The sequence below is a fragment of the Colobus angolensis genome, unplaced genomic scaffold (assembly GCF_000951035.1).
Source record: "Colobus angolensis palliatus isolate OR3802 unplaced genomic scaffold, Cang.pa_1.0 Scaffold310, whole genome shotgun sequence".
Lineage (NCBI taxonomy): Eukaryota > Metazoa > Chordata > Mammalia > Primates > Cercopithecidae > Colobus > Colobus angolensis.
In genome coordinates, this window is record NW_012116378.1 from 4,008,284 (window position 1) to 4,080,372 (window position 72,089).

Here is a 72,089-nt window from a genome sequence, read left to right on the forward strand (position 1 = left end):
CATTAACCATCCCCATCTCCTCTACCCTTCCCAGCCTCCCAGACTCTGGTACCTATCCTTCTACTCGTTATCTTCAGGAGTTCCATTGCTTTGATTTTTAGCTCTCACAAATAAGTGAGAATATGTGATGTTTGTCTCTCTGTGTCTGGCTTATTTCATTTAACATAATGACCTCCAGTTCCATCCATGTTGGTGCAAATGACAGGATCTCATTCTTTTTTATGGCTGAATAGTACTCCATTGTGTATATGTACCACATTTTCTTTATCCATCTATTGATGGACACTTAGGTTGCTTCCAAATCCTAGCTATTGTGAACAGAGCTGCAGTTAACATGGGAGTGCAGATATCTCTTCGATATACTACTGATTTCTTTTTTTTTGGTACATACCCAGCAGTGGGATTGCTGGATCATAGGGTAGCTCTATTTTTATTTTTTATTTTGGAACCTCCAAACTGTTCTTTATAGTGGTTGTACTAATTTACATTCCCACCAACAGTGTCTGAGGGTTCCCTTTTCTCCACATCCTCACCAGCATTTGTTATTGCCTGTCTTTTAGATATAAACCATTTTAACCAGGGTGAGATGGTATCTCATTATAGTTTTCCTTTGCATTTCTCTGGTGATCAGTGATGTTGAGCATCCTTTCATATGCCTGTTTGCCATTAACATGTCTTCTTTTGAGAAATGTCTATTCAGATCTTTTGCCCACTTTTTGATCTATATTTTTTCCTATAGGATTGTTTGAGCTCCTTATATATTCTGGTTGATCCGTTGTCAGATGGGTAGTTTGCAAATATTTTCTTCCATTCTGTGAGTTGTCTCTTTGCTTTGCTGATTGTTTCCTTTGCAGAAACTTTTTAACTTGATGTAATCCCATTTGTCCATCTTTGCTTTAGTTGCCTGTGCTTGTGGGGTATTGCTCAAGAAATCTTTTCCTACTCCAATATCAAGAGTTTCCCCAATATTTTCTTGTAGTAGTTTCATAATTTGAGGTCTTAGATTTAAGTCTTTAATCCATTTTTATTTGATTTTTGTATATGGTGAGAGTCAGGTAATGTGATCCCTCCAGTTTTGTTCTTTTTGCTCAGGGTAGTTTTGGTTATTCTGGATATTTTTGCAATGTCTTTAAATGACACCACTTGCCTTTAAAGTTGAGTCAAAGAGTAGAACAAGTAACAGTGGCTGAGAAGGACTACTTATGAAAGTAGGAGGAAGTCCAGGAAGTGTGGCATCATAGCATTGAGTAAAAGAGAGCTATACAGTGGGAGTATCAAAAGCTATGATAAAGAAGTGATATTATTAGAATAGGGGTCTACAGATACTTTTAGCCAGCCGTCATAGAGCCCTTTCTATGTCTCAGACACTATTGTAAGTGGTTTACATGTTTTAACTCTATAAATCCCATGAGATAAGTAATATCACTATGTTCATATTGCACACAGGAAACTGAAGGGCTTATGTAGCTTACCCAAGGTCACACAACTACTAAGTGGTGCAGCAGGAAGTTTAATCTGCTCTTATTAATGCTGCACCATTATTCAATTTAAGTAACATTAAACTTCCCGGAAGAAAATAGCTAATATTCATTGCTTGTAGCTTTTCATTTTAACAGAAGAAACTAGAACAGGGGAGGGCAGGATGGAAGTTTAAAGGTAAAAACAGAAAAGGAGGGATTTGTATAAAAAATGAGTTCATCATCTCTGTTTAGTTCGTGAGTCTATGTTATGGAGCTTTTTTCTTTTCTTTTTGTGAATGGAACAGAAACTTAAACTCGTAAAAATAAAAGCTCGTAGAGTTTAATGAGGGCAAAGGTTTTTTATTGACCTACTGGGACATTGCTCGGGAGGAATGGCCACACACCTTCTACTCTCCTTCACTGAATCTGGGTCCTATGGAGACCTGGTTTCCTTGAGTACCACTTTACCAGAAGTGAGTAGGTGAAGTCTCCTTACTGGAGCCTAAGCACATAGATCAGTAGAACTAGAGATTTCACCAATTCTGCGTTCCCTTTTTATTCCTCTTGGAGATGTTCTTGGGGAACACTTGCAGCAGCCGTGCATGGCATATGAGATTTGCAGGGGCTGAGGGTAGGATGAATGCAGGGGGAGGGGAGGGTGGGGAGGCTGGAGAGGCGACACAGCTGGCTGCGTGATTTCAGTAGGGGCTCTGAGGGGTTCCTAGATGCCCACATTACTAATGACAAAGTCGGCTTCTTTACCTTTGCCAGGACAGCTGGAATATATGGAGAATCTTAAATTCTTTTTTCCTTTTTAAAAATATTTTAATAGACAAATAACAATTGTACATATTCATGGGGTGCATAGTGATGTTTCAACACCTATAATGTATAGTAATCAGATCAGGGTAATCAGCATTTCCATCATCTCAAACATGGTATCATTTCTTTGTGTTGGGAACATTCAATATCCTCCTTCTAGCTACTTGAAACTATGTATTATATTAATGACTAGAACTTATTCCTCCTATCTGGCTGTAATTTTGTAGCCTTTAACAAATCTCTCCCTATCCCTTCCTTTGCCCTTGCATTCCCAGCCTCCAGTATCCTCTGTTTTCTTTACTTTCTCAGTGTGAAATGACATGCATTAAAAAGGCAACAGGGAAAAGAACATAGCATAAAGTTGCACAGCGAATAGTAGGTACGGAACAGTCTTTCTGAGCCCAGAAGAAATTTTGCTTTATCTTTGCTGAATAATTCTTCCCTACCACTTATGACACCCTTGCTTAGGATGGCTGAGAAGATAGCCTTGAGTTGATGGGTCAGGAGATGTGGTCTCAACCCTGCAGCGATTTTTTGAGAGAAGAGCCAGTATGTGTGTGTGTGTGTGTTTGTGTGTGTGTGTGTGTGTGTGTATGTGTCTGTGTGTTTGCATTACTTAAATTACTTATTTAAGTAATCTGAATGCAAACTGGATTTAAATGGATGGCACTGTAGACAAGGGTAGATTTTATAAACCAAAGAGCCCTTGAAATAAACAGCTATTAAAAAATATATTAATATAATCATCTTTCACATATGCTTTCTTAAGTTTGATTAACTGCTTTCTAAAAGTGTATTCGATATTAGAGCCACATCAAACAAGCTGTGCTGAAATGTATCTGAGCTTATAAAGCACAAATCAGATTGTAGATCACTTGAGAATTGGGTATATGGGAGAAGAATGTAAACTATTTCCTTTAAACAGAGGATGGAGAAGTAAGTCCACAATTAGTTAATGATGACCTTGGCCGACCTTCAATTATGTTAGCCTAGGAAGGATTTCTTGAATGTATTTACTTTGTTATTAACTTCTTAGTGAATTCTGTCACAATTCATTTTTCTATTATGTCAGCTTTTATTTACCTATAAGAACACTTTCACATAAATTTCATCTCATCCAAGGATGATAAAGAAGAACCTTGAATGAAATGAAGTTCATCTTGAGTTAGAGCCTCCCAAAACTTGAACCAATTTTTCTTTGCTACCAAATGTCTGGTAATAAGTTTGGGGCTTTAAAAACTGTAATAACTTTCTCAGCCCAAGAAAGGTAGTAAATCTAGTGCAAATCCATTTAAAGGTTCTGGGCAAGGCACGCTTAAGAATCCAAAAATGGATGATGAAGTAGCTATAGTGGCTGAACTTAGATGGTATTTCGGGTACTAAAAATACACACATAGATGTGGAATAATTAAACATAAGTACAATATTACAATGTAGCAGACAACTGGAAATCTAAATATCAATTAGATAAGAATAAGTTTAAATATGTGAAAAAATACAATGCCATATAATATAACTCTGAAAAGGACAAAAATGGGAATTCCTTAGTTATATAAAATGGGATACTGAAGAAGAACAAGCAAAAATGGAACCAGAGCAATGGATAAAAGAAATGCAAATCTCTAAAAATTTATACAGAAATATAAATATTGAGAGAAAATAAACTTCTTTTTCCTGAAAAGCGATTTAAAAGAAATTTTCCTGATTGGTGACCTACATATTAAAAATGCCATAAGATATTGTTGCTCAATGTGTCAACTTGTGCCCTGGAAATTCCCAGACAGGAAAAGTCACTCTGGGAAAGAGAGTGTATGGCTGGAAGGTGGGTTTGCACTTCATAAAAGACACAAAGGCCTGACGGAAGTCTCAACATCATATGCATGTTAAGGAGAGAGAAGGGGACATTCCAGGAGAGGAAAGTGGTGAGAGTCAAGGAGTGGGGGCGGGGATGGTCTGCATAATCCTGCATGAGGCATTGCACCAGGAAGTGTTTTCAAGGCTCCTTTCTGGAAGCTAAAAAGAGGTCTGGCAAAGAATAAAAAATTGAGGAGAGGACCGAGGAACTCTTTTGAATTATATGAGCTATCTGTTGCTGTGTGACAAATGGCCCCCACTTTAGAGGCTTTATCTCAAGTTTCTCTATGTCAGGAATCTGGGGGTCGTTTCACTGGGTCCTCAGCATCTGAAGATGTTGGCCAGGACTATGGTCATCTTTAGGCTTGACTGTGGAAGGATCTACTTCCAAGCTCACGCACGTGTTATTGGCAGGATTTCTTTGCTTGCAGGCTTATTGGCTCGAGGGCCTCAGTTCCTTGTTGGTTGTTGTCCCAAGACTGCCTTCGGTTCCTTGCCATATGGGCTTCTCTACAGGGCAGCTCACAACCAAAGGCCTAGGATAGAAATAAACGAAACTACCATGTGAAAAGAAACAGCAAGGAAACTTGCATGTCTCAATCATAGCACTAGGTAGAGCGAGGGGAAAAAGATTTTGAACAGCAAGCAGATTTATATTCTGAGTTGACACCACCCATGTGGTCTAAAATCTCATGAAGAAATTTGAATTTAAAATGTTCTCGGTCTGTCCCGACAGTGATCAAAGGACATTATTGATTGTAAAATGCAAACTGATTTAAGAGACGTTAAAATGCTTTTTAAAGATACTTATATTTAATAAAATGTTATCAAAGTTTTGCTACAAAAAAGAGATATAATTTACATACCATACTATTCACCCATTTAATTTGTAAAATTCAATGGTTATTAGTGTATTTGCAGATTTATGCAACCATCACTACAATACATTTTAAAACATTTTTGTCACCTTCAAAAGAAATTTCTTATCCTTTCATTTTTATATTTATTTATTTTTAAAATTTTATTTTATCTTAAAAAGCTTACAGCACCCAGCATTCCCAGGCGGTCTCCCATCCAAGTTCTAACTAGGCCCAACCCTGCTTAGTTTCCAAGATCAACTGGGATCAGGCATGTTCAGGGTGGTCTAGCTGTAGATAGATACTTCATATATTTTCAGTTATTACCCCTCAACCCGTAGGCCTTGGACCCCCATCCCAACCCTCAGCAGCAATGAATCTGCTTTATGTATTTATAGATTGGTCACAGACATTTACGACTGATGTTAGAAGTCACATTGCTTTTGCCATATTCCATTGCTTAAAAGTGAGTCATTAGGTCCAGCCCACAGATAGGCAGAGAGGCTTCTACAGGGAGGTGGGATTCTTAGAAGCCGCTTTAGAAGCAGCCTACCATAGGAGGGAACCAGGAATGTGTCAGGAATCTTGAGTAGATTTAATGTCCTTGCTTTTAAATTGATAGCCCATGAATACTTGGAAGGAAAAGCTTCCCAAATGGTCAGGCCTCCTACTGAGAACTTGTTAAGAAGCTGAGACCATCTTATCTCTTGATAGTTATGCATATATGAGGGCAGAGAGACCATAAGGGATGAAAGGATGCCATGGCTTCATCTTCTGCAGCTCATAAGGCTGTCTTGTGAACAAGGCAACTAAAAATGAGATACGGCAAGACACAGGAAGGGGGATGATATGGTTTGGATGTGTGTCCCCTCCAAGTCTTATGTGAAATGTGATCCCCAATGCTAAAGGTGGTGGAGCCTGGTTAGAGGTGGTCATGGGAGCACAGCCCTCATGAATGAGTTGGTGCCCTCTTCATAGTAATGTGTGAGTTCTTGCTCTGAGTTCGTGTGAGATCTGATTGTTTAAAAGTGTGTGGCACCTTCTCCCCTACCTTGTTCCCACTTTCACCATGTGACACGTCTGCTTCCGCCATGCCTTCCGCCATGATTGGAAGCTTCTTGAGGCCCTCACCAGAAACAGGTGCCAGCACCACACTTCCTGTACAGCCTGCAGAACTGTGAGCCAAAATAAACCTCTTTTCCTTATGAATTCCCCAGTCTCAGGTGTTTCTTTATAGCAGTGCACATGGACAGACAGAGGGAGATCCTCTTGAGTGTATCCTGTGCTGCATCTGCCTTCCCCCTCTGGGTGTGCTCTGGTTAGCCAGAATAACTCGGAATTTTCCAGGCCCTCAGAACTGACCTCTACAAGCCAGAAGTCTTGTGTCCAGGGCAGATGACCTTTGACTTTTAGCTTTTTAAATATAGACATTGCATACTAATGGGGACAGCCTGGTGTTGTGATAATTTAGTTTTTCCCTGAGTGCTTCCAGAATCTAGTTCCATGAAATTCTCAGTGAAATCACTGTCTACCCTTAGATATTCAAAATACACGCTGACATCTGGAAGGAGTACAGTAATGAAACTTGCTTAACTTCATTTGACTGGACATTTTCCACACATATCTGATGATGAGACATACCGCCTCCCCTACACACACCCATTTATCCATCTGTTCGCATTGTGAGGCACAGGCAATATACACTGCTGTAACTCTTCTTTAGACTGTGGGTTCTCCCTGTTGGCTCTTGTTAATACTATGCCTCAAGGCCACTAGAACTATTGAAGTTTGTCACATGAAAGCTGTTAAGCCAGGGATTCCTCATAGTGTATTTCCTTGGTGGAGTTCTTTTTTTTTTTTTTTGAGATGGAGTCTCACTCTGTTGCCCAGGCTGGAGTGCAGTGGCCGGATCTCAGCTCACTGCAAGCTCCACCTCCCGGGTTTACGCCATTCTCCTGCCTCAGCCTCCCGAGTAGCTGGGACTACAGGCGCCCACCACCTTGCCCGGCTATCCTTGGTGGAGTTCTGAGCCTATATAGAGTAGTTTACTTAAATCTCTGTTAAATAGTATTGAGTTAAAGGTCAACTGTATGCGAGGCAGCATATGATATGAAAGCCCAATTGATTTTTCTGCTGCCAACTGGCTAAGCTTATAGGGATGATATTGAATGTCCAGGTCGTGATTTATTTTATGGACCATTGTTCCCAAAATAGGCAATCCACAAGCATTCCAAAACATCCGTTTTAGTATTGAGTGAGCCAGTGCTGAGTGCACAGTCCTTCCTCTCACTGCAAAATGCCGTTCTTCAGATTAATGTCCATCCCACCTTATAGCTGACCCACTTCTAGGTAAAGCAGTTAAAAAAACAGCGGGCACTTTACTTCAGATAATACTTCTTCACTTTCCCCACAAAGAGCGTCTCTGTGAGTTATCTTACAGTCAATGGGGATGATGTTCTCAGTATTTTCTCAGCTATCTACTGAAGGCTGCATCAAGAAAGAACTGGGTTAGACTGAAGGGAACTGATTTAGTGAATCAGCACTAGCTCCTGGTAATCAATATAACATTCTCTAGGAGCTTGAGAAAAATTTGTCTAATGTATTTCACAATTCATCACTAAACCGTGAGTCTTTGGTTTGGAGTCTACTTCTTTGCCTTATTTTCAAGTTGGTGGCAACTCCAGACTTGAGGGGACGTGCCTATATTTCAGGATGACTAGGAGTGGTTCCCTGCAGTTTTTGGGGACAGCCTTTCAGTAAACTTGAATGGACCTAGAATTCTTACCTGCATCTAGAATGCTGAACTAAGTTTAAACTAATTGTAGATTACATCTTGTGATTGTTCTTGGTTTTGGCCCTCTTAACCGTGTTGTATCTTCCTGTCTAGCTATGAGAGGCTGAACCCTAAGCTCCTCCGGTGCTTGGTATATGCGTCATGCATGCCCTGTCTAATCATCTCCCATTGAGTGTGGGTGAGACCTGTGAATATGATGAATGTCATTCTCTTGATTACGTTACCTTAGATGGCAAAGATGAGTTGTCACCCACTCGTGGTTACATTATGTCATATAAGACTCCATGGTAGCAGGCTGGAGAGAGAGAGACACTTTCCTGGAACAACTGAAAGGCACTGCAGAAACAAACTATCATTTTGTGAGAGGTTCACAGGCTAGGGCCTGAGGGTAGCTTCTGGAGCTGGCAGTGACCCCTGCCTGACAGCCAGTGAGAGCACAAAGGCCTCGGTGCTACAACTGCAAGGACTGACTTAATTCCTGCCCAAAACCATATGATCTTGGACGAGGACCCCAGCTCCAGACACCACAGCCTGACATCTTGATTATAGCCTTGCAAAGCCCTGAGGGCTGGACCCGGTTAAGCTGTATCTGAACTGATCCAAGGCAACTGTGAGCTAACGAGTGTGTGTTGTTTCAAGGTCCTAAGTTTGTTATTTGTTGCACAGCAAAAAATAACTCACACACCAGCTTAAAACACTCTCCTTAGTAGCAAACATTTCTTGCTCTGATGGGATAGTATTGTGCTACCTGTGCCACCCACGGTATCTGTTCCGACTGCTTCCACTTCATCTCTTGCCTATCCTTGACAAAGTCTCTATAGATGCTGAAGATGAACTTGGCACACTTCACAAGTCCCAGCTCACTGTGGCCCTGCTCATCTCCATTTGCAGACTCCTCCTTCTTCATGTTCCTTTAAAACTGGAGCTCATTAGGGAGATCTCTGCAACCAGGGGTGGCACCCTTTCTTTTTATTAAGAGCATTTGTGATAATGTTATCAATGAAAAGGCCTTTTTTAAAGGCAATCATGCCCCTCTTACCTTGCTGTATTAGCATTTGTGATGTTGCCCGAGACTTTTTCAACTTGCTGCAATTAATTTTTTAGTGGCCTCCCACGCTTACCAAAGAAACAGAGGCTTGTTCTGAAGGGAAGTGGTGTCATCCCCTGCCACACCCACACAGTGTATTAGAATCCAGGAGTGTTGAAGAGGCAGTTTATTCAGGTGAATTAAAAAAGGGCGTTTTTCATGGAGAATCACAAGTAGGTAGAGGAGGCATCGGCATTGAGAGAAGTGGTACTGAGACCTGGCACAGACACAGCCACCTTCTACCCTGCGAACGTCAGCAGTCTGTTCTTGGAAAATCAAAGATCTGCAGGAAAATGCCAACAAGGAGCCTAAAATACATCACAAATGTTGCATTGGATAAATGTGAACATTCTCTGAAGTTTGGGTACTCAAGGTTAACAGGCCTTCTACTGGGAAAATGTTAACCAGGAAGACATCTGCTGCACATGCCTCCAGTATGCTGAGCTTGTCTTGGAGATGGATGGAAAATATGTGAGCTATAGATGCAACTAGTCCCCTGGCTAGAAGAGAAGGGAAATTCGGGTTCTTGCTTTTAAGTAAGAATGCAGTTTCCGTACCCAGAAAGGAATACACGATTTAACAGGGAAAAACAAAACAAAAAGACCTGGAGTCAACGAGTCGTCGAAACTTGTGTGGAGATGATGATGAGCAGAAGCCAATTGTGCAGAAGCAAATCTCAGAGAGAAGAAATTCCCTGTTAGGGGGAGCATAAAAATCCAAGTAAGCGGCCGGGCGCGGTGGCTCAAGCCTGTAATCCCAGCACTTTGGGAGGCCGAGACGGGCGGATCACGAGGTCAGGAGATCGAGACCATCCTGGCTAACACAGTGAAACCCCGTCTCTACTAAAAAATACAAAAAAACTAGCCGGGCGAGGTGGCGGGTGCCTGTAGTCCCAGCTACTCGGGAGGCTGAGGCAGGAGAATGGCGGAAACCCGGGAGGCGGAGCTTGCAGTGAGCTGAGATCCGGCCACTGCGCTCCAGCCTGGGCGACAGAGCGAGACTCCGTCTCAAACAAACAAACAAACAAACAAAAAAATCCAAGTAAGCCCTCCCCACGGGGATGCATCTACTGAATAGCCACAGATGTCTGGCAGGGAGGATACCCGGACCCTTGCAGATTGAGGAGACATGTCAGCTGCAGATGTCCTGCTTTGAGATCTTTACTGAGAGTCTGGAGCTGCACACATTGAGCTAGGAGTTTGTAATCTTAATCCAGGACTGAGAGAAAATACAGCAGTTTCCAAAGGTGTGGTCTGCACAACACAGATGACACCCCAGAAAGCCAAAATGACACTGGCAAATGCGGCCACGTGACCAATGTACCATTAGTGTGTTAAATAAAAGAATTAACATATTTTCTTCTATAGCACACAGTTTCTGAACAGAATTTCTTTAATGGTGCAAATTACAATTTGTGACTGTTTTGTGTATTGGCTTACTTTTATCGCAGTGGGCTGTTTTTCTCAATATAATGTTATCGCCATTAGGGCAGGTTGCATGTGTCATTTGTCCAACACTGCATCCTTAGATCCTAAGCCAGTTCAGCCAGTTCGAGGCTCAATAGGCCTTCCTTAAACATGTACTTAGTAAATGCATAGAGGAAATTTTTTTGAATATTTATTTATCATTATTTTTTCAACTTTTATCTTAGATCCAGTGGGTAGACATGCAGGTCTGTTACCTGGGTATTTTGCATGGTACTGAGATTTGCCATCTGTATATGCATGAGCATCCAACGTTTAGCTCCCACTTATAAGAGAGCATATGCGTTATTTGGTTTTCTGTTCCTATGTTAATTCACTTAGAGTAATGGCCTCCAGCTGCATCCATGTTGCTGCAAAGGACATAATTTTGTTCTTTTTATGGGTTTGTAGTATTCCATGATGCATATGCACCACATTTTCTTTATCTAATCCACCACTGATGGGCACTGGGGAAGATTCCTTTTCTTTGCTGTAGTGAATAGTGCTGCCATGAACATGTAAATACATGTGTCTTTTTGGTAGAACGATTAGTTTTCTTTTGGATATATACCCAGTAATTGGATTGCTGGATCAAATGGTAATTTGGTTTTAAGTTATTTGAGAAATCTCCAAACTGCTTTCCCCAGTGGCTGAACTAATTTACATTCCCACCAACAGTGTATAAGCATTCCCTTTTCTCTGTAGCCTCGCCAACATCTGTTGTCTTTTGACTTTTTAATAGTAGCCATTCTGGCTGCTGTGAGTTAGTATCTCATTGTGGTAAAAATGGTTATTTAAAAAATTTGTTAGTCCTTCTTCCCTCCATCCTTCCCTCCTTCCCTTTCTCTCCTTCCTTTCTTCCTTGTCTCTATATCAGCAAAACAACTGACAATCCCCTGTAGCATTCAGCATTTCATGGAATGCCAAGAGTCTACCAAAGCCTCTACAGCCCTAACAACTTCCCCTTTCTGCTGATTCAGATGCACCCAGATGGCACTGCCAAAAGTGATCTGCAATGCATCGCTTGTGACTGAGTTTCTGCCAAGAAAACTAAAGGGCTTGAAGCCAGACTTCTCTGTTTTCCACTTGGATATTGTGGTTGTAGAAGAAAATGGAAATTAGTTGGGCGGAATCCTGAGGTGGTCCCAGAGATTCCCATTCCCTGGTATATATGCCCTATATAATCTCCAACCCTTGAGCATGGGCAGAGCCTTTGGGTATGATGCGATATCACTCCTGTGATTTGGTCACTTGTCAATCGACTTTGATTTAATCAAAAGAGAGTGTCTTGGTCTTTTTTTCTGTTGCTTATAGCAGAATACATGAAACTGGGTAATTCACAAATAAAGGGAATTTGTTTTTTACAGTTATAGAGGCTGAGAAGCTCAAGCTGAAGGGTCACAACTGGTGCGGGCCTTCTTGCTGGTGAGGACTCTGCAGAGACCTGAATTGGCACAGGGCATCACATGGTGAGGGGGCTGAATGTGCTAGATCAGGTGTCTTTTTCTCTTCTTATACAGCTACCGGTCTCACTCCCATGATAACTCATTAATCCATTAACCCATTGATAAATAAATGGATTAATCTATTCAGGAGGGCAGAACCTTCATGACCCAATCACCTCTTAAGGCCTCTTCCTCTCAGAATGGCCTCATTGCGGGTTAAATTCCAACGTGAGTTTTGAAGGGGAGAAATACTCAAACCACAGCAGGGAGACTATCTGGTAGGGTCTGATGCAATCAGGTGAGCTGTTAAGAGGAACTCAACCTTTCCGAAGTCAAAAAGATTGCAAGTGTGAGGAGGGCTATAAAGTGGGCCAAGCACCAAGGAATGGAGAACAACCCCTGGTCAACAACTAGCAAAACAATGGGAGCCTACAGCTACAAGGAAATGAAATGAGCCTGGAGGAGAATCCCAAGCTTCAGAAAGAAACACAGCCCAGTTAATACCTGGATTGCAACTTTGTGAAACATTGAGCTAAAACTGCAGCTAAAACAGAGCTAGACTTTTGACCTACGTAAACTGTGAGATAATAAATGTGGCTTTTTTAGCCATGATATTTGAGGTAATTTGTTATGCTGGGATAGGAAACCAATATAGAGATGTTGACATTTGGTTCTACTGATGGTGTCAAGGAGTAGAAACTGATTTTCAGGATGATGATTTACTCTCTTTCTGGTAAGGGAGAGCCTGAAGAACAAGGTCATGGTTGGCAAGGAAATTATTCACAAACCTGGTCCAGTAAGACATTTTCTCTTGGGACTTAATGACAGTACTAATGCTTTTTCCATGATCCATTTTTTTTTTTCTTCGCTGGGTTTATGTTTGCTTTTCAAAGTAAGGCAATGGTTCACTGAAGAAGATAAACCACCACCACCACAACCACCAAGTACAACAGCATAAATCAAACCAGCAAATGTTCCTAGGTTTTAGTAGGGAAGTTTTGATCCTCGGGTAGAAAGATAGAACTATGCTATCTACTTTCCCCTTGAGATTTGTTTTTCAGTGGGTGCATTTCACTTTGACTTTCACAGTCATAAATTTGCCCTGAACCAAGGAGCACAAACTTGAACAAAGGAGCACAAACTTGGACAAAACCCCTCTCCCGAACAGTCTGGGATTGAAAAAAATAATGGTACTGAGTATCATGGGTGAACCAAAATGAAGTAATTATTTAAAGCAATATCATAAAATAATTTTTTAGATTACATTTTTTCATATTTAGATTACCTTTTTGGTCCTCTGAAAAGTGAGCTTTAGCCACATAGACGGAACAGCTTTCTTTTACATACAATCCTTCATCCTTGTCTTTAGTTAGGCATCTGCTGAGCATAAGCCAGAATTCTTGCCCCCAAATGAGCACAAAAGGCCCCCTTTTGAGAAGTATGTATTCCCTTCCTTCCCTTCCTTCCTTCCTTCCTTCCTTCCTTCCTTCCTTCCTTCCTTCCTTCCTTCTTTCTTTCTTTCTTTCTTTCTTTCTTTCTTTCTTTCTGTCTCTCTTTCTTTCCCTTCCTTCCTTCCTTTCTTCCTCCCTCCCTTCCTTCCTTCCTTCCTTCCTTCCTTCCTTTCTTTTTCAGGGTCTCACTCTGTCACCCAGGCTGGAGTGAAATGGTGCAATTACAGCTCACTACAGCCTCAACCTCCTGGGCTCAAGTGTTCCTCCCACTTCAATCTTCTGAGCAGCTGGGACTACAGGCATGTGCCACCACACTTGGCTAATTTTTGTATGTTTTTGTAGAAATGGGGTCTCACTGTGTTGCCCAGGCTGGTCTCAAACTCCTGGGCTCAAGTGATCTGCCCACCTTGGCCTCACAAAGTGCTGGAATTATAGCCATGAGCCACCGTGCCTGGCTGCATTTTCTACTTTAAATAGATAATACTCTCATGTATTTCAAAATAAAAATAACACAAAATACATATAGTGAAAAGTATGGATTCCACACACTCCCTGGCATATCCCCAATCTCTGGTAATCGCTTTTCTCTTCATCTTATATATACTTACTGAATTTCTCTATGCAAATAGTATATATGGATATGAATCTTGTCTCCTCTCTTTCATTCATTAAAAGTAATTTCGAGGCTGGGCGCAGTGGCTCATGCTTGTAATCCCAGTATTTTGGGAGGTTGAGGCAAGTGGATCACCTGAGTTCAGGAGTTCCAGACCAGCCTGGCCAACATGGTGAAACCCCATCTCTACTAAAAATATACACACAAAAAAATTAGCCAGGAGTGGTGGTTGGACCCTGTAATCCCAGCTACATGGGAGGCTGAGGCAGGAGAATTGCCTGAACCCAGGAGGCAAAGGTGGCAGTGAGCCAAGATTGTGCCATTGCACTCCAGCCTGGGCAACAAGAGTGAACCTTTGTTCCCCCCGCAAAAAAATGTAATTTTGAGAGAAATAGAAATGAAATTAGCTTTCACAGGAACTGTGCAAATTTGTGCTCCCTGTATCAATGTGCAAGAATCTAGAAGACCCCTCTAACTGAAAACTCATTTATATTAGTCTTTTGGTAGGTTGGCCACTCCCACACAGATCTTACTTCTGATCTGATACAAAGGAGAAAGCAAAAGGGAGAAAACTTGAAGCTACAACAGGCCAGGCCATTCCTGGGTGATTATGTATACATACCATCTCTTAAGTCTTCCAAACAGTGGTATAAAATGGGCCTGGCTAATCTCATCGTACAGTTGAGCATACTAGGCTCAGAGAGGGTCAGTAATTTGCCCGAGGTCCTGCAGTTAGGATATAAGTGCGTTTGCCTTCCAATCTGCAGACTCCCCACATGGCCCTGAAGGAAATGCCCAGTTCATAGGAATTAGTCCCTGTTGGACTCAAAAAAACAATTTAATTTCTGAGGGTCCTGGGTTCTACTCCAGCTGCTTTTGGAATCTTTGTAGTTGCAAACTTTGTGTAAGACTACAGCACATGTTGGAAAATGGTCTTATCCAGTGTGGACCCATCTGTGACAACACCATGATCAGCAATGGCTCCAATGCATGGATGATAAGTCTTTGCAAGTGCCTAAGGTGGTTCTTTCTTGTAGGTTCTTGAAAGATATAGTAAGCTATAGGTGGGAAGGGGTTAGGAGATATGACCTATATTCTTTTCTCTCTCTCAATGTCTAGAATGACACATTCTTCTAAAGTTTAGAAGGAAAAAAGAAAGCAAATTTATTCTTTTTACATTGACAGTTTTGATAATTAGACATTCACATTGTGGAAGAAACATTTAATTTGTGGACCCCACCTCTATCCACTGCTTGCATCCCTTTGGTCTCCTCCAACTAGGGCCATGATATGATGGTCCTGCCCAGGTCACGTGAGTGAGAGTCTGCCAGGAGGGATCCTGGAAACCTTTTTCTCTCTTGATAAAGAGAAACTCCACAGATGCTCTTTCATGTTTTGCCCATCCTTCTTTATGCGTGGAAGCCTGGACACAAATCAGCCTTCAAGACCCTAAGGTCACAGCTGTGGTGGACATGGAACAAGGTGCTATGGGTTGAGGGACAGATGCAGAGAGAGCACAGGACCCCAGAAGCATCATTTTCACCAGCTCTTGGCTACCTGCCTCCTGACTTCTTGGTATGTGAGAAAAACAACCTCTCACTGTTCACACTATTACTTTCTCCTTGCTGTGTTTTTCTCATCCAAATACAAAACCACCTGAGGCTATTATAGACTTGTAATTTCTCCTACCCATGGAAAAATGTGATGATTGTTAAATCTTTAGAAATAATGAGTAATGGTAAAAAGAAGTTATCCAAGTTTTAGCATTTATTATGACAAAAAAAAATCAGAATATGTGTTGCTGTTCTAAGAAATTTAGTATTAAGACAGCCATATGTTTATGCCTATGTTTAAAAACATGGGGATTGAAATTAGTCTTACTTTCATAAGGCAGTCATTGGCATCTGATTTCTGATGAAACCACTGGCTATTTGTTGTGCCGGGTTAAAACAAATTGCTTTTATTTGTATATTAGATATATATGTATAACATTAGGACTGCTTGTGAATGTGCTATCTGTAATGAAATTTTGTTCTATGTAAATGATATCTAATTATTAAGAAAAATTGTTGTCAAGATAAATGAGTAAATAAAGCTGTCCATAATCTTAAATTTTGAGAAATATGCTTAATCTCAGTTTCTATTACTTTCAATTATGTCAGTGAAAAATAGCTCTGAAATGTTATATTCTGGTATGATTTCATGATGGGCTTCAAGGCTACCATTTCTTGTGGAAAGAAATCAGTGAGATTAAAAGGAGCACAGAAATATCATGATAAATATTTTAGACCTTTTTAGTAGCTGAAAGACACCATTTGAAGAGAGTTCAACAGAAAGAGAAAGAAATGATGAAATAAATTCAAGGGCTGACATATGATGGAAGATCAAAAAGATGCAGTCCATGTGTTTTAGTGGGGCCATAACTCAGAATGATATATCAATCTATAATTATATGAAAGGCAACACCTGGGAGAGAAAGAAATAGAAAATAACACTTTTACTAGGTTTTGATGTGTCTGGGCACAACTCTCATTCACTTCTTAAATAATATTTACTGAGTGCCTGCTGTGGGAAAGCACTGCCTTAACCATTGAGCATACAAAGAATAAAGACCCAATCCTGGCCCCAAGGTTTCCACAGTCTGGTGAATGAGTCAGAGAATGAACAGGTAATAAAAACAGATGGAGGAGGAATGTGCAAAGTGCTGAAAGATGCAGAGGCAGCGGAAGGCTAATCCAGCCTGGGAGTGTCAGAGAAGACCATGGGGGAGGTGAGGCTACGTGGGGTCCTGATGAACTGTGAGGGACTAGCTAGGTGGGAGAAGGAAAACACAGGTTGTCAAGGCACAGGAGGTAACTCACATAAATGTACCAAGAGCATGGTGCCTTAGACAAATAAGGCACTATTGCAAGTAGCTTCAAAAGGCTAGAACAGGGTGCCTGTGGGTAGGTAGTAAGAGGATGTGCTGGGAAAAGCGAAAGGAAAGTTGCTAAGGGAACCTGCACATGATGGTAGGTCCTGAAATATTTTGAGCTGGGGAATTGCACAATCAGATTGATGTTTTGGATAGACCACACAATCATATTAATGTTTTGGATAGTGTAGGTTCTAGATACTCAAGAATCCATGTGTAGAGACACTAGGTGGAAGCCCAGTCCTGTATTCCAAACAAGTTGGTACCAGGAACGGTGTGGCTAGAGATGAATAGATGGATTAGAGAGATTACTAGGTACTCTGATGAGGGCTGAGAGAGGAGCAGGAACAGCACAAGATCCAGTGTAGATGGTGATGTCTTTTAACACCCACCTGTCTTTTGATCGCATTTTTGGATATATTGAGTTTGACGTGAGCATGCCCCCTTGGTGCAGTTGTGTTTATAGGCCCTGTAGCACCATTGAGAGATCTGGGATGGGATATATGTATATGTGTGTGTGTGTGTGTGTGTGTGTGTGTATATTTGAGAGCTATCAGCATATACAATGGATGGGATCCCCTATGGAAAGTACCCAGAGTGAGGAGAAAAACAGGCTAAAGATGGGACGCTCAAAATCACCAGGAGAGCATGTAAGGAGACTGTGTGGCAGAGGAAGTAAGAAAACTATGAAATAGTGATTTCATGACATGAATGGACAGTGGAATTTTTAAGAGGAAAAGATCCACAGGATCTAAAGTGACCTTGCTGGCAACACTTGTACTGGAATATGAGGGGTGGAAGTTGGTGTGAAGATTGTACATCCAAGGTAAAGTAAGTGTCTTAGTCCATTCAGGCAAAGTGCCACCCAGCCTGTGTTTATATCTTTTAACAACTTTTTTGCAGGTATAATTTGCATATCATAACATGTACCCATTTTAAGTGTACAATTCAATGACTTTTAGTAAATGCACTCCGTTGTAAAGCCATCACTCTAACTCCATTTAAAACATTCCCATCACCTCATTGGGATCCCTCTCACCAGTTTACAGTTACTCCCCATTTCCGTTGCTCCAGCCCCTGACAACCACAAATCTACTTCCTGTCTCAATGGGCTTGCCTCTTCCGGACACTTCATGTAGGTAGAATCATACAATATGTGGACTTTTGTGGCTGGCTTTGTTCACTGAGCCTAATATTTTCAAGCTTCACCCATGTAGCATGTGTCAGTACCTGGTTCCTTTTTACCACTTGTTCACCAAGTATTGACTGCTTTGTTTTGTTTCTTGGAATCCAGAACTGGATAGAGGTGGATTCACCACTCTCTGGTTACACAGCTCAAATGTCTACTCCGACTCCATGTTGAACTACTTACTGCCTCTGGTCTCTGGGGACCTCAACTATTCTCTTCCCATCGGTGAATCACTGTGCTTTTCTCTGGCCTTGCAATCATGTAGGTATGTTCCTCTTGCTGGGCTGGGGAGTGAAAGTGATACTGAAGCTCATGCCCATCTATGTATTTATTATTGTTACATGGTTTACGGAGTACAAGGTGTGTGCATATTGGGGAGGGGAGCACTGTCTTAAATGCTTTCCATTCATTTGCTTTCCATTCATTTGCTGAACAGACTCTCATGACAGTACAGATGAAGGAACTGAAGCTCAGAAAAATTAAGTACATAGCCCAAGATCTCAGAGCTAAGTGTGGGGAGTCAAAATTTGAACCCAGATTTACCTGTTCCCAAAGCCTTTGCTTTTCCTGCATCACTGTGCCATTCTGCTTAAACTTGTTTACAGGAGATTGCATTTTAGAAGGGGAGGTGGCATCCATACAAATATTTACAACACAGGGTATCATGTAATAAGTTTTCACAGCACTATGGAATTCCAGAGGATGGAGAGTTCCCTCCTAGTTGGGGAATAAGGGAAGGATTAATGAAATGGATGTTATTTCAACTAGATGTTGAAGGATGGATTGAAATTTTCACTGTCAGAGAGAGAACAAATTGGAGTTTAGTAAGATACCCAACTGTGTAGATGCTGGCGCCATATACTAAAAAAGGCTCCATGCAGAAGAAAATACAGCAATTTGGGGTTATACTGTGGACATATGGAGTTCAAGAAGAGCATTTCAGCAGAAGATAGACATAAAAGCAGGAGACGCCAAACCCTGCTGTATATTCCAGTATTTTAAAAGAAATGGACTAGGTGCAGTGGTTAACGCCTATAATCCCAGCACTTTGGGAGGCCGAAGGGAGGCAGACCACTTGAGGTCAGGAGCCTGAGTCCTGCCTGGACAACGTAGTGAAATCTTGTCTGTACTAAAAATACAAAAATTAGCTGGGCGTAGTGGTGCGCACCTGTAATCCCAGCTACTTGCAAGGCTGAGGCAGGAGAAACACCGGAACCCGGGAGGTGGAGGTTGCAGTGAGCTGAGATTGCACCACTGCACTCTAACCTGGGCAAGAGTGAGACTCTGTCTCAAAAAAATATATATTTCTGGATATGTTCTATAGACCAGTCCTGTATAGGCACCTTCACCTATGTCCTGTGGATCTCAAAAGCTCCACATCTTTCCTTCCCTTAAATGGGCAATGTCCCTTCTTTGCTGCATAACTCTGTTGGTCTCCTTTAGGAGTCCTAAACTCAGTAGGGCTCTTGAGACCAGCAAAGAACAAACTTTAATGCACTGTCCACTGTTTGCCTATCAGAACGCATTCTTCTGCACTCTTCATGGTGCTGACTATGCAAAGGAAACTCAATGGGTGCAAACTCAATAGGTGAGCTCTGTTGGGATAAAGATGGTTTTCATTGTCAGAAGGATTTGCTAGTCTTAGAATCAGAAGTCTTGGATTTGAGTCCCGGCTCCACATGTATTCTCCTTGTGAGAACTAAATAGGATGGTACCTTTAGAAGCAGTGAGCATGTTCACTGCAGCTAGCCCTGCAGAGTGTTGATTTCTCTGAGTCTTCAAGCTATTTCTACCCTTTTCAATGCATTTTGGTAATTTAAGAGTTGTGACCAAATATTTAATGCTGCATTTAAAAATGCTAAGTGTTCGGTTTCCTTTTTCTTTAAACTCACTTGAGTGCTCTGATTTTTGGAAGTTTAGCATGCCAAGAAATTTGCATTCATGGGACACGTATCCTTGGGCATGTTGATGAAAAATTGATCACCACTGTATCCAACTTGTTTCCTTACACTGAGAAACCTACGTGATTACCTACTGGGAAAATAATGGAACACGTGGTTTTAAAAAATATAACAGTGAGGCAGCAACTCTGTCCTTCCTGCTAATAGACTGCAGGAGACTTCCATAAAGGGCCACATCAGGCAGTTAAGTGATAGCCATGCAAGGAAGGGAGAGATGCAGAAAACAAACAACTCTAGCATATTCAGCTTTTTTCCTGCTCTTAGAATATTTTATTCACAAACAATTTATTAAAATGTCAGGATGTAAGATTCAGAAGGAGTAGGCATTTTGGTGGCAAAAGTTGCTCTGGGTGATTGGAAACAGTGGTTTCCAAACTTTGATTGTGTACCCTATTAGTAAATGAGACAAAGAGACATATCAGTACTATGAAGAGCATATATATATTTCTGATCTTCCAATATAATGTAACATTTGATTATACTGATTCAAGAGAAAGTTTTAGTGTGTATCTAGAACTCTTTTTGAGAGTAGCAAATGGATTTTTTTCTTAGTTATGAATCTTTAATCGTTGCACTGTTGTTATTACAGCTGCATGAATTTCTCCAGAGATTTATGTCCTCATTCAACATTTATTGATCCAGAACTAGGTAGTAGATTTAGAGGTCTAAAGTTTATAACAGAGTTAGGAAGGCTTGGAGTCTCTTGAAGGTAACTAGTAGGGAAGGGTAGGGCTGGTGACCAGCGTAAAAGATGGAAGAGAGGCAGAGTTAGATGGGAGCAAAGAGTCTTCAAGTTTCTTCTCCTACTCACTGAATGCCTAAGGCATGACTTTATAACTCAGGGCAGGCATGGTGGGTTAGGTCGGTGAGAGTAGCTGTCTCTTGTCCAGATCCTGGCTGTTGCTTCTACCATATATCAAAAGCTCAGATGGGCTAGAACCCCTATGAATTCAGGGCTCCTTTCTTAGATCTGGAGAAATTTTCCTGATTCCTAGTAGGCTCCATGCTTTATCACAGATAAGGAACAACTTTCCATACCTGCCAGGGACAGGAAGGTTGGAAGAGGCAGACTATTGCCTTGTGTCTCTGATGGGCTTGTAGTTTGTACAGTAGTTACCATTGGAAGCCAGGATCAGTGAGAGAAATGGCACTTCGTGCCTGGGAATTTTTGAGGCAAGGAAGAAAGAAAGAAATGGGAGTTGGGAGAAAAGCAAAAAACACTTAAATTACCACAATGCACAGGGGAAAAGTTAAGAATAATAAGCCTCAGGTAGCCTTGGTGAGAAAGCATTGTTAATTAGCTACTGCTGCATAACAAATTACCACAAACTGTAGCAGCTTAAAATACAACACACTTATATCTCACAGTGTCTGTGGGACAGAAATCTGGGCCCAGCCTCCTAGATTTTTTACATTGGGTTTCTTTCAAGACTGCAATCAAGGTGTCAGCCTGGAATAACATCTCATCTAAAGGCTGGACTGGGGAAGGAACTGCTTTCAAGCTCATTTGGTTGTCATGCAGATAATCTTCAAGGACTGTTTGACTGAGGGCCACAGTTTCTAGCTGGCTGTTGCTTGGGGGTGCATTTGGTTCCTTAACATATGGGCCTTTATAACATGACAGTTTGCTACATTGAAGTGTGCAAACCAAGAAGGCCATTGAAAGTTGCTACCAAAACAGTCACAGTCTTATAACCTAATCACAGAAGTGTCATCCCATCATTTTTGATAGATGCTATTGGTCAGAAGTAAGTCACTGGGCCAGTCCACACTCAAGGGGAGGGGATTACACAAGAGTGTGAAATGCCAGGTGGTAGAGATGATTTGGGACTATCTTAGAAGTTGAGGGAGCTTGGACCTCAATAGCCAGTAAAGAAGAGGAAGACAATGTACAGGCTGGTGCAGAGCTTCTCACAGATGTAGGATGGCAAACAGGCAGGTGACTTTGGGGTAGAATTGGACTATGCATTTTAAAGCAGTGTTCTCCAAGTTTATTGATTATGCACCCTTGTCTGTTAAAAACTAGGAGCGCCTCTACCAGATGTGTATGAGCATACATAAATATATACACATATAATGATGCATACATACATCTATATGATTGTGTATGCATATATATGAATGACATATCTGCAAATACATACCTACAGTTAAACGTATTTCATATGAAACAGTATACTAACATACATGATAAAATGTATGCAAAAATAGAAGTTTAAAAAGGGCCAAGTAAACTAACATAAGTAGAAAATATAACAACTTTTTTCTATATCCCAGTGGATTTTCTTGTGCACCCATGTTGCAGTGTGTTACTCAAGGAACAGTTTCCAAGGGTGTAAAAAGCTTAGGAAACTTGGTAAAGTGACAGTCAATTTAGTGATGGGAGTGGGGAAGGAAGGAGAGAGGGAGAGATTGGGGAGGAGGATGTGTTGTTCGATAATGGTCTCGTCTGACATCAAAAGGGTTGGGGATGGCACTGAGGGTGCAGTCTACCTGTGGCAGGTGGTGTGAGGGATTGTGGTCCCCATCAATGATTGCTCTTTATCAGGAATTGGAGGAGTAGGCTGGCTGAATGATTAGACAACTTTGGAGGAAGCACAAGGATTACAGTGTCCCAGTACTTGGGCAGCAGGTGGAGAAAGGCCTGAGCCCAGAAGTTGGAGCAAAGCTATCAAAACCCAGCTCCAGGCAACATGCATGTCATCTAAACCCCACTGGAGTGTTAGGTTTTGGTGCTGTGGTTGTTGCCAGACTTTTTTTTTTCCTCTGTCATCTTTATCTCATCAATCAGGGTGCAGGTCTACACAAGAGTCTGTCAATAGAGTGGTGGAGCAAGGAGAGGATGTGGGGACATGAGGCTGGGATCCATGGGGACTTCTCCTTTGGGATATGGATGCTGAGAAAGCTGAGGTTGGGCTTCTGCCAGTCAGGCAAATTAGAGGAGGCTGCGTATTTAAGCAATTCCAGGCTATGAAGGAAAGCTTGGGCGTGAAATTCTTTGAAGAGAGAATTATCATCAATAAGATGCATACATCTCTGCTGCCTTTTTACTGGGGTGAATGAGGATTTTCTCACCAGAAATGAACCCTTCTAGGCTTTAGGGACTGGATCTTCAGGCTATAATTTCATGGCCCAAATAATATTCAATTTAAGTCTTATGGCCTTGAGTTTGGAAGATGCATGTGATTTCCTCTTTGTTTCCATCTCAGGTCCTGTGCATCTACTAATCATCACAGATACTTAAGAAATAATTATGGGCCAGGTGTGGTGGCTTACGCCTGTAATCCCAGCACTTTGGGAGGCTAAGGCGGCTGGATCTCTTGAGGTCAAGAGTTCGAGATCAGCCTGGGCAACATAGTGAAACCTTGTCTCTACTAAAAATGCAAAAATTAGTGGGCATGGTGGTGCATGTCTGTAGCCCCAGCTACTTGGGAGGCTGAGGCAAGTGAATTACTTAAACCTGGTAGGGCAGAGGTTGTGGTGAGCCGAGATCGCTCCGCTGCACTCCAGCCTGGGCAACAGAGTGAGACTCTGTCTCAAAAAAAAATAAATAAATAAATAAATAAATAAATAGAAGAAGTCTGAGAAGTCCCAAGATTTGCAGCCAACAAACTGGGGACTTAAGAGAACTTACGATGTAGCTCCCATCTGAAAGGCAGCAGACTGAGACCCAGGAAGATATCTGACATTTCAGTTTGAATCTGAAGGCAGGAAAAAGACGATACCTTAGTTCAAACCTGTTGGGCAGAAAAAATTCTCTCTTACTCACAGGAAGGATAGCCCTTTTGTTCTATTCAGACCCTTAACTAATTGAATGAAACTCATCCACATTGGGGAGGGCATTATGGTTTATTCAATCTATGGATTCAAATGGAAATCTCATCCAGAAACACCCTCACACACACCCAGAACCATGTTTGACCAAGTATCTGGGCACCCTGTAGTCCAGTCCAGTTGACACATGAAATTCACTTACTCTACTACTCCTGCATTTAAGCCTCTCAGCAAACTTTTAAACAAGGCTTGAGGACATTATGTGATTTGCCCAAGAGTAAATGAGCAGCAAGTGGACTTGTCGGGAGTCAAATGCAATTTTCCCAATTTCAGCGTTCTTTTCTCTCTAATCTTCTGCCGTTAAAGAATATACTTACTATAATAAACCATAAATCAACAGTCTACTTTTAGCAATAGACTATAGACCAGAGGTTGGCAAACTATGGCTTCCAGCCTGTTTTGGTAAATACAATTTTATTGAAAGAGCCACACCCTTGTTTACCTATTGTCTATGGCTACTTTCATGCTATAATGGCAGAGGTGAGAATTTGCAATAGAGTCCATATGGCTCACAAAGCCAAAATTATTTACTATCTGATTCTTTACAGGAAGTTTGCTGACATCTGCTGTAGATCTTCACGATGTTCCTAAAGAGGCATGCTTGCTTCATTCTGCACTTTGGAATTTAGGTCACATTACGTAGCCTACTTTTAGCAGTGAGAGTTCACAAGGGCAGAAAGGGGAATCGGGGTGTTAATTAGTATATTCGTGCCTGTTTCTTGCTATGTGTTCTAATGCTTTGCTTAATCTTCTCAAAGTCCTAGGACAGAGGTTTTATGATCTCCATTTGAAAGAAGGGAGCAGGCCGGGTGCGGTGGCTCACGCCTGTAATCCCAGCACTTTGGGAGGCCGAGGCAGGTGGATCACTTGAGGTCAGGCATTTGAAACCAGCCTGGCCAACATGGTGAAACCCCGTCTCTACTAAAAATACAAAAATTCGCCAGGCGTGGTGGCAGGCGCCTGTAACCCAGTTACTTGTGAGGCTGAGGCACGAGAATCACTTGAACCGGGGAGGCAGAGATTGCAGTGAGCCCAGATAGTGCCACTGCATTCCAACCTGCGTGATAGATTGAGACTCAGTCTCAGAAAAAAACAAACAAACAAACAAACAAAAAAACAAAAAACCAACCAACCAACCAACCAACCAACCAACCAACCAACCAACCAACCAACCAAACAAACAAACAAAAAAGGGAAGCAGAGGCTCAGCAGAAATGGCAATTTGCTCAAAGCCATGCAGCTAAATAACTGGCACAGATGGGAATCAAACCCAGGACTTTATGACTCCACAGTCCGTGTTTTTGCCCAGCTGGAAGTGAATGGAGAGGGAGCCTGGAAAAGTCAGGAGATAAAGAAATAAGATGCTCTGGGAGAGCTTACACTGTTGGGTAGGGACATTTTGCCAGCTGAATTTCCAGGAAATGCTCATTTTCACCCTGATGCTCTTGAAGTGAATGCCTTAAGACCTTGTTTAAAACCATTTTCTTGTCTTCTTTTGAATTTGCTTGACATTTAAAATTTTCTCCTGTCACTACTGGCTGCATTTAAAATGTAGCACCAGACTTACTGTGCAGACAGCCTGGAGACAATATTTGTGGTAAACAACACTTGCATCCTTAATATCTCTTTTTCATACTTTTATTGCTTTTCTGGTTGGCTCATCTGTGTCTCTAGCAGCTCAGGGACAAGACTGCACGGTCTGGGTGAGCTCACTGAAACAGTCTGGTCCTTACCATGGCAACCATCCTACTGCTGACAATACGGTATTCCACAGATTCCACGTCTTATTTCTAAATTGGAGGCTGCAAAGAGGTTTTCATTATCACTCCTGAAACTATCTGGAATAGACGACGACCCCATTGGGTTAGATCTAGATCCTCAGTTTAAAAAAAGAAGAAGAAAAAAAAAAAAAGGAAAAAGAAAAAACCCTAAGCCAATAAATGGAGAAACAGAAAACCAAATACTGCATAATTTCATTTATAAGTAAATTCTTACTTATAAGCTAAACATTTGGTACTCATGGACATAAAGATGGCAACAATAGACACAGGAACCTACCAGATGGGGGAAGGTGAAAGGGGGAAAGGGTTGAAAACTAACTGTTGGGTACTATGTTCACTGTCTGGGTGATGGGATCATTTGTACCCCAAACCTCAGCATCATGCAATATACCCAGGTAACAAACCTGCACATGTACCCCCTGAAACTAAAATAAAAGTTGAAAAAAAAAGAAAAATAATTTCAATAACCTAGAACCTGAGTACTGAAAGAGCAGACAAAAAGATGAAAATAGTTCCCCAGGCCATGTGGTTTTGAGACAGATTTCAGACTCGGGTCTGCTTTTCCAGTCTAATTTTCCAGATGCAAGCTACTCACGTTTTCCTGAGGCAACACAACAAGGGTTAGAAGTTATGCAGACACCAAAACACACGGTAGATACGCCTATTTGGTAGAGGTGACCATCAGCTTCGGCTGGGCTCAGGTCCTCTGAAGGAGGGTGGCCAGCATCTCAGCTGCTCTGTGGTAATTATCAGACAGACACATCAGGTTTGATGGACCTGCCCTCACGGAGATTGAAATGCAGGTGTCCTTGCGAATCACATCATAGTGAGTCTGCATTCAAGGTGCTGAAGCCAGGTTCGGAAATTCTGCACACCACCTTTGAGGTCATCCATAGTGAACCCCAGGGACAAGGATCCGTGACACCCCCAGGATGTTGATGGCACAGGAGGCTGTTTCCACGTGGTTGCCATCCACAGTAGATTCTGCTGTTGGTTATAGTTTCCTCTGTTTCCTTTCATCTTTAAAAATATATTTATTTAGGCCGGGTGCGGTGACTCATGTCTGTAATCACAGCACTTTGGAAGGCTGAGGGGGGGTGCGGATCATTTGAGGTCAGGAGTTCAAGACCAGCCTGGGCAACATGGCAAAACCTGATCTCTACCAAAAAATAAAAAAATTAGCCAGGTATGTTGGTGTGCGCCTGTCATCCCAGCTACGCAGGAGTCTGAGGCAGGAGAATCGCTTGAACCCTGGGGGTGGAGGTTGCAGTGGGCCGAGATCATGCTGCTGCACTTCGGCCTGGGCAATGGAGCAAGACTCTGTCTCAAACACACACACAAATTTATATATATATACAAATAAAATAGTATACACTTACCATGTAGAACGTGATCTTTTGAAATATGTATACATTGTGGAATGTCTAAATTGAGCTGATTAATGTGCCTTATCTCACTTATCTTTGTGTGTGTGTGCGTGTGTGTGTGTGTGGTAAGAATACTTAGAAACCACTCTCAGTGATTTTCAAGAATATGATGCATTATTACTATCTTGGCCACGTTGCACAATGAGATTATTCCTCCTGTTCTAACTGAAAGTTTGTATCATAAGACCAACATCTCTTTCACCCTCCAACTCCCAGGCACTGGTAAGCACCATTCTCATCTCTGCTTCTGTGAGTTCGACTTGTGTTGATTTCACAGGTAAGTGTGACCATGCGGTACTTGACTTTCTGTGCCTGTCTTATTTCATTTAACATAATATGCTCCAGATTCATGCAAGTTGCTGCAAATGGATATTTCCTTCTGAAAGACTGAATAGCACTCCATTGTGCATACATCCTTTTACATTTTATGACCCTCTCATCTACAAACAAGGCTCCAAGAAGCTTTTCACCCAATTCAAAATGTCACTCTCAAAGAGTGGGAAATATACCACTTTATGTTTTGAGAACAATTAGTCATGTTTTCTGTCACATGTAGAACAAACGTGCTGTGCCTTCTTCTCAGGTCAGAAAAGAAGAGATTTCTTAGAAGCACTGTACTTCCTGGGTTGTTTTCATTGTTAAGATCTTACATTATTTGAAAGCCACTTAACTTTTAAATGGAGTGGTTACTTCAGCAGTAAAAGGCATGTGGTGTATATGCTCTTAATCTTAAGCATACAACATGATGCATTTTACATCTGTCTACACCTTTGTAGCCAGCAGTACCTCTCCTGCCCTTGGCCAGTCTCTGTCTCTACGCCTGAGAGAGCCACTCTTCTGACTTCCGTCATCATCCATGTTTTCCATGTTCTGGAAAGTCCATGGAGGTGGGAGCAGGTTGCGTGGACTCTTGTATGTCTGGCTGCTTTTCCTCAAAGCAGTAGCTGTGATGCTCATCCAGGTTGATGCAGGGACCGGTAGCTCATTCTTTCTGATGGGAAAACACCTTACATTTCTGTCTTGGAAAGGGAAGTAGCAGGAGGACAAATTGGCTCTACTGGCCTGAAAGTGAAGTTGTTAAACAAGTGAATCCTAGGTTTTTGGATATGGAAATAAGTCTATAAGTGGGAGAATGCCCTTGGCTCCCTGCCTCCATAGTGTTCTACTTCCTCTGCTTTTCCATTTCCCAGGATCTCTTGGTTGCAGGGTAATTTACTCTAATAGGTGCATGTGAGTGCTGTGAGGTGTTGGAAGAAAGCTAGTCATGTGGACAAATAATAAGGCTTCTCAGAGGGAAGGAGTGAGTGGAATGTTTTCCCACAACCATACAGAGGATAAGCAAAGTGGTGAACGGGAAGTGAAGCCATTTTCGTTAGCCCAGCACCCATCTTTCACTTAAAGTTCACTCATCTCTGGCCCTGGGCCCCATCAAAAAGGCTTTGAGGAAACCAAGCCTGGCCTCACATCCTGGGTGTGACCCAGTGTTTTTGGTGGGTTCATAGCATGTACTGTGATTCTTTGACTTTGTTACTGTGGATCCAGCCTGCTTGAACCTGGGTCATCTGGCCATGCCTTTCTCATTCAACAATTGGCTCCCAGAAATTCAGGTCTATATTATGTCCTGATGTTCTGCACTTGACGGGTCTGTTCTGTGTGAGCTGAGTCCTCTCGAATCTCCTCCCCGGCCTACCTAGCGTGCAGACTTCATCTACCCCTTTCAACCACAGTGCTTCCCCTGTAGCATTCCCTCCAAATGCCAGGTCCCATCTTCTCAGAGGGATGCCTGAGACACTGCGACTGTTTTGGAGGACAGTCTGCATTCTCTGTGTATTTCTCCTGTTCCCAGTCACATCCATGTTGGTGTCTACACAAGGGCTCCCCTCAGGGGTCTACACAGTGGTCTCCTTGTCAGCCCAGATGAGGGCTTTCTCTAAAAATCACACTGGAGGGATCTGAGGGGCCCTTTTCCTATTGACTAGGTAGTAAGTGGTTTCAATGAGGGTGGGAGGGGAGTTTGATTTTTCTCCTCTCCTTAGGGCACATTTGACAATATCAGGGGACTTATTTAGTTGTCACAGCTGGGGTTGGTGCTATTGGCATCTAGTGAGTTGAGGCCAGGGTCACTGCTAAACCTCCTATAGTGCACAGCACCGCCCCCAGAACAAAGAGCCATCTGGCTCCAAATGTGCCAAGTTTGGGGGTTCCTGATAGACACATAGCTTGGGATGCAAGCTTCCGGGGAAAAGGAAGGCATAGAAGAAGTAGGTGCAAAGAGGGATAGAGATGAATTATCATGTCAATAAGCTACGAGCTAAATTGGCAGGGTGAGAAGTGGTTTCAAATATGCACAGAAGACAGGCTAGATTGGCTAAATGTAGACAAGGGTCAACGTCTACAATTTCAATTACGTAAGTAGCATCAAGGTCTAAGAACCTCAAGGAGATGCTTACAGAACTGCATTCAGTGGATGTAAAGTTTAAGCTATGCAAAATGAGTAAGTTCTAGTGATCTGCTTTACAACATCGTGACTATCGTTAACAATACCGTATTGTGCACTTAAACATTTGCTTAAAGGGTAGCTCTCCTGTTAACTGTTGCTACCTCAGAATAAAGGGACACAGGAAAATTTTGGAGGTGATAGACGTGTCTGTCACTTTGATTGTGGTGATGGTTTCACAGGTGTATGTATATGTCCAAATTCACCAAATTGTATACATGAAATATGTACAGTTTTTTGGTATATCAATTATACCTCAATAAAGCTATCAGAAAAATTTAAAATACCCAAAATACAGATATAACATTTCTTCGGGAAACCAGTCTCTGTCATAAAATAAAAATTCACAAACAAAAACCCAACAAAAGTGTAATGAGAGCCTGGAAGTGGGAGGCCTCCTGGTGATTTGTAGGGAGAGACTCATCATGTGTTTTTTCCTGGCTTATGTTGCTGGAAGGCAGGAACAGGCTCATTTTTTAATTCTAAATTAACTGTATAAAAGCAAAGGCAAAACTATTGAACTCTTACTTGTGCCACATTAAAAAAATAGGTGAGGAGAGGATAAGAGGGAAGAGAGAACCTTCCATGGTCTGCCATGAACTTTTAAAGGAAGCCAAGAAGGTCACAGAAGAAAAGCAAATGCATCAACTTGTTTACAAACTGCTGCCCAGCTCCCAGTGATGCTTGGAGAGGGAGTTACAACTTGTGGATGTGCCTCTGTGCATTGTCTGAGGCACAGGATGGTTCCTCCTCAAGATGCTCAGACCTCTCCTCTGCCTTCAGTAAGGAAGACTGAATTGCATTCAGTAAGGGAGATGGTATTGGAAAGGAAAAGCAGGCATGAATCCAAGTATTCCACACCAAGAAAATGGTATGGCATTACAAATCTAAGAGTGGAGAATTTTTGGATCTGCTCGTATCATTGTATGCTTTTGCTGGCAAGGTTAACTAAGGGCAAGCAGATGGCTTTGAAGTATTTTGTTTAGAGAGGAGGAATGAGGAATTCAGAGACTTGGCATTGGAAAGGACTTCAGAGGGTTTCTGCCTGGTCTGCCACCCGACGGAAGCATGGTGGTCAATGGACAGTCACTTTTGGCTCTCCAGCCTTGGCTCAGTGTCCCCCCTCCCAATATTCCTGCCTTTCAAGGGTCATCAGGGCACTCTGTTGGGCATCTCTGAGCATTAGGAAGATTTTTCTTCTCATTCAGTAGAAATAGTTTCCTGGCAATCTTACCCTTTTGCTCTGGGTTTTCTCTCTGAGCAGGAACAATGAGTGTGTCTGTGCATTGATAACTCACTATGTAGCAGGTAAGGAAGGGCCCCAAGCTGGACTGGGGAGTCCTGATTTGCTGAGAATAGCATGAAATTGCCTTATGTTCTCTATTGCCTTTATTTTCTCCACTAACAGTCATCATGGGACTTTCCCCACTATCCCTAACCCCTGACACCTGTTAATCTGTTCTCCATCTCTATAACTGTCATTTCCAGAATGTAATGTAAATGGAGTCATGCCATATGTAACCTTCTGAGATTGTCTCTCCACCCTCACTCAACATGATTCGCTTAGATGCCTCTCCCTTGAGAGCTATCCAAGTTGTTGAGTGTATCAATAGTCAACAGCTTGGTTTTATGAAATGATGTGGGACACGATATATAACTAGAATAGCATCTACATCTCCTGTAGAGGCTCAGCAGCTACCCAGGTACACAGGTTGTTTTGTCTTGGCTACTGTGTTAGTCCATTTTGGATGGCTATAGAGAAATACCTGGGACTGGGTCATTTACGAAGAAAAGAGGTGTATTTGGCTCACGGTTCTGCAGACTGTACAAGAAGCATGGTGCCATCGTCTGCTTCTGGTGAGGCCCCAGGAAGCTTCTACTCATGGTGGAAGGTGATGGGGGAGCAGGCATGTCACATGGCGATAGAGGGAGCAAGGTGGGCAGGCGACAGGCTCTTTTAATCAGATCTCCAGGTGACTAACAGAGTGATAACTCAGTCATTACTTCAGGAAGGGCACCAAGCCTTTCATGAGGGATTTACCCCATGACTCAAATACCTCCTACCAGGCCCCACCTCCAGCACTGGGGATCACATTTCAACATTAATTTGGACGGGACAAATATCCAAACTTTATCAACTACTCAGAGTATGATGATTTTCAAATTTATAAGACTCTGCAATCATACAATTCATGCCTGGAAAAGCTAGATGGCCACAGAAATTTATAATAGATAATCTGTTATTAAGTAAGACAATAGAAATGCAGAGCTCTTTGACATTGTACACATCACTAAATAAATAACTAATTTCACTGAAGTATATATGGCAGCTACACATTCTAATCCATAAGACATCTCAGAGACAAGTTGCTTTCACTTCACAAGAGACAAGATATGTCTTTGCACACCTGGTACAGGGTTACATCAAGAGATAGTGATTGCACATTGTATTAGTCTGTTCTCACATTGCTATGAAGAGAGATACCCGAGACTGGGTAATTTATAAAGGAAAGAGGTTTAATTGACTCACAGTTCTGCATGGCTGGGGAGGCCTCAGGAAACTTACAGTCTTGGCAGAAGGTACCTCTTCACTGGGTGGCAGGAGAGAGAATGAGTGCCAGCAGGGGAAATGCCAGACACTTACAAAGCCATCAGATTTCATGAGACTCATTCACTATCATGAGAACAGCACCGGAGAAACCGCTCCCACGATTCAATTACCTCCACCTTGTTCCAGTCTTGACATGTGGGGATTATGACTACAATTCAAGGTGAGATGTGGGTGGGGACACAGATCTAAGCCACATCACACAAGTCTCAGATGGACAAGATGTAGGCACTATTAAGGTTTCCCTGATATGGTAACTGGCATTTCCCCTGCTTGCACTCACTGTCCTACCTCCCTGTGAAGAAGGTGCCTACTTCTCCTTTGCCTTCTGTCATGATTGTAAGTTTCCTGAGGTCCCCTGAGCAATGAGGAACTGTGAGTCAATTAAACTTCTTTGCTTTAGAAATTACCCAGTTTCAGCTATTTCTTCACAGCAGTGTGAGAACGGACTAATACGCTCCCTTAGACATTTATGTAATCCCTTATATGGATGATACGCTCATTAAAAGAAAATTTATGGGGAGTTAAAGCAATTTTGGCTCATACTATTCAGGCAGTAAAAAACAGAGATGAAATATTTCATGGAACTCATAATTGATTACAAGACATTAGGCATAATTTGGAGCTCTGTGGCAATTCACACTGTAAAAGGGAATAAGGGAAAAATGGCCAAGTTAATGGTCTTTCCTCCACTTCCCCTAAGACACAAACAGGAGCAGCTCTTAGCAGGATTATTCGGTCAGTAGATGTCTGCTCTCAGTGTGGGGATTCTCCTCACATTAATTAAAAATGTCTTGAGGAAACAACGATTTTATTTGCAGTCCAGACGAGTTACTGCGTAACTACTGAGTTGCTGTGCCCAGTGTATCTGTGGTATCCTGCTCTCACCTGAATTCACTTTTGAAGTGTCAGTCAACAGGTCTTTGTATTTTGAAGTAGGTGGTTGGTGTTTTTTTTTGTTGTTGTTGTTTGCTTGTTTGTTTTTTGAGATAGAACCTCACTCTGTCGCCAGGCTGGAGTGCAGTGGCATGATCTCGGCTCACTGCAACCTCCACCTCCTGGATTCAAGCGATTCTCCTGCCTCAGCCTCCCAAGTACCTGGGACTACAGGTGCGTGCCACCATGCCCAGCTAATTTTTGTATTTTCAGTAGAGACAGGGTTTCACCATGTTGGTCAGGATGGTCTCGATCTCTTGACCTTGTGATCTGCCCTCCTCAGCCTCCCAAAGTGCTGGGATTACAGGTGTGAGCCACCGCGCCCAGCCAGTGGATGGTGTCTTTAAGGTTAGAAAGGATCACAACTTGTGAGGTTTTAGCTCAATTCCAGGGGCTCTAGGCAAACTATGCAACCTTGAAAACAATGACTATCTGAAGCCAAGGCCCAGTGGGCCTGTTGTTGCAACTGTATGAATGGAACACCTAGTTAGGCAAGCATCTGATAAAATCCAGGACAGTCTGGGGAAGGGGGGAGTGGATCAATTTCTGCCCTACGGCAACGTCAATGAGGCTTCTAGGAGAGGGCCCGGAGAGGTCCCAGAGCTGTGCCTGCACTTTCGGATGGGGTGTGGTTGTCAACCCCAGCATTGGCCCACGATTCCATGCAATGTCTATGTCCCCATAGGAAGGGATATCTGCCCACAGGGATAGATGGGGAATGGAAGAGAAAAGGCAAATGTACATTTATAGCAAATAATGGGTTATAATGGAAGAGGCTCTTCTCCACCTTATGACAGGGATAGTCCCTTGAAATAAAAGGCCCCAATGGCAGAACAAGAGGCAGAGAATTTAAATTACTCAGCAGTTTTTATATCCAAAGGTTTGCAGTGAGTGGAGGCAGAAGCAAAATAGGAAGTTGTTTGGAGGAAGGAAATTGGGGAAGCAGAGATTAATAGAGCAGAATTAATTTGGGTATTTTCTGAAGCCCTTCTAAAGGGTAAAATGGAGGACTGAAAACACAATAATTAAGTAGATAAACTCATTAAAGCCATGATAAGTCCACAAAAAGAGGGAGAGCAAAGGGCAACAGAGGTGGTACCTTTCCCATCTGAGCCTTTCACAGAATGGTTAGAAGGTTGAGCTCATCAGAAAGCTGTGTATTTAGATTTTAGCCTTGTAAGCAAGCAGAGGGCAAAAAACAAGTAAACACATAAATAGACTGGACATGGTGGCTCACGCCTGTAATCCCAGCACTTTAGGAAGCCAAAGTGGGCAGATCACTTGAGGTCAGGAGTTCGAGACCAGCCTGGCCAACATGGTGAAACTTCGTCTCTACTAAAAATACAAAAATTAGCCGGGTGTGGTGGTGGTAGGCACCTGTAGTCCCAGCTACTTGGGAGGCTGAGGCAGGAGAATTACTTGAACCTGGGAGGCAGAGGGTTGCAGCGAGCCAAGATCCTGCCACTGCACTCCATCCTGGATGACAGAACAAGACTCTGTCTCAAAAAAAAAAAAAAAAAAAGGTGAATACATAAATAAAATAAAAAATGAAAGAGGAGGGAGTGGGGCAATCCCAGAGGTTGGGAGTGAGTTTTTGCGATGTGATAGGAGAGTGTTCGGGATGCCAGTTGATTCTGAGGTTTATGAGTTAAGTCTAAGGCCTTGGTTTCTAAGAAGTTTTAATTTGCATTTTCTTTTCATGCAGGAGGCTGAATCTGCTTTAAAATGTTGAGCTAGCATTGGATTTCTGTGTTTATTTTTTTCATTATTGATGGGCAGTACTCTTTATATATTAGACTAGCCCTTTACCTATGATAGAGTTGCAAGACTGGTTTCAGTTTGGCCTTTGTCTTTGCTTGCTGTGGTGTTTGTTTGGCTTTGCTCTGTTTTTGTCATCAAGAGGGTTTTTAGCTTTGTACAGGTAAAGTTGACAATTTTTGTTTTCTGTCAGGTCAAGTTGATTTTACATCAGAGTAAAGAGGCCTCCTCTACTCCAAGCTTCTGAAGACATTTAGTGGTGTTTTCTTCTAGCACTCTTACGGCTTAGTTTTTTCAGACTTAAATCTCTGATCTAATTAGAAGCCACCCTATAGCATCCTAGTGTGAAGTATAAGTCCAAGACCTCATGCCTAACCAACATCTCACCATCGTTTACGGGGGAACACATTTTTCCCTATTAATTAGAGATGCCACCTTTATCGTATACTTAATCCCTTTATGTATTGAGTCTGTATTTGGACTTTCTGTTTAATCCCATTAATCAGTCTCTTGATGAGCCAGTATAAATTTGTTTTCCTTTTTGAGGATGCATAATATATTTGAATATCTGATAGGGCCTGGACTCTCTCTTTGTTTTTCTGATTTAAAGTTTCCCAGCTGTTCTGTTTATTTTTCCACATAAACATCAGAATCAGCTTGTCTAATTGCTCTCTACCGCTCCATCCCTCCCCACAGCCCACAAAGCTGGTATTTCTATTGAAATGTTAAATTGGTAAACACGATAGGGTAGACCGACATTTTTATAACGTTATGTCTTTCTAGCCAAGAACACAGTGTGCATTTCTATTTGTTCAAGCCTGTGCCATGTCTCCCAAGGGAGTTTTAAAGTTTCCTATTAATACGTGCTCACATTCCTCGTGTGTTCCTACATATTTTACCTTTTATTGCTGTCCTATCATCGTTGCAGCTAATGGTTTTCCTAAGTTGTTGTCTTTGCACATATCTGAAAGCTATTGATTTCTGAATATTAATTTGTGCTCTATTGTGTTACCAGCTTCTCTTTTCCTGCCTTTTAATTTCTCAGTTGGTTTTCAGACCTTTCTTGGTAAACAATCACATCATCTGCAAACAAGGGTGATTTTTACCTTCATTCTTCAATTTTACGCCTTGAATTTTTTTCTCTTGTATCGTTGAATTGGCCGATTCATCCAGTAAAATATTATACAATAGTGGTGACAGTGGTGGGTGTTTGTTTTTCCTACCCACTAATATTTAGGGTAAGTTTATTATATTCTATCAAGTTAAGGAATCTCCTTCTATTTCTGTTTTATTGAGTTCTTATAAAGAATGATATTTGAACTTCAAAACATGCCCTTTTTAGTGTCTATAAAATGATTATTTGCTTTTTCCACTTAGGTCCATAATATGAGAAAATATATGCCTAATATTGAGTTAATGTTTATCCCTTTTTTGGTGGAAAAAAACATGATTGATTATGTTATATTGTTTCATTTACCTGCTGCTGGACTGTGATAGAAATACTTCGTGTGGAATTTTTGTGTCACTATTTATATATTATATAATTTACTGTCTTTGCCACACTTGGTATCAATATCGTATTCACTTCATAAAAAGAATTTTGAAGTTTTCCTTCCTCTTCTATGTCCAGCAACAATTTAAATAATTTTGGATTTTTCTTTTCCTTACGTGACAAATAAAAATTGTGTTTGTAGTTAACTTATCTATTCTTTAAAGGTTTGACAGACTTTGTCTGTGAAATCTTCTGCCTGTTTTTTAGTTTAGTTTAGTTTTGCTTTGGTAAATACCTCTATTTTCTGTATTACTTGCATTTAAGTGATCTTATTTTGTATCTTTTCTTTGTCCATTTTGACATTATATATTTTTCTATAAATTACTTGTTTGTTCCAAGTTTTAAAATTCGTTTACATTGGGGTAAGAAATATGAAATTTTATGCTTCTTTTTACTTCTTTTACATGTATGATTGTCTTCATTATTCTTTCTTTCTTTGGGTTTACATAGTCTCCTTTTAAAATGAAGTGAGTAGTTTATCTTTTTAAATGTATTTTCCAAAAATAGCTTTTGAATTTATTAGGTATCTTCTTTTGTGTTTGTGACTCATTTACTTCTCTTGTTAGTAATTCCTTGTGATTTTTTTGCTTCTTCTATTATTCTCTTTCTGAGTGTTTGAAAATGATGTTTAAATTATCTGTTTTTATTTTTTTCTGAAGAATAGATGTTTAAAAAGAATGAATATTTAAGAATATAAATTTCCTTGTGACATTATTTTAGGTTATGGGCCTGATAAATAGTGATTTAATTATCATTGTTTTCTATAAATTCTACATTTTCATTCTGAACTTCCTGTCCTATGTGATCAAAGAATTACAAGTTGCTTGCAAATTTTTAGTCTCCAAAGGCCTTTTTAATTTTTGATTTTGTTATTCTGACTTTATTCACATTCTGATCATGGAATGTTTTCTGCATTATTTCCGTCTTTAAAAATAAGTTGAGGTTTTATTTATAGCCCAATCTATGGTCCTTTTTTGTGATTGTCCCACAGGCAGTTGAGAAGATGGTGTTTTCCATTTTTAGGTTGCTAAGTTTTATGTCAGGTACCTTTTAATCATGTTAATGGGGTCTTTAAAAATACATATTGTAGTTGCTCTTTCATGGGCTGAGAGAAATAAATCGTTATCTCTGACTCCTAGTGTGTTTTTGTTTCCTGCAATTTCTGTTTTTTGAAGGTTACTTTTTTTGGTATATTGGCATTTATAATGATTACATATTTCCTAAGACCTGAAACTTTTATTATTATAGAATGCCCTTCTTTGTTTAGTGTATGCGATTTTGCCAAATTCCACCCAGTTCCTATTTTAGATGGCAGATTCTGCTTTTTGTTGGCATAAGGTTGGCATCTTGACCATTTTACTTACTACCTTTCTGAAACACATTTATTATGTGTGTTATTGTCACTAGCGTCACTAGCAGGTCCCCCATGAAACACGGTCCAGCCTGTCACTGAATTGTCCCCCCTAAAATATCCTCCTTCCTTGTGTCAGCCCTTCCCTTTGATCTTGGGCTGGCCCTGGACTTGCTTTAGTCTAATAGAGTATAGGTGGAAGCGATGTCACAAGACTTCCAAAGTGATGTCCTAAGAGGTCTGCAGCTTTCACCTGGTTCCCTTTGAACACTCACTTGCAGGAAGCCAACTGCCACTTAAGAAGATGGACTATTCTGAGACCGCCACGTTGTGTGGAATCCCAAGCTTAACAAGCTGCTCAGAAAGGGAGGGATGCCTGACCAACCCCCAGGTATTCCAGCCTTCTTGGCTGAGACACCAGACAGGGAACCTGCAGGATCAGCCCAGTTAGGCCTTCAGATGACCGCAGCTCCAGCCACTATTTGACTACAACCTCATGAGAGACCCCAGGAAGTTCCCAGAAGAACCTGGTCTTCTGACAGAGCTGTGAGAAATAATAATGAATTATTGTGTTAAGCCACCAAGTGTGGGGCTGTAGTTTTACAGCAATTGCACGTTACTGAAACTGTGCGTTGTAGAGGGTTTGGTTTTAAGTGTGTGTTTAGTAAGTGGTGATCCCTTTTATACTTATTAATCAGTATTGTTTTCTGTTCTCTTGAATTGTTTTGTTTTCTGTTTCAATAGTTTTTTTTTTTTTCTTAAGTCTTTCACTATGTGGTCTGTGTGCTTTGCTTCCAGGGTGTATTTTCTGATATCTTAGAAGTGATATAAGCGATATATTTTTGCTTTAATGGTTCTCTTGATAGAATATACTTAATCCTTTGTTTTTAAATATATAATCTACTGTTTTTCTACTCTAAGTAATGAAAAAACAGCATTCTTTTTCCTTCCCCTTTTCTGTTCTACTGCCTGGTGTCAGCTAATAAAGTAATCTTTTGAATGCTTGGTACTTTTCTCAAGGTTTATGTGTCTGCTCTTTGCATTGTAATCATATATGGTTTTTACACAATGATGCTCTGAAGACAGACCACTACAGGGTTCTCGTTAACGTGGGGTGATGAAATCGTCACGAGGTGCCCATCCTGAGCCACTCTGGGGAAATTTACCTGCCCAGTTGGCTGATTCTCATACTTTGTGTACGCAACTGCACGTATCAAACACCACTCATGCCTTTAATTAATATGCCTTCTGGTGTCCATTTCAATAACAGTATTTGAAAAGCCCCAAAGCTATCTTTGAAGTGTGAGTTCCTGAATATGCTAAGTGGCTACCTTTAGTGTGTGGATTAAGGGACTGTTTGCACACATATGTTATGCTGTCTTATACTGAAGTATTTTTAAAGTAAGTTACCTCCCAGGCAATATAACTTGTCACCCTCAAAATAGTTCAATATGTTCCCAGATTTTTCATGTCCTAGGTCATATAGAAAATCATCTATTTCTTGAATTGGGTGCAATTACTTATTAGTGGAATCAGGTCCCTTAAGCAAATGTGTTTTAGCTGTTAATCACTAATATACTTTTCTAAACATTGAAAATTCCAGGCCTGGTGTGGTGGCTCACGCCTGTAATTCCAGCACTTTGAGAGGCTGAGGGTGGATCACTTGAGCCCGAGAGTTTGAGACCAGCCTGAGCAACATGGCGAAACCCTGCATCTACTAAAAATATAAAAATTAGCCTGGCATGGCGGTGCACACCTGTGGTGCCAGTTACTTGGGAGGTTGAGGTGGGAGGGTCACTTGAACCTGGGAGGTCAAGGCTGCATTGAGATGGCACCACTGCACTCCAGCCTGGGCAACAGAGTGAGACACCCTGTCTAAAAGGAAAAGAAAGAAAGGAAGAAAAGAAAATGCTAAAAAAAAAAAAAAAAAAAAAAAGAAGGAAAGAAAAAGACATGAATATTTAATTAGCGCTCACCTGTGAGCCTCAGTACTCTTTGTGCCCGTTCTTTTGTGAATTTCATCAATGAAATTACATTCCTTAGCTCCTCCCCCTTGAAAGTGAGCCCATATGCAGATCACTTGTTCTCTTTTTCATCTTAGTGAGGAAACTCAATCTGGTAAATCTGTTTCTAGCAGCTACACGGTTGGTAGGTAGAAATGTCTGGCCTCCTCTCAGCGATCTCAGGAACTTGCTGCAAGAATCTACAAGATGCTAGTGATGTTATAGACACAGGTGGCTCACAATAAAAGGAAAATGAGAAACGGGAATGGGGTGAGGTGACACAGCTGTTCTGCTAAGAGGAACTATTACCTGTTTTTGGAAAAAGTGGCGTAAGGGTAAACAAGTCCTGGGCACATATGTTCTGCAGTTTTAGAATTATCAAGAAAATAGATTGTTTAGGCAGCTCTGGGAAAAGCATATTTTGTGGCTTTGGGTTATTAAGAAAACAGGAGATTTATAGCTAAAGTATATAACTCTTGGTTATGTAAGTGTCACTGATAATCTTAACTTTTTACACTGGCACATGGTAGCCAGACAGTCTGGCTTTGAAAAGTGGTCCTGGATACTTCTCACTCAAAGTAGATAACCAACATAGAGGTGATTGTGAAGTGGCTTCATTTATCTTAACAGAAATCACCTTATTAGATGCGGACATTCCAAGATGTCCTCCTCTCTTTCTGACCAAGATTCTGATCACGAATTCGATAAGAAATCTTTGAAAAGTCACTGTACGAGACTTTACTCTCTGACAAAATCTGTGGTATTTAGGATTTTCATTTGTGCCTCCTTTCCTTCTCCAGAGTAAGCTGCAAACTTCTCGGGTCGATGTCTTTACGTTCTATGGGTTTTTTCAGAATCATGTTACAGATATTTTTATGACCTGAAGAAATCTCAGAAGTGATCCCAAAAGTCAAGAATTTAGCTTTAGAGGTGACGAAACAAGAGGAAGGATGATATGCTACTTGCCCAGGTCATAAAATTATTAGATGGAATCTTATGAAATTGCCATTGTCGTAGGTGAAAGCAAGTCCAGCATTGGTAGTTTCCTACATAGCTCAGCCTAAATGTTCGGTGATTGAAGCAGGAAGTAAATGTAGCGTGGGGTGTATTCCACAGCTTATCCCCTTCACAAAGTCTTCTTCACCTAGAATGTTTGCAGCGACACGGTCATAACATAAATATTTGCTGATAGGTTAACTGAAAATTCAGAATCTTCCAAATGGAATATTATTTCTGTGGCATGCTGAGTTTCAGAATGGGCCTGCCGGAAAATAAAAAATCTAAGTACCAAATGAATATTTGAAGCTGACATTTTAATAGCTGTGTCCTAATTGAAATATACTTTGGAAATTAAATAATTTTTTTTTTTTTTTTTTTTTGAGACGGAGTCTCACTCTGTCTCCCAGGCTGGAGTGCAGTGACTGGATCTCAGCTCACTGCAAGCTCCGCCTCCCGGGTTCACGCCATTCTCCTGCCTCAGCCTCCCGAGTAGCTGGGACTACAGGCGCCCGCCACCTCGCCCGGCTAGTTTTTTGTATTTTTTAGTAGAGACGGGGTTTCTCCTGACCTCGTGATCCGCCCGTCTCGGCCTCCCAAAGTGCTGGGATTACAGGCTTGAGCCACCGCGCCCGGCCAATAATTTTTTTTGTTCTTCCACTAACTTTATTGTGATCTGTTCCTTGGTTGCTTCAATTTATCATGACTATAACAGAAATAATTTTATGAGATACAATTTAGATTTATAGAACTAATCCTAAAAGCAGAATCACATAGAAAGAGCCATAAATGTCTCTTGAGGCCAAGAAGTCTTCTGATCCCAAACATGAGTGCGTTACATGGAGTAACTAGTGACACAGACCATCACGGGAACCAGGAGGTGGAGAGAGATAGTAACGGCACTTTCTTTTCATAAGAAGTGGAACTATGATTAAATCTTGGTCCTTAAACCTACAGACGAATTGTAATAATTTAAAATTTTATTTTTATCACTGGGACTGCGTTACTGCAGGTTTCCTTGAGGCTTAATTTTGGAACACTGGGAGGACTGATTTGATCTCTTTGGGAACATTCAAGTCACGCTGATGAACCAGACTGATCATGTGTTTTTGTGCTGATCCCTTTGACTTCTGTTCAGAGACTAAAATCAAATACAATGAAATTACTTTCACTAAGCTTTTCTAGAGAAGTTTTCAATGTTTTCTGTCAGCAATGAAAGGTCAAAGAGAAAGAGGTATTTAAAATGTGGGTCAAGAATGAGTGAGTCAGTGTGCAACTGAATTGCAGTCAATAGCTTAGGCTGCTAGAGAGATAATGTGAGCCCATTGATAAGACGGTTTGTTCTTTAAATAGAAGTTACTTTGTATCACAGATTATTCTTTCAAATCTTCAAGCACGTCTGTGTAATTAGTGTTTGTCCTAATAGTTTAAACTTAATTTTTAAAAGACAGGTGGTTAGTTTTAGATTTTATTGGTGACTTGCTAGTGAGATACTTATAGCCTAACCTGGGTCCTGAGTTTCTGTGTGTTTAAATTTTTAAGAAACAGTATTAGGCATTTAGGAAGCCCCAGTTTCTCCTTAATTCATGGTGTATCTACTATCTTATTGGCTTTGATTCATTATTTTTATGATTGAATTTTATCTCTGCTATTGCCTTATTATTGATTCCTCCTAACATTTTACTGGTTGTCTGATGGTTTACAACACAATTCTTTAACTTACAACACAACTCTTTAATTCACTACAGTCCACCTCCAAATAATGTTATAACACCTCCAGTGGCATAAAGTCCTTACAACAGTATACTACCTTCCTCCCTCTCATCTTTTATGCTATTTTGGGAATATATTTTACCTTTACATGTAACACAAACATATAATACATTGTATATATATTTGATTTAGAAATCAATTGTCTTTTAGATCTATTAAAAATAAGAAAAAAAATCATTTATGTTTATCTTAATATGTCCATTCTGGAAATCTTCATCATTTTGTTTAGAATGAAGTTTCTATCTGTTGTCATACTCTTTCAATCTGAAGAACTTCCTTTTGTGTTTCTTGTAGTGTTGGTTGTCTGCTAATGAACTTTCTTGATTTTGACATCTGATGATTTTTACTTCTCTCTCATTTTGAAATATGTTTTCTCAGGGTATATAATGTGGTTTTGCAATTTTCCTTTTTTTCATTTTAGCATTTTAAGGATGTCACTCCACTATGTTCTTCCTTGCATAGTTTCTGGTGAGAAGTCTGCTATAATTTTTATCTTTATTCCTTTGAGTAATGACATAATACATCTTTCGAATTTCACTCTGGTTGCCTTTAAAATTTTCCATTTGTCTTTGGTTTTTTACAATTTGACTATATTGTTCTTAGGTGCATGTGCAGTATGTGCAGTGTGCAGTGTGTGCAGTGTGTGCACGTGTGTGTCGTTAACATGCTTAGGGGTCTCTGAACATATTGGAATTGTGGTTTTTAAATTTTTCTCTACTTTTTGAAAATTGTCAGGCTCTATCCCTTCAAATAGTTATTTTTCTATGTTTTGCCTCTCTTCTTGTTCTAGGATTCCAATCATCCTTATTTGATTATTTGACGTTTTCCTACAACTCTTCGATCCTTGGTTCTGTTCTGTTCTGCTTTTTTCCTCCACTTCTCTTTGTCTTAATATGTGCAATTTGCGTACTTTCTATTGACATGTTTTTCATTTCGCTAATTCTTGCCTTGGCTGTGCTGAGCATGCTAATTGATATAGTTGAAGGTGTTCTTTTTGTCACCATGTTTTTAAAATAATTTTTTTTTTAACATTTCCATACGACTCTTTCTAAGGGTTTTTAGCATTTCTATATGACTCCTTCTAAGGGTTTTTGGTGTATCCTTGCCAAAATTCTCCATCTCTTCATGCATGTTTTTCTCAAATTCCACTGGTTCCTATTCATAGTTATTTCCTGTCTGATGGCTCCAACACTCCAACACATGGTTATCTCTCAGTCTGATTATGTTGATTGCTTTTTCTCTTGATTGCGGGTTGATATTTTCTTGCTTTTTGGTGTACCCCATAATTTTTTTATTGAACATTGGACATCATGTGTAGAGAAATAGGAGCTGAAATAAATAACATTTATGCCTGCAAATGCCACACTTCCTCTAATGCTGAGCCATTAGTGTGTGGGTTGAATTGATGTAGTTAGGAGAATCGCTGTATTTTTTTTGGGATGCTTGTTTGTAGTTGTTGCTATGGTGTAAATTCAGTGGATCAAAGGCTTCAAATTCCTCTAGCATTATCCTTTGCTCAGGGTTGGGGCAAGTCTGCTGGAGGTTGTTTCTCAATGTTCCTGCTCCACTCTCAGCCTCAGACTTTTCTTATGTGTCTGCACCTCTGAGAGGGCCTCTCTCACTGTTTTAGTACCCCTCTCCCCAGTGGCAGATGGTGGTTGCCTCTTACATGGTGCTTGCTATTCTGGTGGTATGAGTGAGTGTGAGTTTTGTTCTGTTTTACCGGTCCAATGGGCCATGTGTCCCAGCTTCTCTGGAGGGGGAGTCGTGCACTCTCAGTGACCCTGTCCTTCTCTGAGCCACAGGAAACCTCAGATGTTCTCAGTCCAGATGACTTTCTGTGCCTCCCTCGATGATAGAGGATCATTGTCTTTTCCCTCCTCCCCACTGCCCTGGAGCGACAGGTTTGCCAGTGTTCTCCAAGTAACTTAAAATTTTTGTTCCTTAGTGAAGGAGGATGTGAGAGGGACTCATACTTTTCCCCTAGCGGTGACTGTTCCCCTCTGCCAAGCTTGCATGGCCAAGGGAGGCTTTCTCCTATCCTTTGCTCTCTCCCATTTTTCTCATGGGCACACAGTGGGTGCCCATAGAAAGAGTCTGTGAGTGGTGCAAATCCCTATGTCCATGATCCCAGAGAGCCCCAACTTCTCTGCTAGCCTCCTCTTGACTTTTAGGAATTCATTAAAAAACTAACTGGATTCTTTCTACATACTCTTATGGAGTCACTATCCCCCTCCCGTGCTAAAGTTTTTTTTTTTTTTTTTTTTTGACAGAGTCTCGCTCTGTTGCCCAAGCTGGAGTGCAGTGGTGCAATCTCGGCTCACTGCAAGCTCTGCCTCCCAGGTTCAAGTGATTCTCCTGCCTCAGCCTCCCGAGTAGCTGTGACTACAGGCACGTGCCACCACACCCGGCTAATTTTTTGTATTTTCAGTAGAGATGGGGTTTCGCCGTGTTAGCCAGGATGGTCTCAATACCCCGACCTCATGATCCACCTGCCTCAGTTTCCCAAAGTGCTGGGATTACAGGTGTGAGCCACCACACCTGGTCCCATGCTCTCTAATACTTGAGCCAGTGCTTATATGCCATCTCTCATTGGAGGCACCTGCTGGGCAAGCTGTCAGAGACCCGGCAATGGAAAGTGATTAGTTCGCGGGAAGTAAGAAGAATTTACCAACAACAGTATAGGGTTTAAAAGGAAAGTTTTATTAGATACAAAGAACACTGCAGCAGAGTGCAGCAGGGCACTTCAGTAAGAGAGAACTGAGCGCACCTGGTGGACTTTTCCTTAATGGTATTTATGGACTTTAAAGCTGAAGGGTAATTTGGACCACATTAGCCACATAGGTCATGGTAAATGATTAAATTTGTGGACATTTTGGTGACTTGATGTCAGCAAGGGTTGCACAATGAGTTTTGACATGTATGCATTCCAGAGATGTATAGACATTCTAGTTACTTATACATTTTTGGGAAAGAAGGCTGGTACTGATGCCAGCTTTAGATAATAAGGAAGTGTAATTACTTCTGAATTCCTTGGATAAGGAATTTTACCTCAGGATGGTCTGCTTGATAGCCACCAGATGATCTTTGCTCTCCTCAGTACCTATCTGTCTTTACATTCAGGTTCATTGATTGCCCTGCAATCTTAACTCTCTGATGAGTTCAAGGAGATTAATGACTTTGTAGATGATCTGGCTTTTTAAAAAAGGTGTGTTATGGGAATGGCAATAATGCTCTCTTCAGCTCTATATGTTCTAGGCTGAAGCTGGAAATGCCTTCATGCTTGGGAAGACAGAGGACAGTTGCATCTTCTTTGTGGTTCCATTGGAATCTTGCTTTTGTTCAGTTTGATGATCAGGAGAGTGGGGACTGTGCAGGCAGTCACAGTTGGTCTCTGCCACAATGGTTTTATGACTATTTAGAGATGGGTGGTGCTCCTCTTGCCACTTGCTCTTTCATAGAAGACAGCAGAGCTGCCTTGCATTGCTGCAATTGATCATAACTCCCTGCCAAATCCCTGATCCCATCATAGTATATAAAGATTGAGTTGGCAGGACATATCAGGGTTTGTATTTTGCAAATTCTTCCTAATAATGTGCAAGTGAGGTCTCTTCTGAAGCAGGCACATGGTTCTTCTCAATGCAATGAGTGAAAACTCAATGACCCACAGGGATCAGGTGAGTAATATTAATGGCTGAAGTTGACATTTACGTATAAAACATGTAAGAAGGGAAACATCTGGCTCTTTTGTTGCTCCTTTTGTTCACCGACCTTTAACAGAGACATAAAGACACAGAAACATTTTTCTATTCTGATATGGTTTGCCTCTGCATCCCCACCCAAATCACACCTTGAATTGTAATCCACAGGTGGAGGTAATCGAATCATGGGGACAGTTTCCGCCATGCTGTTCTCTTGATAATGAGTGAGTCTCATGAGATCTGATGGTTTTATAAGCGTCTGGCATTTCCCCTGCTTGTACCGTCTCTCTCCTGCTGCCCTATGAAGACGTGCCTTCCACCATGATTGTAAGTTTCCTGAGGCCTCCCCAGCCATGAGGAACTGTGAGTCAATTAAACCTCTTTCCTTTATAAATTACTCAGTCTTCGGTATTTCTTCATAGCAATGTGAGAAGAAATGAATACAGTAAATTTTAAATAAATAAATCCAACTAAAATTCAGAGGTCTTCTACTTCAGTGAAATTTCTAGGCATCCGGTGGTGTGGGACCTGTCAAAATATTCCTTCTAAGGTAAAGGATAAGAAAGAGGCACAACGCCTAGTGGGCCTATTTGGATTTTGGAGGCAACATATTCCTCATTTGGCTGTGTTGCTCTGGCCCATTTATCTAGTGACCTGAAAGGTTGCCAGTTTTGAGTGGGGTCCAGAGCAGGAGAAGGCTCTGCAACAGGTCCAGGCTGCTGTACAAGCTGCTCTGCCACTTGGGCCATATGACCCAGCAGATCCAATGGTGCTTGAGGTGTCAGTGGCAGATAGGGATGTTGTTTGGAGCCTTTGGCATGCCCCATAGGTGAATTACAGCAGAGGCTTCTAGGATTTTGGAGCAAGGCCCTGCCATCTTCTGCAGATAACTACTCTCCTTTTGAGAGACAGCTCTTGGCCTGTTACCGGGCTTTGGTAGAAATTGAATGCTTGACTATAGCTCATCAAGTCACCATGTGACCTGAACTACGTATCATGAACTGGGTACTTTCTGGCCCATCTATCCATTAAGCATTTCATCATCAAATGGAAGTGATATATACATGATCTGGCTCAAGCAGGTCCTGAAGGCAAAGGTAAGTTAGATGAAGAAGTGGCTCAAATGCCCATGGTGTGCACTCCTGCCACCATGCCTTCTCTCCCCCAGCCTGCACTGATGGCCTAATGGGGAGTTCCCTATGATCAGTTGATAGAGGAAGAGAAGATTAGGGCCTGGTTTACAGATGGTTCTGCACGATATGTAGGCACCACCTGAAAGTGGACACTGGAGCACTATAGCCCCTTTCTAGGACATCCCTGAAGGACGGTGGTGAAGGGAAATCTTCCCAGTGGGCAGAACTTCGAGCAGTGCATCTGGTTGTGGACTTTGCTTGGAAGGAGAAATGGCCAGATGTGAATTATATACTGCTTCATGGGCTATAGCCAATGGTTTGGCTGGATGGTCAGAGACTTGGAAGAAGCATGATTGGAAAATTGGTGACAAAGAAATTTGGGGAAGAAGTATGTGTACAGACCTCTCTGAGTGGTCAAAATTGCGAAGATGTTTGTATCTAATGTGAATGCTCACCAAAGGGTGACCTTAGCAGAGAAGGATTTTAATAATCAAGTAGATAGGATGACTCGTTCTGTGGACACCACTCAGCCACTTTCCTCAGCCACCTGATGAAGGTTATGCATAGGCTCAGCAACATGGACTTCCACTTACCAAGGCTGACATGGCTATAGCCACTGCTGAGTGCCCAATTTGCCATCTGCAGAGACCAACACTGAGCCCTCTCATATTCCCAAGAAATATTTGTGCTGACTGTAGACTGAATTTTTTTTTTGTTTGAATTTAGGCAAATAGACTGATTTCTTTGCGTATTGAATATGCTTCAATGTCATCAGTCTTCTTTGACCACCAAAAATGCCAGGAAACATTGTTCAGAGGCATGTGACTTGTTCCCAGGGAGGGTTAGGAAAATTAAACTCTCACAACCCCATCCAGGAAGCAGGAGCGTGTTCTTCAACTGAAAGTCAACTGTTTCTTACACAAAAGGGACCTGGGCATTAAACCACAATAGAGAATGATTAAAATCTATTTTTGGTTTTTGCAGGCAAATGTTGAACGTAAAAAGTGGTATGTAGCATGTTCTGGTCATTTTTTTCTTACCCTCTTAAACAAAGTCATTTGTTTGCGGAGTTTTGACTTTACAGCTTTCCCCTCTTGCTTCCTAAATTCACCTTCCTCCCAGAGACTTTTGGAAGAGATCAGAGTGATTTTTGCAAGCTTGAAGATTCATATGCTTCCTAGGGGTAGAGTAGTGGTTTTGATTCGAAGGTCCTTGTGTATTGCAAGCATAACTCTTGAGTACTGGAGTAAACAGAAATATCCTTATCATAAATAATTTCTTAATTGTATTAACCATATATTCATGGAAAACTGTTTTGCTACCAGTAAGGTCTTCAAAAGAGTATGAGGCATGGTACCTTTCTTTAGTGAGTTTATCGGTGACAGTTGAGAGATGAAACTTAGATACATGGTGCAATGTGGGATACAGACAAGGTGTGATGTCTGCTCAGGATTTGTGAAAGATATAATGATCACAGAAGGAAAATCTTTGATTTATCTTGCTCAGGCACTTCCTCTCCAATTGCTATTTTTAGCAAAATGCTTGCTTTTTCCCCTCTACTTGCATAAGCTGTCAAAACCGAGTTTCAACACTATGAGTTGTCACGTTAAGGCAGCAGACTTTAAAATCCATCAACCTCGCATCTCAGTCTGACATGTAGGTTATCCTCAGGGGGATGAAGAAGTGTGCCAGGGATCTGAAAAGCCATAGGATAAACAATCCTAGAGCTACAGTTTGCAATTTAAAACATCCTCACCATACTAAAACTCACATGGCTCTAAAATGACTTAGAAGGCAAAATTTGCATTAATTTCTTGAATAAAGCATGATTTATATAAAACATACAATTCCTTTAGAAGAAATGTCTTGCTGCTAGGATTGCCATGGTCTCTCTCTCTCTCCAGTTCCCCGAGGAGATTCATTCGGCTTTGCTGCTGTCAGGAGGAGCACTTGAAGGAAAAATTTGAGAAGCTCTGTTAGTTAAACTTCTCATTGACCTCAGACGTTCCGTGTTCTGTCTCTGGCCAAGGGTGGGGGTGGCGAGAAGTCCAGGCAGTTGTGTCCTTTCTTGGAAAGGGGTGGGTAGGGGTTTGGGAGGAAACTTTCCCTTGTCTCAATACTTCGATCATGAGTCCTTTTCCTAAAATATTTATACACTAGATATGAAGTGGCAGGTGAGTGGGTTTGAATTTTCTCCTGGCTTGGTAGTCTCAAAATGGCAAATTTCTCTGAAAAAGAAATGGTGTGATCTTATTCTGATCTTGTGTTTATTACCCCACCCCATACTACATTTCTGTGTTTTACTTGATTTTACAGATTGGTTAATTATTCACAGCTACTTCTTTTCCCATTATTTTTAAACGGGGAAATAAGCACAGCCAACTCTGCCGGTTTTGTCGGAAGCATCTTCTTGCACGGAAGAACGCGTCATTAGAAATGGCACCTGAGTCCTCAGGGGACAGTCACTACTATTCTCATCCTACTTTCACCAGAAAGCCTTTCTAATGGGAATTTGGAAGATTAATCCCACCAGGAGTTTCCTTCTAGCGAAATTTGCATTCATGCTTGTAAATACAGCAGCAAGAATATTATCTCCTGTACCATAAGCTGTACTCTCTCTAACTCCCTGTGCTAACTTGAGATTAAACAGAGTGAAGGTACAAGAGGTGAAAGACACCATTTCTACACATCCAGTGTCTAGGGCATATTTTCAGAAAGTTATGTTACGTTTTAGCTGAATAGGAGACAATTGGAGCTAAACATTTGGAAGTACTGTTTTTAAAGCACAGAAGATTTAGACTATCTAGTTTATACTTACGCTTGCTTAAATAAAGTGTTACTCAATATCTGACTCAGTGGCTCATGCCTGTAATCCCAGCACTTTGGGAGGCCGAGGCAGATGGATCACTTGAGGTCAGGATTTCGAGACCAGCCTGGCCAACATGGTGAAACCCTGTCTCTACTAAAAATATAAAACAATTAGCTGATGTGGTGGTACATGCCTGTAATTCCAGCTACTTGTGAGGCTGAGGCAGAAGAATTGCTTGAACCCAGGAGGTGGAGGTTGCAGTGAGCCGAGATTACACCACTGCACTCCAGCCTGGGCAACAGAGTGAGACTCTGTCAAAAAAAAAAAACAAAAAAAACCAAAAAAAACATAGCTACTCAATTGTTAGTGGCTTATGAAAATATTTATTGCTAAGAAGTTCTAATTTTCAGGGAATATGCCCTAGTGTCCAAGAAGTATTTTTCAATTCAATTACTATACCTGCAGCTATTTAGCTTTAATCTTGTTTTGGTGAGTCATTTAAGCTATCTCATACCTTAATTTACAAATATCCTTTATTGTACACAGGGCATATACAAATGAAAACCAAACCACAAAATTAATGTTGAATTGTAAAATAAATATAAATTCTACTTAGAACAAATAGGAACTGTGTCCAGTACACTTCACTGAACAGAGGAAGAGAGTTAGGGCTGCTCTCTGCACAGATGAACATATCTGGGTTCCTAAAAGCTGCAGGGGTTCTAACAGTTAGATTTCCTCATTCTCTGATTCGGAAAGAGGTGCCAGGGAGAGGAACCAAACGCTTGCATAACCTTGAGTGCAGTTCCCCATATCATAAAATATAAATGAGGCCATGGAAAGAATGTGGCCCCAGAAAGAAAGAAATTGTGCTTTAGTAATGGTTGGAAGAAAAGTCAGCTCTACTTCCTAGTTTCCTGGCTATTCAGGTTGTCCCATGCTGAAGTTAGCGCATAGCAGAGGAGAAAGTCAGCTGTTACCTTAGCTATGTAATGCATTGTAATAACGAAAATCTCCAGTTCTGGCTGGGTGCAGTGGCTTATGCCTGTAATTCCAGCACTTTGGGAGACCGAGGCGAGTGGATCACCTGAGGTCAGGAGTTCAAGACCAGCCTGGCCAACATGGTGAAACCTCATCTCTATTAAAAATGCACAAATTAGCCAGGCGTGGTGGCCTGTGCCTGTAATCCCAGCTATTTGGGGGGGCTAAGGCAGGAGAATTGCTTGAATCTGGGAGGTGGAGGTTGCAGTGAGCTGAGATCACACCACTGCACTCCAGCCTGAGCAACAGAGTAAGAACCTGTCTCAGACAAAAAAAAAAAAGTCTCCAGTTCCGAAGACAGCACTGTTTTTACCCATTTCAGAAAGGTTGTCTGGCAAGCCAGTGTTGTCTTCTATTACTACGTTGTCAATGACTGTATTTCTGTATTTTCTCATTTCTAGAAAGTTGTTTGACTTATTTTCGGATAATCGTGTTCTTTTCATATAGTGTCCTATTCTTTTGTTGCAGTTTGTATCTTTTTTTTTTTTTTAATCTGTGTTAAATATAATACAAAGAACTTAAAGGACCTCTTACATAATTATCTGGGGATTTTAGGACACCAGTTGTGCTTCTTATAGTGTTCTCTTTCCTTGTGTAACTTTGAATTTTTTAGTATGAGCTCATTTTCAGTGGGGGTATTTTTTTTTTCCCTTAGTGTTTCCTGTAGGATTCTGGAGGAATGTTATTAGAATGATTTTTTGCATTTGCTTCTGTTGTGCTGATGAATTTTCTTGTATTTTGATTCTTATACTGTGCATTTTATCCAAATTTTGACTGTCATTTCTTGTAGTAGTAATTTTCCCCCAACTCAGAGGTCCAGGAAGATGGTAATAGGGCGTTTCCCTCTAGTAGAAAGATGTTCTAGTCGATCTGTCATGGACAGACAGCTTCTTTAGGATTTAATTCTATATTGTCACCTCATAAGACTCAAGGCTATGTGTCCTATTCCACTAACCCCTCAGCTGTATTCCCTGAGATACACTTTGGTATAATAACCCTCTCTCTTGCCCAGAATTTAGAAACTATGATAACCACCTGATAGTGGAGATGAGCTGCTAAATCATTTGGGATTATTTAATGGCATCACCCCAGATGTCGCATCGCTTCATATGCACATAAGATGTGCCTATGCCTGCTGAGTGTGTCTGTCTGCAAGGAATATCCATTTTCAGTTCTCAGTGAGCAAGGACCTGTCTAGGAAAAGAAGCTTGAAAATGCCGTGTATTCCTGTAATACAACAGTACACACTCAAAACACAGGATACAGTGCTCTGAGCCCAGAGAAAGTACATAAGCATTAACCCCAATGCCTGCAAAAGTCAGGAAGACTTTCATCAAGGAAGGCAGCATCCAGGGCAGAGTATTAGGATAGCAGAATGGTGAAGAAGTGAAGGGGAAGAAATTGGAAACTTGGAGCGTACAAAGAATGTGAGAACTTCATCGAGAAACTATGCTTTTCTTGCATTCTAAGCTGAATTATTATTTGCTTTGTTAATCAGTTTCTTAGGAGGAGTCACTGGAAACTAATGACAAAATTGCATTGTCTACCATGTTTAGTTGTCTATAATAGTCAGGTGTATCCTCTGGGAAATTATGTACATATTTTGCCTTCTGTATTTTGACTACATATTGACAACTAATCATTTTGATATTTTTGTAAAACTTGGAGTTAAAAGAATTTCTCCACATTTTCTTACAGGCAAATGTCTGAACTGAGCAGCTACCATCTGACTATGTCATTCATAAATCTCGTACTTGGGAGTTCGAGACTGGGAAAGCCAGCAGCAGCCTTTATAGAATGTCCTGTTCATGGGGTGTAGATTGGTTTAGTTGTGTTAGTGAGATACCTACAGACTCTGTCCAGGTGATCCTGAATAGCATCTCTGTCCTTCAAGCCCAGCAGACTGCAGATTTCAACAAATATCCTTGTGATTGTTACCCAGCAAATGGAGAGTCTTCCCTTGAACGTGCTGATGAATAGTTCATTAAAGAAGACACATAGTGACATTGAAGAGAGGCAGTGGCTTTGCAACATTTTGGTTTGATCATTACATTGAGAACATGAAGATCTCATCCCAACTGTACCTGTGGCCAATAGTTTTTATTAGCTGTCAGAGCTTTAGGTAGTTTCATAATTCTAGAGTAAAGGCAGCAAAGAAACACAAAAATGCAGTCAAGAATACCAGAAATCCTTAGAGAAACCAAAGTCAGATTATGATACTGTGTGATTTCAGGGAATTAGGGTCTTCTTCAGATCAGGTAGACTTAATGGCATGGCTCTCCAGATGATGGGTGTCTGGAGATGTTACAGACAGATTCTTAACTAAATGTATAATTAGTTTTCTTGAGCAAGAAAATATACAGCACATGGAGATGCTGGAATGCAGGTTTTTAGTTTTCACCAAATTACTAAATAGCCCATTTGACTTTACATCATATATATCCAAGGATATGCTTAGGAAGGAAGGTTAACAGCTGGACTCCGTGGGCCACAGGATACAATGATTTGAATCCGGAAAGCAACCCAGAGAAAGCAATGATTTGGATGTAGAAAGTTGGATTACAAGGCCTGTTCAGAGGACCAACTCTTCCTCTAAAACCACAGTTCAGAAATGAAGTAGTAAGACCGTGACAGGTGTTGAAGTTGGCATTTTTTATTATAACTTTTATTTCAGGTTCGGGGTACATGTATAGGTTTGTTATATAGGTAACCTGCATGCCATGGCAGTTTGGTATACAGATTGCTTCATCACCCAGGTAATAAGCATAGTACCCAAAAGGTATTTTTTTCTGATCCTCTCCCTCCTCTTACCCTCTACCCTCAAGAAGGCCCTGGTGTCTGTTGTTCCCGTCTTTGTGTCCATGATACAAGAATCAGCAGTTGTGGACATATCTGGCAAGGCCTTGATCAAACACAAAGAATGTCAGGCAGCAAAGGTATTGGGCAGTCCAGAAAACAAAAGAAGGGAGGATCACAATATGGCATAAGTTTACTGATTTGTGATTACTGCAGAAAGACCACAAGTCATGCTATGGCTGCTCTTGCCTTGGCCCATCTTGGGTAGCAGAAGAGAGCAAGTAGACTTGGAGTTATGATGAGTGTTTTGTAATCATTGTCCTTTCATGCTTTTCTCTGTATAGCAACCACTACAGATGTCCATGCTATTAAGAAAACATTTTTTAAAAGAAAACCTAATGGTTAATATATAAGGGTTGACTCTAACTGAGGTGCCACTACAAGCAAAAAGCGGAACCACACTACCTTCCAGTACTAGCATACAGTCATCCCTCGGTGTCCATGGGGAATTGGTTCAAAGAATCCCCAGGATACTAAAATTCGAAGATGCTGAAGTCTTAAAGTTCCCCTGAGAAACATATGCATATGAAAAGCTAACCCTCCTTATCTGCAGGTTCTGCATCCAGCAAATATTGTACTTTTGATCCTCAGTTGGTTGAATCCAAAGATGTGGAACCTATCCGACTGTACTTGGCTAAATTGCTTAATAATGGTTTGTGCTTAATCTTACATGATAATTCCAGACCTGGGGGTTCTATGGATGTTAATTTAGCGACAAAACAATATTATGGTTTATGTCTCCCATACTCTAGACTTTTCCCTCATGGTGACAAGATGGCTGCATATATAGTCAGGTATCACTTGAAGATGGGAATACATTCTGATAAATTCTTTAGATGGTTTATTAGTTTTGCAAACATTATAGCATGTACTTAGGTTTCTATATGGTATAGTCTGTGGTAAACTGAGGTTTTATGCTAAAGCCTATTTGCTCCTAGGCTGCAAACCTGTACAGCATGTTACTGTACTGAACACTGTAGGCAATTGTAACACAGTGCTAGTATTTGTGTATCTACAGTGCTAGTATTTGTGTATCTAAACATAGGTAAACACAGAAAAGGTAATGCATTGCACTACGTCGTTACAATGGCTGTAAGTCACTAGATGATAGAAATTTTTCAGCTCCATTATAGGGACCAGCATCATATACATGATCCATTGTTGACTGAAATGTTATGCTCTGCATGACTGTAGAACATTTTCAAATGTCAGCATCAAAGACCAGATGGAAGCAGGGAGGATTTCCTCTTGATTGTCTCTCTTTTATCAGGGAAGAAAATATTTTATTTAGGAACTCATCCTGCTTGCCCCAACATAATCCATGACTTTACTAGATGGGATTGGATTACCTCTATGTCCCAGCTTCAAGAAAAGCAAGGAAAAGAGACAATTGACATTTTTTAGTATCTATGTCAGATTGCTTGATTTGCTTTGATCCAGAGCATTTAGCACTTTTGGTAGACAGACTAAGGGTCCCCAGAGATGTGCATATCCTAATCCCTGGAGCCTGCAAATATGTTGCCTTGCATGGCAAAGGACGCTTTGTAGATGTGATTAAGTTAAGGATCTTGAGATTCAGAGATTAGCTTGGATTATCTAGGTGGGCCCAATGTCATAACAAGAGTACTTTAAAAAGGGAGGTAGGAGAGTTACAGTCAGAGAAGAAGATGTGAGGATGGAAGCCGGATCCAAGTGATGTGATTGCTGGCTTAGAGAAAGGAAAAAGACTGCAAGCCAAGAATGCACGCAGCATCTAGAAAATTGAAAAAGGCAAGAAATGGACTTAGAAGGAACACAACCCTGTCAACACCCTAACTTTAGTGAAATGAGATTGATTTTGGACTTCTGACATTGAAAATTGTACAATACTACCCTTGTGTTGTTTCAAGCTATGAAATCTGTGGTAATTTGTCACAGCAGCCCTAGGAAACAAATACACCAACGTCTAAATTTTTAAATCAGTCGATTTCTTTTGTCTGTTATTTGTCTTTGGCTGCTGGAATGTGGATACTGAGACGGCAGATAATTTTGGCTATTTTTTTTTTTTTTTCTGACTTTGGCCCCAATGGTTTGGACTTGGCATGGCATAAAGGAGGCTGTCCACACAAATTTACTCAATGGATATCCTGGTGGAGGGTTGGCTCAGTAGTCTACACAGAAGGATTGAGGAGTCTACCAACATACCTCCCAGGTCATTTATTCATTCCTTTCAACTGCATCTGGATCACACTGAAGTTTAAGAACTGCTGCTTCTCAGTTTGAGCTGGATGTATCTAATTTCTTTTTCTTTCTTTCTTTCTTCTTCTGTTTTGAGACAGAGTCTCATTCTGTTGCCCAGGCTGGAGTGCAGTGGCGTGATCTTGGCTCACTGCAGCCTTGACCTCCTGGACTCAAGTAATCCTCCCACCTCAGCCTCCTGAATAGCTGGTACTACAGGTGCATGCCACCATGCCCAGATAATTTCTGTATTTTTTTGTAGAGATGGGATTTCTCCATGTTGCCCAGGCTGGTCTCTATCTCCTGGACTCAAGTGATCTGCTCCACCTTGGCCTCCCAAAGTGCTAGACTTACAGGTATGAGCCACCACATCTGGCCTAATTTTGTTATAATTAATTTCTGCTAAACATGTAGGTTAAGTTAATTTCTATTTTTCTTGTTTATATTTCAGACATGTATGAGAATTTAAATGAGTCTTATCTACTCTCCACATGGAAAGGCTTTTGAAATTTGTGAGCAATGTTAAGGCAGCAATACAGACGGTTTTTAAGGACAGCAGGGAAATTTAGAATAATTTTATTTTAAAACAGTTTATTTTTAACCTGTTATAATTATGTCCATCTTGTTTAGAGAAGTTCAGCTGTATACATCTTTTTTCCATTGGCTTACTTCCATCTTGAGTCTTGTTGATGACTCTAGAGAGGACACCACTCTTTTTCTTGAAGCCCTGGTGAACATTTCCATTGGTGGAGTAGAGTGTATAAATGTGCTGGTAATTTCTTTTTCAGGAATAGATCCTGGATGCTTAGTGAAACCAGCTCTCACTTCCCATCAAATGAGAAGCCTCTGTGTCTTCAAATGAAAACCAAGGAAGCACACCCCCGAGTTGAATACAACAAAATATCAGGCAATGCCTTTGAAGAGCAATTTTCTTTGCCACCCAAGGTACCCCTGCACTGTTTCTGCTTGGTACTATCTCTCTCTCTTTCTCTCTCTGTCTCTCTCTCTTTTTGTCTCTCTCTTTCTCTTCTCCTCTCTTCTCTCTCGCTCTCGTAGTGTATTTTACGACCTTTCCCTGGAGTTTGGCAGGTGTTAGCTAAGAAACTTAGATTTAAATATAGCTTTCATTATTATGACATACATCCCACTTGAAACACTCATTGCTTCAATATGTTGCCTTCACTGAAATAATGCTATTCTGCTTTGATTTTTTTTCTTCCACAGTATGGATCTTTGATAGTCTTCAGACAGTGTTGCAAATTTTAAAAATTATTATTCACTGAACTTAGAGGGCTCTGTTGTTTCACAAACTGTTTCCATCTATTTTCCCTCATCCTTTCCATGGTGTTTTCTGCTGGGGTGATTGCATCGTTTTGCTTCATTCCACAAATTCCAGCCCAGTGGGAACTGGAAAGACTTGATGCAAGCCCTATCTTCAGCAGCAAAGACATCCACGACACTACTCAGCTTCTGCATGGTTTACCAGGTGGTCTTGGGGGAAGACTTAACTCAAAGTCTTTGGTTTCAAGGACCTTGATCTTATTAGGGGCATCAGGACCAAATGGAGTGAGGAACACACATAGACACATACCTGAAAGGTGTTAGAGCAACAGTAGCTCCCTATGCATAAAGAAAATGGATCTGGTTCTGGAACAGGGGCTGGATTTCTGGATTTCTGCAGTCGGCTACTACACCTGACCCAGGGAAATGAAGTCTTAATTTGCTGGAAGGGCTGCACTCAGTAGGAACATCTTGCATTGCTCTGGTTTCACTTGTTTCATTTCTACTGCATTGTCAGCTATTGTGGGCATGCCAGTGAGCATTGTTTATGAGTTTTGGAAGTGTATCCTAGACTGTGACCCTTAGAATAATTTTATTATCTTCATATTTCATTATGGAGAGATTCAGTGGAGAGCCAGGCTCCAGGACAACTGAGATATCACTTCCATTTTGGATTTTAATTAGCTTAGAAGTGATTTATGAGGATGTACTTAAAAGTTCATCCGTAAACAATCCTGTGATTGAACTTACCGAAGCCACATTAAACTGGTGGTATCTAATAAGCTGACATATGTGCAGCATTTTGGTTTTCATTATTTTTTAAAAACTGATAAGGGAGAAAAACCATAACAAAGAACCCCTCTAGACCGTATCAAACCTCACATTTACATAAAGACAGGCAAGCTGAATGAATGGTACAGTTATAGCCTCACTTTGAATCAAGTAAAACAATGTGCAAGAATTACTTGGGGCTGGAATGAACTTGTGATTCCAAGCATGGAGTCTATGTCTGGATATCTAGTGACTTCATTTTTTCCCTGTGTGTTATGGGTTAAATTGTGTCCTCCCAAAATTTGTGTGTCAAAGTCCTTCCCCACCTCAGTAAATCAAAATGTGATCTTATTTGGAGATAAGGAGATAGGGTTTTTATAGAGGTAATCAATTCAAAGTGAGGTCATTTGGGTGGGCCCGAATCCAATATGATAGGCACATATAGAGGAAAGATGAAGTGAAGAAATGGAGAGAGAAAGCAATCATCTGTCAGCCAAGGAGAGAGGCGGACCTCTTATAGCCCTCAGAAGGAATCACTCAGACTCCAAAACTGTGCAACAATACATTTCTGTTAAGTTATCCAGTCTGCAGTACCTGGTTACCACAGCCATAGCAAACTAATACATTATAGTAAGTTCTCCCTTCTCCACTGACTGTTGGCTGGATTGTGGATTATCTATGCCTTTTCCTCCCCTGGTTTGTGAAGTATATTTTTATTTTTTTAAATAGTGAGTAGTGGTTCTATTTCATGGCAGGTAGACAGATGAACACTAACTGTATTAGCTACGCATTGCTGCATAACAAGTTACCCCCAAACCTAGCAGTTTGAAACAATATACATTGAATATCTCTTTATTATCCTTTATTATCTCACCACTTCCATGGGTCAAGAATCTGGATTCAGCTTAGGTGTATCCTCTGACCCTGGGTCTCTTACAGGCCGTGCCCAAAGAGTCGGACTGCAAAGTCTCAAGACCCGAGTGGAAGAGCTGTTTCTAAACTTGTTTGTGTGGCTGATGGCTGGATCCAGTTCCTTTTTCCTGCCTCCTGTTTGTGTTATTGAAAATCAGCTGTTAGTATGTCACTCCTTTGGGGGCAATCTTTCTTTTATTCTCTCTTTTTAAGATTTTCTTTGATGTTCTCAGATTGTATTGTAACTTGCCTAGGTGTGCATTTTTATTTATGAATTTTCCTTGGGATTCACTTGAACTCTTGGATTTGTAGATCGAAGTCTTTTATACATTCTGAAAAAAAAAATCTTCTCTTTTCAAATATTTCCCCTGCCCTATTCTCTTTTTCCCCTTCTTCTGGGACCCTGAGAAAATGTTTTAGTCAATTTATTCAACCTTTTCTATCTTCTATAGGTCTAAGCTTCTCTTTCATCTTTTTAGTTACTTTGTTTTGCTGTACTGCATTCTGAATAATACCTGCCCTATCTTTCTGTTACCTGATTCTCTCTTCTGCCATGTTTGTCTGTTGTTAAACTCATCTACTGCATTTTAAATTTCTGTTACTCTATTTTCCATTTCTGTTCGGTTTGTTTTAAGTCTCCTGGGTCACTTTTTATAGTAGTGAGTTACACATTATCATGTTAAACATACAAGCAAGTTTGTTTCAGATTCAGTGTCTGATGATTTCAGTACCTGAAGATTTTGCAAGTCCTTGTGACAGAAAGACTTTAATTCTTTCTCATGGCGCCTATTTTTGTGTGTGTGCTTACTGATTTTCTTTTCCTTGTGAAATGTGTTTTTTCCCCATGGAAAATTATTTTGAGAATTCTCTAACACTTAAGTGGGAAGTGTGTTCCACAGAGGGCACTTGAACTTGTTCTGCTAGATACTGGGGGTCAGGTGTTGCTGCACAAAATGTTTGTAAGCCTTTTGGAATAATTATGGAAATCAATAGTGACACTCAAAAATTTTTATAGTATCTTGACATTGCTGCAACATTAATATGCTATGTTTGTCTTCACTCTTTTTCCATATCTTTTTTTTTTTTTTTTTAATTTGAGATAGGGTCTCTCTCTGTTGCCCAAGTTGGAGTACAGTAGCATGATCTCAACTCACTGCAGCCTCCACCTCCTGGGCTCAAGTGATTCTCCCACCTCAGCCTCCTGAGTAGCTGGGACCACAGGTGTGCACCACCATGCCTGACTAGTTTTTTTTTGTAATTTTAGTAAAGATGGGGCTTTGTCATGTTGCCCAGGTTGGTCTTGAACTCCTGAGCTCAAGTGATCCACCCACCTTGGTCCCTCAAAGTGCTGAGTTATAGGCGTGAACCACCGCAACCAGCCTCCATATAATTTTTGAGTACTTCATTTTTATTGCATTTTATTAAAGTATGAGTTTCCATGGTCTGGAAATTAAACAAAGAGCCCATCTCTTCACTACAGATTATTTTATAGATATTATTTTGAATTAAATAGGTAGCTTAACATTTTTGAACATCCAAAGTGATGTGAATTTGGGTTGCAAACGCACATGAGTACTAGTTTGTGTTACAGCTTTTTAATTTATATTCCTTCATTGCTTTTCTCAGGACCTGGGAAAGTGTCCTGTTCATCCCTTCGTGGTGGAGGTTTTGTGTGAGTTTATGTTGCCTCAAACTTACACTAAGGGTATAGGGCTTTGGAGTCCCAGGTTTGAGGTAGAAGGGTTTGTTAGATTTCTTACACTGAATGAGTCCTGGGTTGTAAAATTTTATTTATAGTTTTTTTATATATTTGGGGAGTAAAAAGGCAGGTTTCTTACATGGATCTATTGTCTAGTGGTAAAGTCTGGGCTTTTCGTGTACCCGAATAGGGTACACTGTACCCAGTAGGTAATTTTTCAACCCTCCTCTCCCTCCCACCTTCCCATCTTTTGGAGTCTCCAGTGTCTATTATTCTACACTATATGTGCATGTGTACCCATAGTTTAGCTTCCACTTATACGTGAGAACACGTGGTATTTGACTTTCTGTTTCTGAGTCATTTCACTTAGAATAATGGCCTCCGGGCATATCCATGTTGCTACCAAATACATGATTTTGTTCTTTTTTATGGCTGAGTGCTTTTTCCATGGTATACACACACCACATTTTCTTTATCCAATTCCACATTGATAGACATTAGGTTGATTCCATGACTTTGCTATTGTGAATAGTGCTGTGATCAACATACCAGTGCAGCTGCCTTTTTGATAGAATGATTCATTTCCCTCTGGGTAGGTATTTCGTGGTGAAGCCCTGGGTTTTGTTTTCCACTTTTTGTGTCCTATGAGGAATTAGAATCTAAAACTTAAATTTTTCCAGTTGACCAAATGTCCTTGGGGGAAAATGTCTTAATATTTTACTATTGTTTCTTGATTCTTGACTTCGCTTTGATTTTAGCCTGTAAAATTTATATTATCCTGTCAGCCCTTTGATATGAGGTTAAAGGACTCTCACAAGTTGGCAGGTTAGGGGGCAGAGTGTAAATCCCAAATCAGGTCTGCAGAGTCTTTTTTTTTTTTAGACAGGATCTCACTTTGTTGTTCAGGCTGGAGTGCAATGACACGATCATGGCTCACTGCAGCTTCAACCTCCTGGGTTCAAATGATCTTCCTATCATCCTATTTCAACCTCCCAAGTAGCTGGGACTGCAGGCACACACCACCATGTCCAACTAATTTATATATATTTTTTTTGTAGAGATGGGGTTCACCATGTTGCCCAGGTTGGTCTGGAACTCCTGGACTCAAGCAATCCACCTGCCTCGGCCTCCCAAAGTGCTGGGATTACAGGTGTTAGCCACCACGCCCAGCTGGAGTCTCTTCTTATTAATAGTGCCCTTCCTACTGCATTCAGTTAAGTAGAACTTTCTGATTTCAGCTAAAAGGGTGACATCTTGGGAGTGCATATTGCTTACCTGACATTTGCTATAGGTACAGAAATATTATAAAACAATGTGAAAACAATAATACATATTACTAGAAAGTATATGGAAAAATCAGAATTTTCATATATTGCTGATGATGATCTGAATGTTTATAGCCCTTTTGGACATGAACCTGTTGATAACTATTACAATGTTAAACATATACACAAAGTGTAATTTAACATTGTAATTTAACATTGGCACGCACACACATGTACAAGACTGTCAAAACATGAGCTAGTATATATGAGATAACCACACTAAGACATTACATAAAATTATGTGTGCACATGTATACACAGATTTTAAAATAAGATAAACTGGCCAGAAAGACATTCTTTAAGGAACCCAAGCGTTGTCTCAGTGACTGGTCTGGGGATCGGGGAGAAGGAAGCTGTTTCTCCTCTCCCTGTTTTCCAGGTAGTGAAGGTGGGTACAAGCTGTCTGTGGGCCTCCTCTGCAATTTTTCCAGCTCCCTCCTCCCTTCCAACTCTTGATCAATACCTGATAATAGAGAAAACCTCACATGCACAACCTCTCCCCTAGGGCACAGCCCCGGGGAGCACTGCAAAAGATGTATTATTAGTCACATGTAGTTATTATATTTGCAAACCCATGGTGAGGTTTCAGATGCTACTTCCTGTACTTGATAAGCATACATTGAGGGCCAACTGTGTGCTAGATGCTGTACCAAATGCTAGGCTCACACAACCAAATAATATAGAACCCTTGCCTCCAACTTGCTCATAGATTTGTTAGGAATTTAGAAGACAACCTTTAGAAGACAAGCAAAATAGATTTTCCTCAAGAAACTGAGCAGCAGGTATATCCTACAGACCTTTAGATAAAGAGAAGAAAGAAAATGTAGACTCTTTTTCTATTATTGTCTAAAGCAGCAGAGCTGACCATAGTTTAAAGCCACTAATGGTGTGTCACCACATGGAAGCCTCTGTGTTTAAAGACATGATTGTTGTTTAATTAACTTTAAATAGTGCAGAGGCAGGTGTTGGATTATAGACCTGTTTCCGTACCATCTGAGTGCAGTAAACATGCCTGTTTCAATCAAGTGAATAATACACATGCTATTGCTTTATTTCTGCTGCCATTTGTAGAATCATAAAACAATAACAACAAAGAGTAGCAAAACGTTAAGAGCTTGAAGAATCTTAATAATCATCTAGAGTCATGTTTCCCATCCTTGTAGAGTGTGGGAGGCCACTTTAAGATTGGAATTTCCAGGATGATAGTCACCGTACTTTCAGTGCTTGTTCACACACACACACGTGTGTAGAATGTTCATTTCTTTGTCTATAATACTGATATCTTCAGAATCATCGCCTTACCATGGAGAACACTGATGTCGTCCAACCTTCTTGATTCAGATGACGAATGTTGGTATTAGAAAGGTAAGGTGACTGGGCCAAGATTACACGGGAATAGATGCGGACAGTGAAGTTGATGCCGCACCATTTAAACCTGTGCTGTTCAGTATGGCAGCCACCAGCCCTACAGTGCTATTGAGTGCTTGAAAAGGGGTGAATCAGAGTTGAGGTGTGACGTAAGTGTAGAATGTACACACGAGTTTCATAGACTTAGTACAAAAGAAATGTGAAATATCTCATTAATATCTTTTATATTGATTACACATTGAAATGATAATATTTTGAGTATGTTGGATTAAGTAAAATGTATTATTAAGATTAATTTCATCTGTTTGCTTTGACTTTTAAACATGGTTGCTAGAAAATTTTAAATTGTGTATGTTGCATGCGTATTTCTATTAGACAACATTGCTTTAAAGAGTACTGATTGTTCCCTACTGGTTTCCTACCCAAAGTACCTTCCTATATCATTAATTTATTCATTCATGCACTCATTTATTCATTTAATAGCAGAGGTAACTTGTTTTTTGATGAATCCGTATGGTGTTTTGGTGATTTGTTTCCAACCTCCACTATTTGGAAAAGTATCAACATAATCTTTATTTCTTGAAATAACTGTCTTGAAGTGGTTTAAGAAAACCGTTCACCCCATGAACAAACAGCAGCGTTAGATATCATAGCCATGCCCTCAGGGGGTAACCAAGAGGAAAACCAGAGTGGCCAAGGGCTGTCAGGTGGGCCCGGTCGCTGGAGATAGCCGTCTACCCCTGTGATCCTCGGGTGCACAGCATAGACCGAACCTCACGTGTGGCTTAGGGGTCTCTCTCCAGCCGTGCCTCTGCTTTTCATTCTGCATGTCTCCTCTCTTGGACATGCTAGAGGTCACATCACCATGTAACTCCTAATTCTCTCCCTAGGTCCCCTCACTCCCCACGTGCCACTCCACCTGCCTGCTTCTCCTGCCTCTGCTGCCATGGGCTGTGCAGGCATCATTCTTTCAGATTTCCACACTCTTCCATGTTTGGCCTTTTGACCATGCTTTTCATCTTCCCAGACTGTCTTTTCCCACCTGTTTCCCTAGCATATTCAGATCTATCCCCAGACTTATCTCAGGTATCCCTTCTATGACCTTATAGACTGAGTTAGGGTCAGGAAAGTCTCCTGAAAGTTTGATACTCAGAGTGTGTTCCACAGACCACTGACAGCATCATCACCTGAGAGCTTGTTGGAAGTGCAACATCTTTAGTTGCACTCCTGAACTTCTGCATCAGAACCTTCATTTTATCCAGATACACTGGTGTTTCAGCTGCACGTGACAGTGTGAACAGTGCCATCCCCGAGCACCACATTCATGCTTTAATTGAAACACATATTATGTGGTGGTAACTTTTGGGGAAGTGATCAGTATCCTGTGCTAGGTTGTAATCTGAGGTCAGAGCCTATCTGGTTCATCTTTGCACCCCCAATTCTCAGGAACTTAGTGGTTATTTAATACATGTATCTAAAGAGATAAAAAGACGTGGTTTCCAGTGGAAAGAGTTTGGCTCGTGGATACAGATTTGGGAGTCCATATGCATTAAAAAGTAGACCTTTGCAAGTGGTGGGATTGGCCAGGGAGATCATGCAGCGCAACGAGAGAAGGTCCGAGTCACAGACAATGTCAACATTGAGGTAGAAGGTGCTACAGAAAAAAAAAAAAAAGAAGAAGAAGAGGATTCTATCAAAGTAGACAGGGCAAAGATGAGAAATATTGGAGGCAAAGCACAGTGACAGTGGGAAGAAATGCCCAAGAAAAAAGCGCTGTGCAACACATAGCAAGCCTCTGGTCAATGATGTTGGATGGTGCTTAAAGTTCTGGGTTTGCAGTGAATTAGGAGGTCTCAGATGGTTTAACAGGGCTTTCATGCAAGTCATATGTAAAAAAGACTTTCTCATGAAAGTGAGCAGCAGGTGGAGTGATAACATTTGGCAACTTAAAGCAGGAGGCATTAGAATCCTAGTTTGAAGGGCAATGCAAGGTTCAAGCAAGGTTTTACTCAGGAAGAAAATATTGTGCCTTCTCTGTGCAATTGGATTATAAGCCCCTTATAAATGTGGCTGTATCTAAATGGTCATTATTCCTTCAGGATGCTCTGTAGAGAGTCTGTTAACTGTAGGAATGCATTACTTGTGTTTTAAGTTGTAATGAATTGAGGCTGGGCATTGTTGCTCATGCCTGTAATCCCAGCACTTTGGGAGGCCGAGGTGGGCGGATCACTGGAGGCCAGTAGTTCGAGACCAGCCTGGCCAACATGTTGGAATCCCATCTCTACTAAAAAAAAAAAAATAGCCAAGCATGGTGGTATACACCTGTAATCCCAGATACTCAGGAGGCTGAAGCAGGAGAATTGCTGCTGCTTCAGCCCAGGAGGAAGAGGCTGCAGTGAGCAGAGATGAAGCCACTCCATTCCAGCCTGGGCAACAGAGTGCGACTTGGTCACCCCCTAAGCACTTGCTTCAACTTAGCTGTGGCCCTGTGAAGTCCAACTAATAGAAATATTTTTCTTGGAGATGATTGAGTTACATAGCACGTGGGAGAGCTATCTTGTTGCAAGTTTTTCAGAAATATGGATCTCTCCTCTTTAGTATTCCACATCCTCTTCTCTACAAACCGAGTATTTATTGTTGTCTCATTTTTTATCATAAGAAGATACATTTTATCATAAAAAGATAAATTTTACGACTGACAATTTTTTTTTTTCCGGAAGAGATTAACTACAGAAATAACTGGCAATTTCAACATATCTGCATCAAGGAACAAGGTCACATTATCTCTAATTAACTAACAATGAGCTTCTCTGGATAAGCCATATAATGAGTAATTTAGGGCTTTCAGTCTGTCTTTGGAGGATGAAATGTTCCGTGATGTGCAGCGTGGGTATGCTCCTGAGAGACGAATTTAGAAAAATGTTTGTTCGGTTTCATGATAAAGGCCATGTTTACACAAGGGGGAAAATTTGAGTATTTGGAAAAACTTCAACCGACAATGGAATTCCTTCCATTTTGTCACATGCTTCATTTTTCTCTAAGCCCTGATTTAGCTTCAATTACTATAAAAACAAGATAGCAGGTTACAGATGTTTTCAAGGGGTTTCAAAACCTGAGGGGAAATACATTTTCTGGCAAATGTATACATTGCCACACTCATTTTGATCATTTCTGAGAATGTAATTCCCCCAAAAACATAAATAACAAAACTCTTATTAAAGAACATCAGGACAAAAAAACTTTCTTTTTCTGCCTTAAAAAATGTTGCCATAAGGCCCCTGTGGTCTAATGGATTGAAAGTATTTTAAGAAACTAAGATCTCACCAATCTTTCGTTTGAGTATTTAAAGATGGCACTTTACGACCTAGCCATATTTTAAAATGTGTGCTATTACGATGCTCTTCTTGATTATTGTCATATGGTCTAAGTACAAAAGTGGACTCTGCCAAAACCTTGCTGTTATTAGTTTATTCATATGCCAAGAAAGCAGAAGCTTCCAGAAATGGGTGTGGGGGAGCAAAGCATCCCTGGAAAGGCATTTGAAAACAAGATTGGATGGGAAAACTATTGATTCATGGAGAAAACTGATTAGGACAGCATTATTAGCCCAGTGGATGCAGTTTTCTGGGGAGATCAGGTAGATCAATAATAGAGAAACTAAGGCATGCATATAGATATAAAAAGGGTGGGGTGGGAGACGCAAGGTGGAAAGATGTTGTCTGAGCTCTGTAAAGAACTGGGTAGGCTCACAAGAAAACAGCAATTTGGCCAGGTTTTCCTGACATTCGTGGTTATTGACTTTCTGCTCCAGCTGTTACTAGCACATGCACGAAAACCTTGCAGTTTAACTTAGTTGTGGCAATGCTGTCTCTCCTATTCTGAATTGGATGAGAAGATTCCCTTACCAAGATGCTAAATAATTTAATGACATTGGTAGTCTGATAGTGGTGCTGCTGGTCAAAAGAGGAAGAGAAGACTGCAATTAATGGAAGTGGTGGCTTTTAGCAGGAAAGGGATAGGTTGAGAGGAAAATGGGAGAATATTTGTATGAATGGAAGAAACAAGGAGAGATGATGAGTGATTGGGGAAAGGCTTGGAGGATTGGGACAGGTTGCAGTGGGGGTGAGAATAGCACAGAATGCTGAAAAGTCAGTGCCACTGTCCTCCATGTGACAAGGAAATTGAGGGGTCTCACGGGGGAAAATGAGGGTGGCTGTGAAGTCAATACTTGGCCAATGGACATTGCAACTTAGTTCCTCAGCTGAATCATGTAAATTATCATCACATCAATTTCTACATCCTTGTAAAAGCCAAATTCCTTCCAATGACCCACAAAGCCCTCAGTGCTCTGCCACACTGTGCCAAGCATACCTTTAAGATGGCCTCTAATGATTCCTGCATCCTGATATTCATAACCTCATGTGTTCCCTTCCCTTTGAATGTGGTCTGTGACTCTCTTTTAAGATACAGAATACAACAAAAGTGATGGGGTGTCGCTTCCATGAATGGCTTACAGAAGCCTGATTGTCTTGTTAGAAGTTCCTTCCTTGCTGGCTTTGATAAAGCAAGCTGCTGTGCTGGAGATACTCATATGACAAGGGACTGAGGGTGGCCTTCAAACAAGAGCCTGTGAGGCCCTGAGTCCAACATCCATCCCTCAGAGAACTGAATCCTACCAACAACCACATGAGCAGATGATTCCATGGTCAAGCCTTCAGATTAGACGCTCAGATGAGAACACAGCCCTGTGAGAGACCCTGAATCAGAGGATGCAGCTAAGTCTTGCCCAGACTCCTGACCCATAGAAAATGTGAGATTATAAACAAGTATTGTTTTACGCCACTAAGCTTCTGGTAAGTTGCTACACAACTATAGATAACTAATATAATCCCATACCTGTCTGACAACTCCAATTTCTGTCTTCTTGGTTCTCTCCATTGCAGCCACAGTAAGGTCCTTGCTTATTCCATCACTTCCTCCAGGCATTTCCCAAAAGGTCACGTGATCAGTGAAGTCATTGGGATCATCCTTATTATAATTACTTCCCATTCTTAACATACATTCTTATTAAAATTATTTCTCTTTCCTGCTTTATTTTCCTCCATATTATTTATCACTATGTAATATTCTATTTATTTGACTTCTTAATTTTATTTATTGTCAGTTTTCCCCCATTCATACTACAATGTAAACTAGTAAAAAGAGATGGATTTTTTGTCTGTTTTTTTAACCAATGAATTCACAGCTCCTATAATCATGCTTGCCCCACAGTATTTGTTTAACGTACTGGTTGAATGAATCAACACATTTGTAAGAATGGTACAATTAAGCCAAATTCTTTCCAGATAAGCTAAAAACTTTTATGTACAAATAAATATCATCTTTCTTTGAATGTATATTACATATGATGTTCATTCAAAAACATAAATATTATGAGTATATAGACATATACATACACATATATTACAAATACATGTCTATAAGTTGGATATAGATACAAACCATTTCCCTTTGCATCTGAGGAAACAATCGCAACAAAGGTGTTATTCAGGAATTCAGTTGGTATTTCTGCTCCCCAATTCTCTGTTTCACATGATTTTTCTCTCAATTTTCAGAGTGTAGCTGTGCCAGTGCAAAAGGAATTAATGGATATGGAAAGCTGCTTTACTTTGGAAGGCAACGCCTTCGAAATCCAGGCTGTCCTTGGCATTTAAAAGTCTGATAGGTATGAAATGGAGGTTGCCACCATGAGGGTGTCATGGGCCTAAGGCTTCCATAGCAAGGTGAAAGGACCTCTGTGGTCTGGGGCTGGCAGGGCCACGTGGGCAAAGGGTGAGAGAGAAATTGGATTGATCTAATGAGGGCTTCTCTGTGGAGGGAACAGAGCTCATTGTAATGCAGATATAAGTAAAAGCATCATCCCATGAGCCATGTTCTCCTTGTTTCTCCTGAGGTGGGGGGCAGGGGTGCATTCCCATCACAGCTTGTATAAGTTGGCTGTCCAGAGCTGGCTGGCCATCAGGAGTGTCAGACGTGGATTGTGGCAAATGAAAAACGAAAGTTTGCATTGGCAAATGACTTTTCATGCCCTGGTCTCTTTCCAAAATAGTTTACAGAGATGGAAATGACGCTTGGAGGGAGTAGGCATCTAAATTGCATCACTCATTTGAATATGGCTTTTTCCTTCTAGTCACAGAATACCTTAAGGGGTAGTGGAGTCACTGTCTGCAACCCTGCAAGTACAGACAGTGACTCCACTACCCTGACACTGCTGTTTCCCATCCCCACCGATCACAGCAGCAAAGACTCTTGTTTGTCTAGAGTGCAAGGCCTCTTAGCCTCCACACAGAAGTTGGATTTCCACTGCTCTCTGGCTGGCCTCCTCTGTTGCCACTCTTTCCTCAAACTCCTCCTCCCACACTATGTCTTTTTAACACTGCCCCTTTGCTTTGTACTAGCCAGTGAATGCTCAGTCATAGCTGGTGAATGCTCAAAAAAATCACTCTCATGGGCAATGTGAGCTTTTGCACCCAGGACTCTGAAAAAATGCAAAAGCCGTCAATGCCCAACAAGGCATACATTTGCAGAGATAAGGGAATAATGAACTGGGTACTGGATGGTAGTAAGAACAGCCATCCAGCGTTGACTCTGTGCCAGCCTCTCTGTTTTACACGCTGCATTCCATCTCATCCTCTCAGCAGCCCTTGGGGTTACTGCCATTTTTACCCTATTCCATAAAGGTGGTAACTGAGATATTGAGAGTTAGATGAGTGGCTCCCAGTGACACATTTAGTAAGTGGCAGATACCAGATTCACATCAGTGTTACTCTGACTCCAACATTCACTTTCCTTTGTTTTCTAAATCAAAGAAACACATGCACATGGTTAGAAATGAAACTTAAGTGTGCAAAAGAGCTCATCATAATGAAAAGTAACAGTTTTCTGTCCTCTGTCTCTCTCCTAACCCTTACGGCCATTCCTCAGACACAACTTCTTTTTAATTGCTTTGGTTTTTAATTCTCTTATATCTCTGTGACTTTAAAAACCATTTTTATTCTTCTATTTCTTGATACGTTGGGTTTAGATAGTATCTCTGACAGATGTTATCTCTGCCATCACGGCTGTTTTCAAGCTATCTATAACACATCACAAAATGCAGAGTTGGCAAGAGATGAGCACATCAGCTCTTGAAAGTTGCCAAGTCCTGTTCATCTTTGGTTTTCTTCTTTCTTTTCTTTCTATGTGTCTTTCATTAAAATAAAAATAATTTCTATCAGCCTTTTTAAAGAAAGTTCATTACTTCATGTCAGGCTTATTACAGATATTTTACTACGAAGGTTGTCTTTTGTTTCTCCTTTTCATCAAATTAACCCATTCAAAATCTGGATTAGTAATGAATTGCTTGGAGAACAAATATTTATTAAACAAGTGTCCCTAGGGTCTTGTGGCTTACTGACTGTTTGTTCTAGCTATCAGGCAATGCATTTAGTGGAATTATTCACAGACACACAAATACACATCACAAGTCCAATCAAGGATAATTTACTCATAGCAATGTTAACATTTCTCCTTTCTAGCAGTGATCATAAAACATGGAGCAACTTGAAAGCTTCCATTCCTAGCCTTTTGGATCAAATTTGGCCCTCTATCCATTGTGACATTCAATGTAACCACAGGCGGTAATTTGCTATGGCTACTGCCTCTGTCTCAGCTACTGTCCCTTCTCAGCTCTTGTTTCCTGCTGCTGCCCCTTCTTGTGCCTTCAGATCTCTAGTTCTGGGTTTCGGATATCAGTATGCCTATCTAACCCCTCTCATTTCAGTGATCTGAATGCTTTTTCCTTTTCTGTCTGTATGAGCTTAAATGTCTTACTTTCCACTGACTATTCACACTTGATTTTAGCATCCTTTCTGGACCAAGGTCTTCCCTCTCCATGTCCTATAACAGGGTTGGCAGTTTTTCTGTAAAAAGCCCAATAGGACATATTTTCAACTTTGTGGGCCACTTTAGTGTGAAGACCGGCATAGGTAATATGTAAATGAATGGATGTAGCTGCATTCCAGTCGAACTTCATTTACAAAAGCAGGTAGCAGGTTGGCTTTGTCCCTTGGGCCACTGTTTACAGACCCCTGCCTAAACCTGTGGCATCCTCTCTGCTCTGGCTAGCTCCCTGTCCAGCCCAACCCAGGGGGAAGGATTCGGATAGAAAGTATTATAGCTATTTCTTTTTAGTTGTGATAACTTACCAAGGAGATGACTGAGAAAATGTAAAATGTTGACCCATCATGGATCAAATCGTGCCCTGTGGCTTTTCAGCTGTGTGACCCTAGATGTGTTTATTAATCTCTCAGTGTGCACACGTTGGTGATAACGTTGCCTGTCATAGATAGCTGACACGGTTTGGCTCTGTGTCCCCACCCAAATCTCATCTTGAATTGTAATCCCCAGCTGTTGAGGGAGGAACGTGGTGGGACGTGATTCGATCATGGGGGCAATTTCCCTCATGCTGTTCTCCTAACAGTGAGTGAGTTCTCACAAGATCTGATGGTT